The 72,089-nt window shown below is 37.9% G+C and overlaps 4 protein-coding genes and 2 long non-coding RNA genes across 6 annotated transcripts; 3 read left to right on the forward strand and 3 right to left on the reverse strand.

The window, feature by feature from the left end:
- The first annotated feature begins 12,743 nt into the window (after nt 1-12,743).
- Nucleotides 12,744-13,454, forward strand: LOC139432518 (uncharacterized). Its single transcript, XM_071201206.1, has one exon. It carries the CDS (start codon nt 12,744-12,746, stop codon nt 13,452-13,454), a length of 711 nt encoding a protein of 236 aa, XP_071057307.1.
- Nucleotides 13,455-17,359: 3,905 nt separating this feature from the next.
- On the forward strand, nt 17,360-18,118 carry LOC139432519 (uncharacterized). The gene has a single exon (XM_071201207.1). The coding sequence runs from the start codon at nt 17,360-17,362 to the stop codon at nt 18,116-18,118; it is 759 nt and encodes a 252-aa protein (XP_071057308.1).
- Nucleotides 18,119-25,968: 7,850 nt separating this feature from the next.
- On the reverse strand, nt 25,969-26,415 carry LOC139432516 (uncharacterized). The gene is made up of 3 exons (XR_011642288.1): nt 26,377-26,415; nt 26,135-26,305; nt 25,969-26,073 (listed from the first exon to the last, which is right to left on the reverse strand). It is a non-coding gene; the product is annotated as an uncharacterized lncRNA (long non-coding RNA).
- A 2,228-nt stretch (nt 26,416-28,643) lies between these two features.
- On the forward strand, nt 28,644-29,000 carry LOC111426023 (uncharacterized). Its single transcript, XR_011642287.1, has 2 exons — nt 28,644-28,854; nt 28,906-29,000. It is a non-coding gene; the product is annotated as an uncharacterized lncRNA (long non-coding RNA).
- Nucleotides 29,001-49,106: 20,106 nt separating this feature from the next.
- Nucleotides 49,107-50,141, reverse strand: LOC139432520 (histone-lysine N-methyltransferase SETMAR-like). The gene has a single exon (XM_071201208.1). The coding sequence runs from the start codon at nt 50,139-50,141 to the stop codon at nt 49,107-49,109; it is 1,035 nt and encodes a 344-aa protein (XP_071057309.1).
- A 15,718-nt stretch (nt 50,142-65,859) lies between these two features.
- Nucleotides 65,860-67,163, reverse strand: LOC139432521 (uncharacterized). The gene is made up of 2 exons (XM_071201209.1): nt 66,542-67,163; nt 65,860-66,431 (listed from the first exon to the last, which is right to left on the reverse strand). Exons 1-2 carry the CDS (start codon nt 67,161-67,163, stop codon nt 65,860-65,862), a joined length of 1,194 nt encoding a protein of 397 aa, XP_071057310.1.
- Nucleotides 67,164-72,089: the final 4,926 nt, after the last annotated feature.

Below are 72,089 nucleotides of genomic sequence, written 5' to 3' on the forward strand. Positions count from 1 at the left end.
CCGGTGTGAAGGCAGCAGTAAAAGATAGCAGTAAAAATTTCCGATGCTACCCGAACGCCCATAGACGTCCGTAATACCGGACACACGGGGTCTCAATTTTTACGAACAAAAAAACATTACATTATCAACTTAAGAAGTTAATTACAGTATATTAAAAGTAATTAGATAAAATTAAAATATATTTATCACTAATATCAAGATACAATCAGCAATTTTAATTAAAATAACTGGCTCCAGTTCCCTTATTGGTTCGAAGATCCGAACCAAACTTTATATACGCCTTCTAGGCATGATAAGAAATATATTCATCGAAAGAAATTCCACTTGCACAAAGGTCCGCGGGGGTGAACTACCCCGCAGTAGATTATAATTTGCTCTACCGCCCTTATTGGTTCCAAAATCCGAACCAAACTTTATATACGTCTTCTAGACAGGATAAGAAATATATTTATCGAAAGAAATTCCACTTGCATAGGGACCGCGAGGGTGAACTACCTAAAAGTAGATTTTAATTACCTACCCCTACCGCCCTTATTCGCTGGAAGATCCGAACCAAACTTTACACAAGTGATCTAGACTACATTAGAATCAAATATCCGTTAACTCATAAATAACAATCTATAAAATTCAGTTTACAGGTAGTTTCAACAGAAATTTTATATTACCTTATGTCAATAAGGTAATAAATTTTTTAACATTACTAAAGTGTACAAAAAATAAAAAGTTTATTGTTTACCCATTTACGATGAAGGTGAGAAATTATTGTAAAATTTTAAAACTTATTACAAAAAAAATATATCAACTCAAGAAAAAAAATTCGCAAAAGCCTTATGTCAAAAATACGCAAAAAAATGTGAAGAAACGGTGCGTAAACGCATTAATGGTCGTAAATGGCTTGAAATTATTGAGACTTTCTATAATATTAAACGGTTCAAATGCCATTTTAAATGAGATTAGAAAAAAAATATTACTAATGGAAATTAAGAGACGATTTTTACATCGAATTTTAACTAAATTCTTTAACTTTACGAAGATATACAGTACAGAAACGTATTTAAAATTAAGAAACAATTTTTTTCACTTATTAAAGTTCAATTATTTTATTTTAATGAATATATTTGACTATTTTATGAATTTTTAAAATCGACTACGTCATAACATTGGTACAGTTATTTGAATTGTAAAAACGAAATTGTGTATTTTTGTTCGAATCCAAGGCGCGCTCGACTTTAAGCTGGCATCGGGCGCCCGGCACTTCAGGGTTGAAGAGACGACAAGGCTAGAGCAAAGGTTCGAGAGAAAATGAGTACGCCCCTCCAGTCTTCGATTCTTCGGCCGTACTCGGCAAAGCGACCGTGCGGGGGATTTGTTTTCTGTCCCTTACGCCATGTAGTAAATACGGTTTGGGCGATAGTACGTTGTATTTTGCGTTGATTAGATCGCTTTTGATTAGATCGATTTTGCGGTTAGAGTATGCGGTAATTGTTTGGTATCCGTTCTATCACTTTTACGCGAATGCGCTTGAATCTATACAAAAGACATTTTTAAAGTACCTATGCTTTCGACTGGATCGTGTTTATCCGCCTAGGGGTGCAGATTACGCGTTTCTCCTTTCGCGGTTTGGTTTTCTTTCACTACAACAGCGCAGAGTTGTTTACATAGTTAAATTTATTCATAAACTGTTGCATAATGATATTGATTGCGGCTGGTTGTTGGAAAGGTTATCCTTTCTTGTACCACGTTTCAACGCACGCTGTCCCCTCACGTTCTATAATTGCCGTAGTAATAGTAACACTTTACGAAAATCTCCTGTCTCGTTGATGTCCGATTACGGCAATCAGGTTTCGCCGCATTGCGATATGTTTTTTGATTCCTTGAACACGGTGGTTGCGGTAACTTTGGATCATTTCGGCATGCAGTAGATTGTTAGTAGTTATGATTACGATTAGTTTATTATGTTATATTAGTTTGTATTTTTGCTTATAGCTATATCTTTTTCATTTAGTTAATTTAAATATTGTGATGTTATAATTCTTTTTTCCTGTAACTGGGTGGTACCTGTGGGAAATAAAGTCCTATTATTATTATTATTATTATTAATGTTCCCAACATATTCCAAGTATGTCAGAATGTCCCGCGCTGATTCGAAATGTTTCAAAGTGTTCCCAAGTGATTCCAAATGTGTCTAAATGTATGGCCAAATGTCCTCAACTGATTCCAAGTATATCTAAATGTCTCCAACTGCTTCAATGTGTGTCCAAATGTCCCGAAATGTTTCCAAATGTGTCTAAATGTTCCCAACAGCTTTTAAGTGTGTAACCATGATCCCACCTGATTCAAAATGTATAAAAGTGTTCCCAACTGACTAAATATGTCCAAATGTCTTCAACTGCTTCAAAGTATATCTAAATGTCTCCAACTGCTTCAGCGTATGTCCAAATGTCCTGAACTATTTCTAAACGTGTTTAATTGTCCTCAACAAATTTCGCGTGTGTCCAAATGTTTCCAACTGACTTCAAGTCTGTCCAAATGTCCTCAATCGAGCCATAGGCATGCGGTTTCACAAAAAATTTCTGCGCATGCGCGGACCGTTCCCATTGAGTAGTAGGAAGTGTGTCCAAATGTCCTCAACTGGTTCCAAGTATGACTAAATATTCCCAACTGATTAAAAGTGTGTCAAAATCACCATAACTGATAACAAATGTGTCTAAATGTGTAATCCCACTGAATAGTAGTAACTTGAATAGTAACTGAATAGTAGTAATTTTCCGCATGCGCGGAAAATTTCTTTTACCGTTTTTTTTCATCGGGAAAAACCGACTTTCGAAATTTTCGTTGCGCGAAGTCATCGAGAGTAAATCCGGTCTCACGCCACTCTATACGCTTGGCTCGAGAACACCGTGACAGTCGCCGCCGAAAGCGGACGACGCACGCGTTCCGCCTCAACGAGTAAGTAAAGAAACGATGAAAGTAGTGGTATTTCAACGTCGACAAAGTCTCCCACTTATGCTACACCTCTCATGTCTCCTTACATTGCCAGACTAGAGTCAACCTCAACAGGGTCTTCTTTCCCCGCTAATTTTTCCAAGCCCGTTCCCTTGGCAGTGGTTTCGCTAGATAGTAGGTAGGGACACACACACAACATACTCAACACAACATGCGGTACCTGGGCTTAGCCCATTGCCGCTCCAATCACTCTCTATCATTTGTACTTGCCCACTTAGCCTTCCCCCAGAAGGGAGAAGTTACCGTCCCTGCCACGTGGAGGCGGGGCCCCATGCACCAGGAAACCACTGCCCTAACAACTCGAACTATAGTACAACTAAGACCAACGCAGGACAACATTTAACAGCTACTCACCTTCCCGCCCAGACACACCATGAACATCGCACCGTCACACCAGCCGCAGCTCCCGGAGCATCCGGCCCAGCCTCAGCGCCTCGCCCCAAACACGCCTCCCCCCGCCGCTCCCCGCGGGCGCACACCCACCAGCCACGCAGCACCCAGGGTGCTCGAAGGCCCACCCTCTTGCCGCCCCGATCCCTCCAGCGTTTATAGCTCGTAGGAAACCCCGGCGACAGAGGGGAAAGCGCAGCGTAGCCAGCGAGCAGCAACCCTAGATCGCAGGGCAGGAAAGGACGTTGTCAGGACAGCACCGCGTCCAGACCTTCCGCCCCGATGACCAACCGCCAGTCACCAGGTCCAATGTCCATCACTCACTCCATCACCAATCTAGTCACACTTATACTACGAAATTTATACCTACTTGTTTATACACATACTTAATATTTTATGTTACAGGACCCCGAGGCAGCGAGCCAGGATACCCAGCCCCCGAAGGACCAAGGACCGTACAACAGCGCCCTCCCGGGACTCTCAATGTTTTATACAAACTCTTATTTCTGTTTCAGATCCCCGGAGCAGCGATCCCAGAAGGACCGAGCCCCTGCAGGACCACCTCACCGGAGGAGCCAGCCCAGACTTCCAAACAGACAAGTAGTAATCATTACCAACTCATCATGTTTTAACAGGAGAGCCTCAACCTGGACACCACAGTTCACGAAGTTTCGTAAGCATAAACTCTGAACACAATAAGAATAAGTATCAATAACAACTCTGTAACAACAAAATAAAGCTCAGGACTTGACAGAAGACACCCGCAGACCGCTGTCCCTGGTCCATCCGTCCACGTGTAGCAGCGCCGCATTTCCTTTTCGCTCTAGTTCGGCCCGACTGTCGGTGGCGACCAGCACCAGCACGTCGTCGGCGTAGGCGACCATCTCCACTCCCTCAGCCTCATAGCCCAGCAGCTCATCCAAGACGATGTTCCAGAACCGTGGTCCCAAGACCGATCCCTGGGGACATCCTCTGGTAACCAATTTCTCCACAGATCCTGCTTCCGACGACATAACCATTCGCCTCCCCCGGAAGTAGTCCCGAACTACCTCATACACGTTCCCCGGCACCCGCGCTTGCCGCAAGCGTTTTAACACCGCCGGCCAGGGCAAGTTGTCAAATGCCGCCGCTATGTCCATACGAACACCGAGGACATATTTCTTCGTCGAACCGTTTACAACACGTCTCACCGCGCACAGCGCGTCTACCGTCCCCATTCCCTTTTTGAAGCCAAATTGCCGCGGGCTATGGCCTACGTTCGCCTTATAATGACAATCGATTTTAGACCATAATATTTTTTCGAGCAGTTTCCCCAAAACCGGTAACAGTGATATGATGCGGTAAGACTTCGGCTCCGTAGCCGGTTTCGATTTGTCTTTTAGGAGCATAACCGCCACCGCACGCTTCCATTGCGTTGGAAAACGTTTGTGCTCGAAACACATTGTTACGGATATTATCTCTTTTGTGTTAAAAAAAAAAGAGAGAAACGTAAGGTAATTGATATCATTTTTTTGATCTATGATGTATCTTTTCAGCAAAACCGTTCCTTAACTTTCCCCATTCAACCATAGGTGGAAATTTTACAAAATTTTAATTACTTTTATTATAATTTTAAACTTTCAATATTGCTCAAAATTTTATTCAAGATTTTAGTAACAATTATAAATTTCCATTTTATATAAATATTAAGTATAACTTTTTTTTGATCTATGATGTATCTTTTCAGCAGTATCCTCAAAAATGGCGATTCCTATTTTATAAAAATAAAACCGTTCCTTAACTTTCCCCATTCAACCATAGGTGGAAATTTTACAAAATTTTAATTACTTTTATAATAATTTTAAACTTTCAATATTGCTCAAAATTTTATTCAAGATTTTAGTAACAATTATAAATTTCCATTTTATATAAATATTAAGTATAACTTTTGTTAAAATTTGTTTTGAAACACGCAGTCCAAGAAATGACGTTAAGACCAAGTTTTTGTTAGCAAGGGTATATAAGAAAACCCGGATATGCTTTCATAACATTCTGAATTTTTCGTCAACGTGATAGTATCGATTGTGACAGAATAATTTGTTGGTTTCGACATCATTAAAAAATTTTATAATAAATTTTGAGTCGTGAAGACAAAACGCAAGTTAGCGGATTAATTCACAATACGATATTTTCTTTTGATAATAGTAATTATCATTTACGGAGTTTTCCGGAATTTTTTTTTATCACGAAATAAAAATTTATTCGACGTGAAGCCTCGTGGAAATTGAGGCTTTTTTTTTGTTCCACCATTTTCTCTGAGAGCAAATTATCATCCTCAAATTTAATCCACCGCCATCCAGAGGAATTAAAAGCTGACGATTCTGAGATCCTTCGATTTGAAGACGATACCATTAAGGTCAGATCGATTCTACGTATTTTTTTATTATTTCGGTTGGTTCACAACATTTGTAAAGAAGTTCTGTTTTATTGAAAGACATCTATTATTTTTTTTACTTTTCAATCTTACTCGTACAACTCAAGCTTGCGTTAGAGAAGGTTATTAGTAATTTTATTTTTTTTATACAATACAAACAGACTTCGTCTAATCAGTAACATTATATCAATAGAGTCATAAAGAAAGAACTTTATGTAAAATTTTTTTTTATATTGTCACTTCTTAAATTTTTTTATAAATCTTTACCTTACGATATCTCAAACATTTTCTTTGTTTTCCTTATACCGCTCTGAGAGTGTAGCAACATGTTATACAGATACTTTAGCACGCCCGGTTTCACTGCCCAGAGCTGTCTTCCGTAATCAGGATAAATTTCATCCTTCACCGGGGATTTTCCGCACTTCATCGCGTTCACGGCGTCGTTTACGTCGCTCATCCGCACCCACTCATCCGGCTGATGTTCACCGCATGGTACGGTTCCTGAAGAAGCAAGATGTCCAGGCCCCGCTCGTACGCCACCCTCTCCACCTCACCCTTCACTGCCCGTGATCGTTGACAATTTTGTTGTAGAACTCTAATCTTGAATGTAGTCCGTTTTTTCACGCCGCAGTGCTATCTGTCTGGTGATTTCTGGACAGTCCCTGGAAGTTGTTGGGTGCTGTGCTGGTCTCCCCCTATTTGCGCACAACCCGCATTTAGGAGGTTTATCTTTGTTTTTACACTCCTTTTCCGCGTGCCCGCATTCGGCACAGTGCCTACACCGTTTGTCTCTGTCACACACGCGCGCGATATGAACGAAGTCTAGGCATTTAAAGCATCGCGTCACCAACACATAGTCCACAACGCGACATGCCTTACTGTCGATATACAGCCGCTGCATCCCCATCATAAGCTTCGATGCCTCCGGCTCCACCTCCATGATCACGTTACTGCATCCTTCACGTTTTGACAACCTCGTTATAACCTTCGCATTTGCCTCAAACCTCTTCCCCGCCACCGCATCGCCCGTTGGTAAGTTCTTTAGTAGATTAAGATATTTTACTTACTCCCGAAGTTTAATTACCTCAACAAGCTGTAAGGAGCGGCTCTTACTTTGTTGTGTGGGCGTGCTAAAGGCGTATGCGACAAGCAGAACCTTGTCACGCCGGCTTGGATTTAGGGAGCAAAGTTAAATGAAATTTAATAAAAGAAATCAAGTCAAATTTAAATAACAAATTTAATGAAGTGAAATCAAACGAAAACAATAGCAAAAGAAATAAAATACAACCTAAAATTAATAAACAGAATTAAAGTTAAAATAAATTGGAACAAACAAAATTTTGCTACAAAAATAACTCGAAAACTTTATATTGATTAACAAGAGAAATTTTAATCTAGTAATTTACCTGACTACTTGAAAACCTGTATAAGCAATTTAATCAAAAAATATCTAAGTTCAACAATTACAAAATGATCAATTTAATAAAATGAATAATTCAAAAATAACATCGAATATTACGTAGGTTTATACCAAATCAGAAGAAGCCAAAGCAATTAGTTACAATCTTTACAAGTTAATATATGAAATAAAACATTAACGACTTACCAAGGGTTAAAGCGATCATATTGAGAGGAGTGACTCGTCAAAAAGTATAACACTTTAATTTTAATCCGATCGAATAAAAGTTAATTAATAATTAAATAACTTACATCAAACTTAAAAATTACCGGAGTCTTACTCGGACTTTACACTAAGACTCTTAACCGAAACCGAACAGGGTACTTCGCCGAAGGAATTAATTTTAAATCGAACCAAAACTATCCTAAAAGGCGCTCCTCCTCAATATTTAAACCTTTATCCCCTGGACGCTCTTTCCTCTAGGAAAGTCCTTATTGACCAACACATGCCTCAACCAATTAGAAATTGCAACATCAGCAATTAAACAAAAGAGAGGGAAGGAAAACAAAAGGAAAAACTTTTCCCCCTGAACGCTCTTAACTCTAAGAATAATCTTATTGGTCAACGCGTGGTTTAACCAATCAAACAATTACAACTATAACAATTAGACAAAAGAAAAGGAAAGGAAGGATGAGTCGAGCAGCGATCCCCTCTATCCGAGAATGAATAAAAATATCAATAATTAATTACCAAAATCTGAACTGATCTGCGGTTCGCTACAAAGCGTTTCACGGAGAGAGTCCTCTAAAACATTCCAGCTTCGAAGGATAACCGCCGACGCATCCTTGCTGACTTTCGAAGCCGAAAGAAGAAGATACTGTTGAAGGACCGTTCTTTCGCGCTTTATGATCTCGATCTTATCTTCCGGATCTACAAGGCCCGCACCCTTTCTACGGACCGCACCCTCGAACACTCTCACTCTCCTACCTTTTTTGGATGTAGACTCCTGGTCATCATCGCTTTCGTCGTCTCACTGCCTCTTACCATATTCGTCAATTGTCATTGGTTCCCCAGCCTCCGAAGCCCTCGAGCTAGCGACCGATGCTGACTCCACGTTCCAATCGACCGGGTCAGCATACGGAGTTGACTCCTCCGGCAGGACCTTCCCAACCGTAAGTTTAGCCTCCTCCGCCGGCTTCTTCCCCTCGTCCACTTTCTTCCTTCGCACCTCCCCTTCCTTCTTACGCTGCTGTAATTCTTTCTTTTCCATTTCCTTCACTTTTTCGACAACGCTTTTCCCCTCTTTCTGCCGTCCGTCACCTCCGACTGCTCCGCCATCCTCGGCCCCTACCTTCCTGGTGCCATCCGGGGCCCGCGACCCGATGGGGGACCTCGCCAGCGCCTGCTTCGGCTTGAAGACCTTCTCGGCCATCTCGTTCCCACTCATCGCGCCCGAACAAGCCTTTTTAAGGGCTACCCGAACAAGACCGTACGCAACTTGAACTTACGTTTCACTACACGCACTCACGAATTTTTGCCCCTCTCAGGGCCGAGGTTTAAACCACGCACCTCGCTACCCGCACCACAACAACCAACAACGCTCACGCACACTTCGTTTCCGAGATGTGGACTTTTTCACACCTCCCTTTTTCACCTCCGGTTTGACCGGAACTACAAAAACACGTCACAAGACACCCCCACAACTCAACAAACACGATGGTTTTTGTTTCAACCCCGCAAGTTATCGGCCACTTCCGGTCCGACCGGAAGTTCACCCATCCCAAAATGAACTTTACCCCTGTCACTTTTACCGACTAAGGAAAGTTTACGGGGGACCGAAAAAACGGTCCTTTTTGCCCTCCGACCCTTAGTTTAGGAGATACGGTCGATTTTATATTTATTTGGGACGCCCTATATATAGGTTTGTTGTGCTCACCCTATATGATATTTGGCGAGCCTACGTCACCAGACACTACGTCACGTAACGGAAACAACACACACCGTCTTCGTCCAACACAGACCTTTTCCGTCACACAGTGACTCGAGGTCTGTGGGCGATTTTCGACCTTAAGTCAAAAACACGCGGTTTTATAACACTAAACACTTAATAACTTCCACAAAACTTAACTAATTAACACCTAACTAACTTTAAACTAATACTAATAAGGTCCTTAACGTTGGCCAAAACGAAACTCACTTAAAATCGCGAAAATTGCTCCGTAAATTAGGTTCCTCTACGAGCGCAGCCAAAAAGCGTGATGAAATCATAACCACGACTGAAGTAGGTAGGGACAGCGGGAATCTCGTTAATCCATTCATGCGCGTCACTAATTAAATGACTAGGCATTTGGCTATATACTGCTCAACCTGACACGAGTTGAGTACTTAGGGCATTGTGTGGGCCCGTAACCCAGATGGCTTTTTGTTAAGGGGCAAGCTGACTTCGCAATACCCCTTTTCTGGCTCACCCACTTCTAGCACTGACGAAACTTGCCCGTTGAATTGGGCGAAACCGTATGGAGACCAAGGGAACATAACTGCAGATAGGGCGGAAAATTAGCATCAACGGTACCCCGTAGGGAAGGGCGATTAGCCGACCAAGAGGGTCGTCCGGGAAATGCTTCGTGGAAGCTGCCCCCCGATGCCTCCGTGTGGACATCGGCCCGCCGCCGTGGTCGCCCGCAGGGGCGCCTTACGACTCGCACCACCTGAGCCTCCCGAAAACGGGTAATAAAATGATAAATCATTTCCCTAACAGTTCGCGATTCAATACACGTTTGTTCTCGTGCTCCGTCTTTTTTGGATGATTTATAGCGTTTGACGGCGTAGTTTTGATTTGCGAGTATACAAATACGTTAATGAGTTGGTATACATTTGCGGTGATTTAGTGATTATTGTGACACCTTAATTACAACAACAAAAAAAATACATATAATAACCAACACATTTACAACACCAAACACAACACGGGTCCTCGCCTAGCTCAATTGGAGATTGGGTCGGGTAAAATTTCTTTAAGGCGCCACACAGTTGCTCCCGTATTGTCCACGAACTGTGACGTGAAGTTGGTAGAGTGTGTGTTGTAAACAAATGACAAAAACAACAAATACAACAACAAACAAAAAAAATAAGTCGAAGATTTGAGTTGCAACAATATTTATTTGGGATAATACCCAAAGAACGAAATGCAAAAAAAAGGAACAACAAAAAGATTAAATTTAGAATTTCGCAAAAATTAAAACAAAATAAACTATACAAGGTTCCGAAAACAAAATTCAAAAAAAATAATGTCATTAGCGATTGAACAATAAAAAAAAAACTAAAAAGAAAATCCCTAAATTGAACCCGCACGACTCCGTATATTTGAGCTCAAAATAAAGCCGTAATAATAAAAAAAAAATAAAAACCGAAATCAAAAATAAATTCGCTAATGAAAATTATCTAACAACAAAACAAAAAAATTAATATTCAGAACCAAAAAGAAAAAAATGATCAAACAATTACTTTTCGTAAAACAAAAAAAAAATAATTAATTCAACAGATGAGGAAAACAAAACGGTAAGTACAAAAAAATAACTGAATTATATGTATAATACTTTTAACTTCTAATTCTTTATTTTATTTTAGGTTTTTATCTGACCTTGACTGTGATGGACTTAATCCAGTAAGTCTTCTTCTTCAGCAACGCCTTCCAGAACTTAGAAAAGGATGGATATTGATGAAAGAGATGGAGTATTGATTCCCAATATAAAATTTAATAATGTGTTTTCTTCCAACAGGAAATGTAAATAAACCAAAGAAAATGCTCTCCAATACAAAAGGCCTAAAGCGAGAATAAAGAGAATTAGGAAAAGAAATAGAAATGAAAAAGAAGTGGGAAGAAAAAAAAAGGAATTTTGTTAAATAACGCAAAGATTGTTAAAAGTTGTAAATTAAGGATTAAAAGAAAAGTCTTACCTCAGATCTTCGAGGCCTTAACCAGGATAAAAATTTTGTTTTTTTTTTTTTTTTTAAATGATACGATGAAAATCCGGATAAACCGTAAACAGGAATGAAATAATCACTTCCCAAACTATTTCGCACACAAGTGATAAATCCTCCAAATAAGGAAAATGGAAATTTCCAACCAAATAATTTTCAAATTACCAAAATGGCTATCACCAAAAATTTCCGAAACTCACAGGTGTGGCACGTATCAAAGCTGGTTTTAAAGAGAGCGAGAATCATCTCTGAAGACTTGTAAAAATACTCTCGTTGTACAAAAAAAATGAACGTGCGCATAAACAAAATTTGAATTAGAGAAATAAAAAGAAAATAGGAAACAGAATTGAAATTAGAAATGAGAGGAATATAAAAATGGAAAATTAAGGAAGTTCTAGAAGTACCCTGCTAAAAAAAAACAAACAAATAAATGTATTAAAAAACAATAAAAATAAATAAACATATTACGTTACGCGTATTATGCAACCCAAAATCTTCCTTTTTTGACAACACAAAACAAATTTACACTAACACAATACATCAAAGACCTACCAAAAAATCAGACCGTTACATTATTTATTTATTTATTTATTTATTTATTATTGGGACACAAACAGGGAGGATATCCCCAGTGAAGCATCCTCATAAAAACAAAGCACTTAACTACATACCAAGCAAAAAAACGAGAAAAGAAAAAAAAAATAACAATAATTATAACATTAACTATGAAAATAATAATAACAGCATTGATAGTTGCTAATTAAAAAAAAATTACAAAAAAAAAGCGAAAAATATTATATAATTGTACTACAATACAGAAGATAACAACTAAACGTTACGTAATAGTAATTCTCTAAATGAGCGCAACGAGAGTCCAAATAGAGTAACATGGTTGAAGTCCTGATTGTAAGTATTCAAAAGCCGAACGATAGGCGAGTTTAGATGAGCGTTCGTGTTCGATGTGCCTAAAAGGAATGTAGTATTCCGCCGCGTGAAACGCTGTGGTACATTAAAGTTCAACACAGACAGAAGATCAGGTGCGTCCAGCAAGCCATTGACCAGTTTGAAAAGAAAAATTAAGTCTGAGACTAGCCGACGCTGCCGCAGGGATAATAAGTTAAAAACCACACAGCGTCTATCGTAATCGCAATAGGGAAGATGATATTTGTTGATCTTCTCTAATTTGAGAGTTTTCGTTAAAACGGGCGTAAAGTTTTTAAGGTTTTCGCCTTCATTTTCGGTAAATCTTGTTTCTCGATAAAACCGGTCGTTATACCAGTGAAGAAGAAATTTTGTGGGAGGTGTAGTCAACTGGTGGGGAGAGACATCCCTGGAGTTCAATGTGACGCTTGCCGGGCGTGATTTCATGCCAAATGCGTGGATATCGCCAGAGAGTCTGCGGTCGCCTTATCGGTCGCTGGCGCATCATGGAGGTGTTCCACTTGCAGATCGCCGCCGCCGGTGGCGTCGCGACGCCTATCTCATTCCTTTGGTGTCCCTCCTGGTACTCCTGCCGATCATGTTTCTTCTGTCACACTTGAAACTGTTTGCGAGATGATTGGAGAAGTGCGAACAGAAATGCAGAGAATGACTTCACGATATGATGAATTGGTTGAGTCGGTACAATTTTGTAGTCAGCGGGTAACAGATTTTGAGGCAACTGTGAAACGCTTTCAGGATCAATTGAAGATTATAGATAAGCTGAATGCCGAAAATATGTCGCTGCGCAAACAAGTAGATGATTTGTCTGGTCGTGTTGGTGACCTGGAACAATACTCCCGAAGAAATAACTTAGAACTACAAGGCGTTCTGGAAAAAGATAATGAAGACCTTTTGATGGTGTTGAAAACCATGGGTGATTTTATTGGGGTTCCTGTGTCTTCAACGGATGTGGACGCAGCTCATCGTGTCCCGCACGGTCCTGGAAATCAAAATCAAAATCGTGGAACGAATCCTAAGGGTATTGTGGTCAGGTTTTGTAGTCGTCTCACCAGAGATAACTTTCTGGCTGCTGCAAAGCTAAAGAAGCGTTCTGGTTCTCCAGGTTCGCCACCTGGCCTGTCTATTGATGGTGTCTCTGAACGCTGTTTCATCAACGAACATCTGACGCCTGCGAATAAGTTTTTGTTAAGTAACGTAAGGAAGGCTGCCAGAGAGAAGGGCTACAAGTTTGTCTGGACGCGTGATTGTAGAGTTTACGTCCGTAAGAATGAAACTGCGCGCCCTATACTAATTAGGAAAGTCACCGATGTTGATAAACTTTAATTTTTCTGCTTTTTACTGTATATTTCTTTCTCGATGATATTATTTGTACAATGGCTTTATCTTTTTATTATCAGAACGTTCGGGGTCTTCGCACCAAACTTTGCATAATAACCTCTTGAATGCGGATTTTGATGTCGTGTGCCTCGCTGAAACGTGGCTGCATCCCGGTATTTATTCCTCTGAAGGGTTTCCTTCCTCCTTTAATGTTTTTAGATGCGATCGCCCGAACGTCGCTGACAACAGTTTGCGCGGTGGGGGTGTTCTTATTGGAGTTGCAGCGTATCTTCCTGCAATTCTTCAATCCGCCTGGTTCACTGGTGTTGACGCTGTCGGTGTAACGTTGCGCTCGGGATGCACGACGATTCATATATGTTGCGTTTATATTCCCCCTCACAATAGTAACGTAATAATTATTACTTCTCTAAATAATTTTTTAAATCAATTAACCTTAATTATCGAAAGTAAACCTAATGATCGTTTTATAATTTGTGGAGACTTTAATTTGCCTGAATTAAACTGGTCACTTGACCTGGATTCCGGTTTCGCCACTGCTTCCGGATCCGTCAGCGCCCGCTCCAGTGAATTTCTGGATGTTCTTTCCCTTTGCGGACTTAACCAACTAAATTATCATAAAAATTCTTAAGTAACGAATTCTGCCGATGTACATCAATTATCTCTTTGTAGTGATCCATTGCTTCCTGAGGACAGTGCGCACTACACTCTAAAGTTTTCCTGCTCAATTTCATTTACTCGTTCATTATCTATACATCATGGTGATGCTTTTTGTTTTAGAAAAGCCCGGTTTCCTGAATTGAATGAGTATTTTAATGGAATTGACTGGGAATCAGAGTTCGCTGGTCGTGATATCAATGACGCTGTTCAAATTTTTTATAACTATGTTACTACTGCTATTCGCGAATTTGTCCCTTTAAAACGCAAAGCTATCAAGGGTTTTCCCAGTTGGTTTTCATACAGTACCATTAAAGTAATTGGAGAGAAAAGGAGAGCGCACTGTAGATGGAAGCGTTTTAGAAACCAACCTGACTACCTCCCTTTTTCAATTATAAGGAGTCGTGCAAAGTATCTAATCCATCACAATTACATGGAGTATGTTAGAAGAGCTGAAAGTAATATGCAATCTGATCCAAAGGTGTTTTGGGCTTTTACTAAGTCTAAGAAGCGTGCGGATGTCATTCCTTCTACGATGTCATGGAATGGAACTGTTGTCGGCGATGGTGTCGGAGTATGCTCATTGTTTGCTGATTTCTTTTCTTCGGTTTTTGTGAATCCTGCTCCAATCCAGCAGAATGTAGATTGTATAGAAATGGATACCCTTCTTTTGAGTCAGATGCAGTTTGACAGAATTGAGGTTGAGGAGGCCCTGATGGGCATCAGGGTTACAGACAGTATAGGTACTGATGGTATTCCATCAATTTTAATCAAGGAATATTCACACTCTCTGTCCCTTCCTTTAACTATTTTATTTAATGCTTCATTGATAATGGGTGTCTTTCCTTTATTGTGGAAGCGGGCTTTTGTTCTTCCCATTTTTAAATCTGGGGACCGTGGTGCTATATCCGATTACAGCCCCATATCTATTTTCCCAGCATTTGGGAAAGTGTTTGAGAAAGTAGTTCATGCACGTCTATTCTTTGCCCTTAAGTCTAAAATCATTGCCGGGTCTCCTTCTGCATAACCCCCCTCGTTCCTACCACGATCGGTAGGACTTCCCCAGCGGTCGCCCCGAACCTGTCCTGGAGGAGAGGTAGCAATGGGGTATATTTTTCGATCTTGCTTGATCGTCCCAAAGCCAGATAATCTCCGTCCTCGTGGCGGACTGTAACGTCGACCACGAAAACCCTTTCCCGGTTCTGTATCACCCGGTCAGGTTTGAGATTCCCGTCCCGAAAGTCGTGCAGACTGCACTCCCTCATGATCGCTACCTCTGGCATCTGCTTTGTTATGCGGTCCACAACGAAATCGCAAATTTCGTCGTGGCGGCGGATCCTCTTGGCCTTAGTGTGTACGCATTGGCCAAGGATGTGCCCCAGTGTCTCCGTCTGAGAGCTACACCTCCTACAGGAAAGATCGCCCTGGGGTATGGCTCTGTTCATCGCCGCCCTATCAGCGCATGAATTAGTCCGCATTTTAAGAGGCGATAGTATTTTGCTCTTCTTTTCTGGCCCGCCGTTTGAATCCGACGAGCTCAGCCGCGAGCAGAGACTCCATAATTGCATTAAAGATTGTGGGGGATAAGGGGTCACCTTGCTTGACGCCCCGCTGGAGTATTATGTCGCCTTCTTGATAGCCGACTTTCATTTTAGTGTTCACATCCCGGTAAGCGTTCTCCACCAAACGTACCACCGTCTGAGGAAGACCTAATGCGCGTAGTGAGGTCCCTATGGCTGCGTGAGGGACAGTATCGAAGGCTTTACTGACATCAAGCTGCACTACGACCAGGTTTTTGGCGTTACGTGGACGTTTGGATGTGCACGTTATTGAAGCACCCCTCGTTAACGAAACCTTTTTGACGGGGTGTGAATTGGACGGCTGCCCGGAAGCGCTCATCTATTATCCCCTAGTAGAGTCTGCTCAACAGGGAGGAGATAATAAGGGGACGGTAGTTCTCGACCCGGCTACCGACCTTACCCTCCTTGGGAATCAGCAACGTCCGATTCATCCTCCATGGACGTGGCTGTCTGCCGCTCAACATGATGATGTTGAACGGAAGACGGAGGACTTCGCGGTCCTGGCTCAAGCGGAGATCATTCCCCTTGATTCCGTCAAGGCCGGCCGCTGAGGACTTTTTGGTGAGTGCGAAGCGACGTTTTATATCTGCATGTGTTATGGCCGGTAGAACTTGAGCGACTGCCTTTGGTTCTACCTGGCCGCACGCTTCGGGTAATCGTACTTTCGGCAGTGTACAATTCCCGAACATCCGTCACATTGAGCTCGTCAGCCGCCCGCTGATCGAGCCAGTCCTTTTTGCTCCGGATATGTTTCGCCAAAAGACCTGGATTCTTTTTATAAAGCTCCTAGGTGCGGGCGTAAACGAACTGCCGTTTACCGCTTCGCCCGACCCTCTTTCGTCCGGGGCGCTGTGTCACTCCCCCACTAGGGACTAAGTGGGCGGTAACTTGCTCGTATAAGCCATCTAATGTATCTTGGGGCATGTCGCCACACTGAGCAAGCCCATGGAGTGCGTCCCGGATTACTTTTATGGCTGCATCCGACTCAGGGGTAGTGTAGCATGCTGTGCACACGACATGTACAAAACAAAGGAGAACGTTACTATATAAAATTATTAATATTATTATCATTCAAAAAATAATCAATCGATTCTATCAGTCCTGTGAATGTAGTTCGTATTATTACTTATTAAAATATTAATTTATATTGTGGACACATATATATATATCCACAATTTGGTGACCCCGAAGATTGAACCTGCCCCCGACGATTTTTTTTTGAACCTACCCTAACGATTACTTTATACCTGCCCCCGACGAATTTTCTGAATCTACCCCAGCGATTACTTTATACCTGCACCCGAAGATTAGCTTGAACCTGCCCCCGACGAAATATTTGAATCTGCGCTCTACCCATACCCAACAAAGACAAACCCAAGCCATATTACGTCAATTGACAACAAGACGTCAAGTCATTCCATCAAGTTACAACAAGCGCCAGCCCAGTCTCGCAACCATCAAGATTCCAAACGTTTTGTTTACAGTCGTGTGCCGGTGAGTAAAGTCACTTTTCATTCCTGTAGGACTAATATTAAGAGGAATCAAAAAATTAATCATATTTTCAACAATTTTTATTTAACAAAAACAAATATTAAAAAAATTACTTTACTTTAATAGAAAACCTAAACGTATTTTCTAGACAATTTTTTATTAAAAATGATTGACCCTGCTGATAGTGACAATACCGCACACGAATTGCAAAATATTTCAAAACTGAAATTACCACCATTTTGGCCTTCTAATCCCGATATTTGGTTTCGACAAGTTGAAGCACAGTTTACTCTAACTAGAATTAGCAGTGAAAAAACAAAATTTAACATTCTTTTGGCAAATTTACCCACTGAGATCATCTCTACCGTGGTAGATCTCATACAGAACCCTCCAGACATAAATCCATATTCTTCACTCAAAAAATTGTTAATCGACAGGTTATCATTGAGCGAAGAAAAACGGCTGGACGATGTTCTGTTAGGTTCGCAAATGGGAGATCAAAAACCGTCAAATTTTTATCGAGCGATGTTGACCACGGTTGGTGGTTCTCAAGTGGTTAGTCCAAATTTATTATTAAAATTGTGGCAAAGGAGACTACCTCGTGTTGTTTCGGTTGCACTCCTCGCTTCTGGCAAAGAGGACGTGGTGGACATTCTTTCCATTGCCGACAAGGTGTGGGAATCAATGAATTTGACGTCGACCTCAACACACCTCTCGGAAGTTCAAAAACATCGCACCACAAAAACACCACCACACGACGAATTACTAACAACAATCCAAAATCTGACGTTAACGTGTCAAGCACTAGTGACTACCATTACACAACAACAACAACAACAACAGGACAAAAAATTTGGAAAATCAAATAAATTCCTTGGCTACCCAATTTCAAAACATACCAACAAATACGTCGAAGAATTGTAATTGTAATTGTTTTCACAATTCTCGAGATAGACATCGTTCTTCGTCACGTCACTCGCGGAATAGATCTAATTCTAAGAGTTATTCGACTATTTGTTGGTATCACCGTAAATTTGGAGACAACGCGGTTAAATGTGGAGGAACATATTGCAAATTTTATAATTCCTTCACCGACAAAAACAAAAATTTTCCATCGACATCAAAAAACTAATAAAGGTTTCAAAAGAAAAACAAAATTTTTCCAAATTCAAAATTTTAACAAAAAGTCAACCTCAATTTACGGTAAATTCTGTCAGTTCGCGACTTTTCATTTTTGACAATCAAAATAACCTAAATTTTTTAATTGACACTGGAGCTGACATTTCGGTTCTACCTCACAAATTATATCCGAAACGTAACCAAGATACCAACTCAAACCTTTCTGCCGCTAATGGTACTACAATTACTACATACGGTAAAAAAATGCTTACAATTTCATTCAATCTAAGAAGGAATTTCCCATTCGTATTTACTATAGCTAATGTTAGTAAACCAATCATTGGTGCGGATTTCCTTCATGCATTTGGTATCTTGGTGGATATAAAAAAGAAGCGATTGGTAGATTCGAAAACCAGTTTGTTTTCAATTGTCAAAAACACTATTCCAACTCCCAAAATTTTTTCTTTTGAAACCAAATATACAACACTTAAAAAAATTTCCAAAATTAACGTCTACACCGGACTTTACAAAACTAGTTGGACATAACACTCGACACAGAATTGTTACCAACTCACACTTACCGTTTTGCCGTCCCCGACGTTTAGACGTGCACAAACACAACATCGCAAAGAAAGAATTCGAACAAATGGTGGCATTAGGAATCTGCCGACCCTCTTCTTCTTCTACAGCGTCACCTCTTCACATGGTTCCTAAGAAAGATTCCAACGATTGGTGACCATGTGGAGACTACCGACAACTCAACAACATCACAGTTCCAGATCGTTATCCTCTTCCGCACATTCAAGATTTTAACTTACATTTACACAATTGCAAAATTTTTTCAAAATTAGATCTGGTACGAGCTTATCACCAAATTCCTGTAGAAGAAGACGATATTCCTAAAACGGCTATCACTACGCCGTTTGGTCTGTTCGAATTCACGAGAATGCCTTTCGGTTTACGTAATGCGGCACAAACCTTTCAAAGGTTTATAAACGAAGTTCTATCTGGCTTAGATTTCCTATTCGTATATCTAGATGATATTCTAGTAGCCAGTCGCAATGAAGAAGAACATTATCTTCATTTACAACAATTGTTTGAGAGGTTAAGCTCTTGTAATATTAATATACAACCAACAAAATGTGTTTTTGGAGTTACAGATTTAAATTTCCTAAGTCATCAAATTTCTGCTGAAGGCGTTCGCCCTTCGCAATCTAAGGTTAATGCCATAATTGAATTTCCAAAACCAACCACACTAAAACAATTACAGCGATTCTTAGGAATGATAAATTTTTATCACAGATTTTTACCAAACATCTCAAACATTTTAGCTCCTTTACATCATTTATCAAAAACACTTTATTCACAAAAACTTAAATCAATCACTTCTTGGACACACCATCACGACATTTCTTTCACTACAGCCAAAGAACTTTTATCAAAATCCGTCACTCTTGCACACCCATCACCACAAGCAACTCTTTCACTGACGACAGACGCCTCAAGTAAAGGTATAGGAGCAGTTTTATCACAGACTATAGACAATAACACACAACCTTTAGCATTTTTTTCTCAAAAATTATCTTCAAGCCAAATAAATTATTCAACTTTTGATAGAGAATTGTTAGCAATTTACACTAGTATCAAATTCTTTAAACATTTTTTACATGGACATCAATTTGTAGTTTACACTGATCACAAACCTCTAATCAACACAATTTTTTCTAACACAGAAAAAACTCCACGTCAGACACGATATCTTACTTACATAACACAATTCACATCAGATATCAGGTACATTACAGGAGAATCAAACATTGTAGCGGATACGTTGTCCAGAACAAATATTGATTCTCTAAATTCACAGTACCCTGACACACAAACCTTAAAAAACGCGCAATTTAACGATACAGAATTAACACATTTACTAAACAAACAATACTCAAAGACACAAACTACTAAATATAACCTATCGCAACAAACAACATCACATTCAGATGTAAAGCTTTGGTGCGACATTTCAACAAACAATCCTCGAACATACATACCACAAAAATTTCGTAAAACAATTTTCAACAAATTTCACAACTTAACACATCCTGGTATTCGCGCTACTACACACATCATCAAAACACGATTCTTTTGGCCTCACATGACAAAATACATTCAGTTATGGACAAAAACCTGTTTGCGATGTCAACAAACAAAAGTTCAAAAGTACACAAAATCACCTATTAGTAAAATTCCGATACCAAAATTAAGATTCGATCATATCCACATTGATTTGGTCGGTCCTCTCACTCCGTCCCTTGGCTGCACATATGTGCTCACCGTAATAGATCGTTTCACGCGTTGGCCAGAAGCTTTTCCTCTCAAAGATATTGGTTCTTCTTCTATTGCGGATACTTTGTTTCGGCATTATTTCAGCCGATTTGGCATTCCTAGCACTATAACCCATGATCAGGGACGACAATTCGAATCAAAACTCTTTTCAAAATTTCACACCCTTCTAGGAACACGTCAAATTCATACATCCACCTTCCATCCCCAAAGCAACGGAATTTTAGAAAGGTTTCACCGTTCTTTAAAAACAGCCATAACTGCCAGAGGTAACACTACGAGGTGGAACAATGATCTGCCCTTGGTTCTCCTAGGCCTCAGATCATCTCTTAAGGAAGACCTAGGTTGTTCATCTGCCGAACTTGTATACGGTCAACCACTTAGGCTTCCAGGAGAATTTTTTGTTAATATTCAACACCCTTTGGAATCTGATCCATTGCTATCTAGTTTACGAGAAACATTCTCTTGTTTGAAACCAGTAAACACAGTTTTTCATTCCAACCAAAAATCATTTATTCATAAAGATTTATTTATTTCAAAATTTGTTTTTGTCAAAATTAATGGGATTCAACCCTCTTTAACACCAAGGTATGAAGGCCCATTTAAAGTGATAAAAACATTTCCGAAATATTTTGTAATTTTCAAAAATAACAAGGAAGTAGCTGTTAACATCAACAACCTTAAACCAGCATTTCTTTTAAAAGAAAATTCAACATGTCACCACAGCGCGGCAATCAATTCTCATAATATAAAAATTCAAAAAAAATATATTCCTTATTTTATTAATCTGTATAGGAGGGGAAGTGGCTGTAGCATGCTGTGCACACGACATGTACAAAACAAAGGAGAACGTTACTATATAAAATTATTCCTATTATTATCATTTAAAATAATAATCAATCGATTCTATCAGTCCTGTGAATGTAGTTCGTATTATTATTTATTAAAATATTAATTTATATTGTGGACACATATATATATATTATTTGGTGATTTACTTTCCATTTTATGTGTGTAAAATTAAACTTCGGTTTTTGCACTTTAATGGATTTTTATTTTTAAATTTTCACTCAACCGGTTTCACTGTGTTTATACAGCATCTTCAGGAGTTATCCTACATAAATACAAATTTTCTTAAATAAATCTCGGATTAACGTGCTAAATTAAATTAATTTAAAAATTAATACAATAATAAAACTTACGTCAATTCCTTACAAAATATACATTAGATTCAATCATTTGGCAATTCCTCACTTGTTCCTATCGTTAGATTATGCAAATGATTTCTTTTAAGTTGTGATTATGAAAGATTAAAATATTTTATATAATTGAAGCGTCATGGAGTTGTGAAAGTTAGTTTGAGGTTATGTGTCAATTTGTTTGGGGATATTTTATTTTTCCGTTTGGCAATATATTTGAAATCAAAAATTTTTAATTTGAGGATAGTAACGAATTATTGTAACGTACATAGCAATAATTATTAAAACCACTTTTCATTTTTAAAAAATAGGGAGGAAGAGGGGGGTTTTTTTAAAGGTTATGGGTAGGATAATAAGGGATAGGTATGATGTCCATGGGATCCAGAGTTATTGCAATAACAAAATGACATCTTGTTTTGTTATCCTCGTTTAACCTGGGGGGGTATGTTGGGTTGGTTGTAATATAACCAACCAATATATTGACTCTATATTACAACCAACCCAACATACCCCCCCAGGTTAAACGAGGATAACAAAACAAGATGTCATTTTGTTATTGCAATAACTCTGGATCCCATGGACATCATACCTATCCCTTATTATCCTACCCATAACCTTTAAAAAAACCCCCCTCTTCCTCCCTATTTTTTAAAAATGAAAAGTGGTTTTAATAATTATTGCTATGTACGTTACAATAATTCGTTACTATCCTCAAATTAAAAATTTTTGATTTCAAATATATTGCCAAACGGAAAAATAAAATATCCCAAAACAAATTGACACATAACCTCAAACTAACTTTCACAACTCCATGACGCTTCAATTATATAAAATATTTTAATCTTTCATAATCACAACTTAAAAGAAATCATTTGCATAATCTAACGATAGGAACAAGTGAGGAATTGCCAAATGATTGAATCTAATGTATATTTTGTAAGGAATTGACGTAAGTTTTATTATTGTATTAATTTTTAAATTAATTTAATTTAGCACGTTAATCCGAGATTTATTTAAGAAAATTTGTATTTATGTAGGATAACTCCTGAAGATGCTGTATAAACACAGTGAAACCGGTTGAGTGAAAATTTAAAAATAAAAATCCATTAAAGTGCAAAAACCGAAGTTTAATTTTACACATATATATATATCCACAGGTAGTCTTCCCACCAGTCATCTTTTCGGCTAGAGCTGCCTCGATTATTCCCCTACGCAAACGCAAAATCCACCATGTGGTTCAGTCAGGAAACAAACGAGAAAGGTGAAAAACTGGAAACCTTGATCTATGAACTGGAACTAGAAGTGGAAAACAGACCGGGAAATGCGCCGACTTATAGAGGTAGAGCGAGGGCATCATCGAATATAGATGTAACCCTTAGTAACGTTAAAGCACATGGGAGAGTGTCAGAGTGGAGGGTGGTGGAAGACGCAACGGTGAGTGATCACAACCTCATCGAATTCAGTCTTAACAAAACGGAATAGAGTTCGGATTTTACAAAACAAAAAACAAAGTACAACATAAACAGAGCAGACTGGAATCTGCTAAGATCTAGTTTTAATCCTCCACAAGTTAATACCGCAGACTACTTAAACGTGGACGTAAACAACTTGGCAAAACAGATCAAATCCGCAATAAAGGTGGCGATGGATTGCTCGGTCCCCAGATACAAAAATGGCAATCCCAAAACCTGTGGTTTTTGGTACAATACGTTGCAGCAGAAACGTTCAACTGTAAGAAGGCTGAGAAGGCGTTATCAACATGCCCTCAGTCCTTGGGAACGTGAGGCCTACCTGCAGCAATACAGAGAGCAGAAAGAAGAGTATAAAACCATGTTGAAAGAGGAAAAAGAAAAGTGCGAGAAAAACTTTATTGAAACATTCTTACAACTGGATCCCTGGGGTATACCATATAAAATAGTAACAGAGAAAACAAGGTCTCCTACGGTTTTTTCTTCGTTGAAAAAACCGGATGGAACCTACATGAGCGGCTGGTGTGAATCAGCGACCACGTTGCTAAACTCATTACTCCCGGAAGACAAGGAGCGTGATGAAACACCCGAACAGAAGCATCTACGTGAACAGATTGCAGAGAGGTGTCTGTCGACGGAAGAAGTAGAGTTGATAGCGGCCGAAGAAGTCTACTTTGAAATAAACAAATTGAAAAATAAAAAAGCACCAGGACCAGACAACATTCCAGGAGAAAAAATTAAAGGACTCAGCACTCAACTTATTCCAATTTTAACAACTCTCTACAATGCTTGTTTGCTGCAAGGTAGGTTTCCGACAATTTACAAACAAGCGGAAGTGGTTATAATCTCGAAGGGTAGGGATAAGGATCCCACTGAACCACGCTCGTACCGTCCGATAAGCTTGATGGACATCCTAGGGAAAATGTTAGAAAAGTTACTGTGCAAAAGGTTTCAACTCCATAGAGAAACAAAAGACTTGGTTCACAACGACCAGTTCGCGTACCGGAAAGGAAGGTCTACCGAAGACGCTATTAACAAAGTAATTAACGAAGTAAAAACAACAGATTTAAAATATATGTTATCAATTTTTATCGATATATCAGGAGCCTTCGACAACCTTTGGTGGCCTTCACTCTTCCATAAATTCAAGCAGCTCAATTGCCCTCAGCAATTGTATAAGATCTTCAGGAGTTATTGTCAGGGTAGGTACGCAACGTTGCAAGTCGGAGAACAAACAAAAATCACAAAAAAACTCACAAAAGGATGCCCACAAGGGTCGGTGTGCGGGCCGATGTTCTGCGAAATAATGGTGGAGGATCTTTTGAGAATCCTAGACGTGACGCCAGAAGTGACATCCACAACAGTGTATGCCGATGACATTTTAATGCTCATCGGCGGAGATAGCAGGAAAGAAATTGAATGGAAAGCTGAAGTTGCCCTGAGAGTGGTCGGCACATGGTGTCAGCTGAATAAATTAGAAATATCGAAGCAAAAAACAACTTTCTCAATAATGAAAGGTAGCTTAAAAAGAGACCCGATCCTAAAGTTGAACAATGTGCCGATTCACAGAAAATCAGTAAACCGATATCTTGGAGTTCATCTGGGGGAACGTCTAATGTTTGATGAACACATAAATGGGACATGTGAAAAAGCTACATCTGCCATGCACGCAATCGCCAGTCTCGCGCAAAGATCCTATAATACCTTTAACAACATCAAGTCTTACATGTCATCCGTCAGGTATAATAGCGTATGCTGCCAGCACATGGGCTGAAAAGGCAAAACAGGTTAAAGCACGAGAGAGGCTAAACCGGGCCCAAAGAAACGTACTCATACGGATGACCAGAGAATACAAAATAACGGCTACGGAAGCCCTGACAGTGGTTGCTGGTACGTTGCCAATGGACTTGGAGGTCCTCAAGCGGGCTGCATACTATTTTCTAAAGAATAAGAAACATGACAAAATACTTGAAATACTTGGGATAGAAGCGAGCAGTAAAAAAGAGATTAACGAGGCGATCTTGGACATGTGGCAAGTCAGGTGGAATGCGGCAAATACCGGAAGGCGAACTTTCCGGTTTTTCCCGAACGTAAGGCAGAGACTAGAACAAGATTTACAACTTAACAATAGAATAATACACTTTCTAACAGGACACGGTCCGTATCCCACTGTAAGGTATGACTAATAGTAATGTTGCTATTAATATTAAGTAGGTTAGGAGTAATAAGGTTATTTAATAAGGTTAGTACGACAAATATAATAAGGTTTGTTGTGCTACGTTAGCAGTAAGTCTAGTATAAGTATAGTGTAATTAATTGTAAAAGAGATAGTTACAAAGAAGTCAAATAGAAGTTAAGACAACGATACAGTCTTTAATTATTAATTGATCACCTTTATCAAACTTCCCAATACTTAATAGAGAAGAACACTTATTAAGTTATTACACCACCTATTTATATGATAGAAAGATCACAAACAGTAATAATTGCGAATGTGGAGAGGTTGGGACTCCAGAACACCTGGTTTTGGACTGTGTACTCTTGAACGACCAACTAGAGGAGAAGAGAAAATTGCTAAGAGATATCACGGTACAAGATATAATTAGAAACGAAGAACTAAGGGAAGTATTTGACTTCATAGCAAAATTAAATTACCCTGGGGTTGAATGTACGACGAAAAATAGTTTATTTAAACTGGCAAATCGGTGCTACAGCTGTTTCGGTTTTACAATTAAACCTTCCTCAGGCACGACTGAAAGAGTTTACAATATAGAAAAAATAATAACATGTTTACAAAAGTTAAATCTAATTACCGTCAATATAGAAGAGCAATCGTAAGGGGAAACAAATCGGAGGGACACCAAGCGATTTCAGGAGCTAAATCCATTATTTTGTTTTATTTTTACATAAAAAAAGTTAAAAAGCCAAATGGCTGTGTTACAATTTAGGGAAACTGCTTGAAGAGCGTGTTTGTTCCCTAAAACCTGTTTTATTTGAAGGTTAGCTGCAAAAATGCGTAGTTAGTTTAAATTATTAGAGAATTAGTGAAATTTACCTATTTTTCGTTGTAAAAGAATACGATTCAACAAAATATCGCAAGAAAAACACAAAAATTAATGTTATTAACAAAAATAACAACAATTAACAAAAAAAGAAATTAAAAGAGTACGATCTGGCGTGAAGCGCTTAGACGACTAACGAAATGGCACTAATTTTATAGCTAAAAGAATAGATCATAAAAACCCTACTCTAACTTTATCAATAAATAATCTAGATAACTTTAATTTCGCTCCCAGATTTACTAATCTCAGTACTCTAACACTCACAGAAAAAGATCAAAAAATTCTTAATTTAAACCACAAATTTTCGCTTCCAGGAGCCATTAAACCAGTAGACGTCGCTATAAAAATAGAATCTCAACTACTTTACAACCAAAACTTAAAACAAATTTTTCAAACTAATCACGATCTTATTAAAAATGTTAATACTAAAAACAACAACAACTCCTTTTATCGTTCCATCCGCCGAGACATTAAATCCTTTAAACAAAAAATTTCCGAAAACGATCTTATTCTGACAATGGGTGACAAGAATGCAGGTTATGTAATTCTAAACAGAGACACTTACATAGAGAAAACAGAGAGATTTTTCAATGAAAACAACATATTCCAAATTCAAAAAAAACCAACCTTAACTTTCAACAACAAAATCAAAAAGTTAGTTAAAGAAAATCTTTTAGCCTTGCAACCTTTTAACATAACCACTTATAACTTTGCTACCATGAACCCCCCCCTTACTCCCACACTTAAATGTTTAATAAAGCTCCATAAGAAAGAACACAGTATCCGACCTATAATTACAAACAAAAACACACCCACAAGCAAATTAGCTAAAAGCCTACAATTTTTCCTTTTCAAAACCTTTAATGAACGTTTTTCCTACAGTATCAAGAATTCCTCTCATCTCATTGACAGAATGAAAAATCTGAAAATTTCTAATAAACACCGATTAATTTCTCTAGACATAAAGAACCTCTATAGTAACATCCCCATAAAAACTTCACTTAAAATTATTAATGATTTTCTCATCGAAAACCTTAACAGGCTCGGCCTTTCCCATGTTGAGGTGAACGCTTTCATTCGCGTTCTTGCCCTGGTATGCGATCAAAACTTTTTCGAATTTAACAACAAGTTTTACAAAATGCAGGATGGGCTCCCCATGGGTTCACCCATTTCGGGTATTATTTCAGAGATTTTTGTTAATTCCATTGAACATGAACTATTTTCTAGTAAATATCACATCTTTACCTCAGACATAGTATTTTACGGTCGCTACGTTGATGATATCTTGATCGTATACCAGGGCAACAATGCTAAATTACATGCCCTACTGAACATTTTTAACAACTTGTCCAACCTTGAATTCACCATAGAACTAGAAAACCAAAATAGCATAAATTTCCTCGACCTAATAATCTCCAAAGATTTAACAGAAAATAAACTAAATTTTAAGATATACAGAAAACCTACTACCACAGATGCCATTATCCCAAAAAACTCATTTAATTGTAACAGTCACAAAGAAGCTTCATTTCGTTTTATGTTCGATAGATTATTCAAAATACCCCTACAATTCTCCGATTTCACCATCGAAGTTAAAAAATTTTTAAACATAGGTTTCAATAATGGCTATAGTTTCTCTGACATTCAGCAGATATACAATAAAGTTCATAAATCCCATATTAACAAACTAATATACCCCCATTTTTCAGCCCCTTCCACTTTCCTCGCAGTACCCTATATACCTTCACTTCAGCATGGTATCGGTCAAGGTCTGAAAGAGTTTAATATCAACCCCGTTTTTTATCTCTGATCAAAAAATTGGTCAACTCTTGAATAATACTAAACCCAAGATTGCCCTCGGTGCGATGAGCGGAGTCTATAGCGTTGCCTGCTCCGACTGTGACAAGCTCTATGTAGGTCAAACTGGCCGTAATTTGATGGTCAGGTTCAGGGAGCACATGAATAAGGAAAACTCAGCCATATATTCAACAACGTGAAAATTCTTAAACAAGCTAATAAATCTAAAGAACTGGATTTGTATGAAGAATATTACATTCATATTAATAACGTAAATAACAATTTACTTAACGATATTACCGATTTCAACAATCATAGGCTCTTGCTCAAATATTTTTAGTTACTTGCACCTGATCCATCGCTTTACCCTTTACATAGATAGTTTTAGAATAAATTTCAGATATTGCTAATGTTCATTTTTATAATATTTCTCTGCTTTTATAATGTAGCTTTCATAGAATAATACCACCTTACCACGCATGCGCCGACGTCTTTTGCGACCTTCCAACATAAACCCTATCTTAAAATTCGTTAGTCGTCTAAGCGCTTCACGCCAGATCGTACTCTTTTAATTTCTTTTTTTGTTAATTTTTGTTATTTTTGTTAATAACATTAATTTTTGTGTTTTTCTTGCGATATTTTGTTGAATCATATTCTTTTACAACGAAAAATAGGTAAATTTCACTAATTCTCTAATAATTTAAACTAACTACGCATTTTTGCAGTTAACCTTCAAATAAAACAGGTTTTAGGGAACAAACACGCTCTTCAAGCAGTTTCCCTAAATTGTAACACAGCCATTTGGCTTTTTAACTTTTTTTATATAAAAATAAAACAAAATAATGGATTTAGCTCCTGAAATCGCTTGGTGTCCCTCCGATTTGTTTCCCCTTACGATTGCTCTTCTATATTGACGGCAATTAGATTTAACTTTTGTAAACATGTTATTATTTTTTCTATATTGTAAACTCTTTCAGTCGTGCCTGAGGAAGGTTTAATTGTAAAACCGAAACAGCTGTAGCACCGATTTGCCAGTTTAAATAAACTATTTTTCGTCGTACATTCAACCCCAGGGTAATTTAATTTAAAACCTTACGATGAATATCGAATCTCAACTCTCTAAATTCATAGCAAAGGCGGTTGAAGCCAAACACAGAGAATTTTATTTAGAGAAGAAATTACAACAAAATATATTACGATACCGTCAAAACAAATTAAACACAAGACCGGAACAACTGGTCGATTCCAAATGTCTGCAATGTTCTGGATACCGGTTTTTACCGAAGAAGCGTCATTGCAGCAACGCATATGGAAGGCTAAGAAATCCCGATTAGACAACAAGCGTAAGCTTTAGTTTTAAGTAGTTGATTAGGAGCATGCTTAGTATGTAGAATGGGAAAAGGTAATGGCAAAATGCGCTAGATGGTAGGTAACAGTGCGCCTCCACGATGGCAGGACATGGGAACCAAGTTTTGGTAACTGTGCAAACAGAAATAAAAATCGAAAACACGGCGAAGCACTGTTGCTGTAGTTTTAGTTGCCAAATTTTTCTTTATTTTTCTGTATAAATGATTTTTCAATTTTATTTTGATTTTTTTGAAAACTAGAATTAAGTTGCATGTTAGTAATAAAAAGTAGATAGAATTAATAGAAGTAAATTCCATGTAAAAATAAAAGTAGATAGGAATTAATACGATTAAATTGCATGTTTAATAATAAAAAGTAGATAAGCAGTACAATGATCAATAATGCAGGTATTAATTTGCATAAATAAAGCATGTTGTTAGTTGCTTGGTATTTGGGAAGTTATAAAGAATGTATTGTTTAAATTTAAACTAAGTTTTGAAATGTGTTTCATTTTGTTATTTCCTGATTATTTCTCATAAAAATGAATTAGTATTGTACATCAATTCTCTTTTTGTATTCAAAAACGGTCTAGTTTTTGTATTTTATAGTTGCTAGACTAAAAGTTAATAAAAGTAAATGTAAGCCCCAATCCCTAGCACGAAGGAGGTTCAACGGGTTACCCGGGCCGCTCGGCCAGGGAAGACACGCTGATTCTTTCAGTGTAGCGCGCGTGCGGCCCAGAACATCTAAGGGCATCACAGACCTGTTATTGCTCTATCTCGTGCGGCTAGAAGCCGCCTGTCCCTCTAAGAAGAATTAATTGTACGCCGACAGTAAAAATCGCGCGAGACCACGACGCGACCGTCGGGCCGGTGGACCTTTGAGATGTCGAAAATACGCCTAGTTAGCAGGCTAGAGTCTCGTTCGTTATCGGAATTAACCAGACAAATCGCTCCACCAACTAAGAACGGCCATGCACCACCACCCACCGAATCAAGAAAGAGCTCTCAATCTGTCAATCCTTCCGGTGTCCGGGCCTGGTGAGGTTTCCCGTGTTGAGTCAAATTAAGCCACAGGCTCCACTCCTGGTGGTGTCCTTCCGTCAATTCCTTTAAGTTTCAGCTTTGCAACCATACTTCCCCCGGATCCCAAAAGCTTTGGTTTCCCGGAAGCTGCCCGCCGAGTCATCGGAGGAACGTCGGCGGATCGCTAGCTGGCATCGTTTATGGTTAGAACTAGGGCGGTATCTGATCGCCTTCGAATCTCTAACTTTCGTTCTTGATCAATGAAAGCGTTTTTGGCAAATGCTTTCGCTTCTGTCCGTCTTGCGACGATCCAAGAATTTCGAGCTTTTTAACCGCAACATCTTTAATATACGCTTTTGCAGCTGGTGTTACCGCGGCTGCTGGCACCAGACTTGCCCTCCAATTGATCGTAAGCCGCAATAAAGCATTAACTATAGGCAACGGCCACACCACATTGAACGTACCGGTCGGCCAGTTCGACTCGAGCCCTCGTACCGAGCGGATCGTTTTTTACCTCTCCTGAGTGCCGAGTGTATTTTAAGCGTTTTTTAATAAGTGCGCACGTGTCCTAACGTTGTGCCCGTCGTAACAATTGAAAGTTCTTCTTAGAACTCTGCAACGAGCGCGAACAAAGAAACCCGGCTTAAGGGTCGAGTCCGTCCGGGACGCAGGTACCGTAGTGCGAGCGAAAACGGTCGATTTGTGACTCTTAAGTTTAATAACTTTCGTGTTTAAAAATTAACAAGTGTCGAATCCCAACAAAACGCGGCCCAAAGTGGGCAAACACAAAGTGGTTGGAATCGTCGGGTGAGGAATCCGACGCTACGGTGACCACCGAAAATAGTGTAGAAATGGATTAAGTATCCAGTGACGAACAAACATCTCCCAAAAAACCCAAATTCGACGTCAAAAACATAGCAAAAACAACCCAAAACCCCCAAAAATCAAATCCACTCCCATCAACATCGCAATCAAACACCGTAGCAACTATTCCCACCTCGAACAAGTACTCCCTTCTCCGCGAAGTCTTCGATACCCCAAGCTCCAACATCAATCCCCCCATCCAAAAACCCATTGCAACCAAAAAAAACCACATGCCCGCCGATTGCCATGCACATCGACGGCCCATCAAATCATAAAAAAATAACAGATGATCTCAACAAATGGATCGGAAAAGATCACTACACCCTCCGTTACACCCAAATCGGGTGCACTATATACTCAAAAGATTCCAACAAACGTAAAACAGTTATAGAAAATCTAAAATCATCCAATACTCCATTTCACACCCACACCCCTAAAGAAAACCGAGAACAGGCATTTGTAATCGACGGCCTGCCCCACCAAATTGATCCCCAAGAAATCTGCGAAGACCTTCAAAACGAACACCAAATCACCGCCACCAAATGCTTCCGGATGAGGGGAACCAAATTCCCAAAATTCCTCGTCACTCTTCCCAATATCAAATCCCTAAAAACATTACAAAGTAACGTCAGATACATACTAAGAACCCGCGTGTTTTGGGACCACGTAAAAAATTTCAAAATTCTAATTCAATGCAAGAATTGCCAACAATGGGGGCACGCCACAACTAACTGCTACACGAGGCCGCGTTGCGTAAAATGCACGGGGGAGCATAAAACCGCCGAGTGCAAAATCACCATAGAAAATGGTCTCCCGGTATCTACGTAGAGTTGGCCCCCACACGGCCAACTCTACGGCGTGCGCCAAATACGCCGAAGCCCTAGCCCGGAGAAGTATCCGGCTAGGTGAACAAAAACAAGATCCTCCCCGTAGAATAATACCACCAGCGCCAACATCCATGACGACCCCATGGAGCGTCATAGCGGCTAGAACGTCAACCACCAACCATGGACCCACCACTCCACCGCCCAAACAGCCCCCGCGCCATCAGCACGCCTCCCCAACGGTCAGGTAAGTCAGTCAGACTTTTTCGAACTCGGCAACTTAATGGCTGAAATAAACGGTCTTATCAACCTCCCAGCCCTCATCAACGCATTAAAAACCTTCCGAAATCAAGTAATTAACGACAAATCTCCAGGAAACCTCCTCCACGCTACTCAACTCCTTTGTAATAATCTCTCCAATGTCTAGCATAACTATCGTCCATTTCAACACAAACAGCCTCATCCCCAAAATCCTCGAAATAACAGATTTCCTTTCCCGGTTTGACATAGATATCCTGCTCCTCAACGAGACAAAACTCATCCCATCCGATAAAATCACCTTCCCTGGCTACACCATCTACAGAAAAGATTTCTCCCACCGCTCCAGAGGCGTAGTAATCCTTATCAAAAACACCATCCCGCACGTAAAAGTCCCCCAACCCGACCTCAACCACCTAGACCTCATCACAATAAAACTCTCCAACAACCTCCACATCTCAACCCTCTATAGCAGTCCCAGCTCCACTCTGACTGACCAAGACCTCTCCCAATTAATAATTCTCCACAACAAGATCCTTATCCTCGGTGACCTCAACGCCCGCCACTTTTCCTGGGGTTGCCACATCACAAACACAAAAGGCCGCACCCTCTTCAACTTCACGCAATGCCGAAACGCATTCGTCCTAGCCCTGCAAAAACCAACCCATTACCCAGACAATGGATCCACTCCCACAACAATAGACATCGCCAAAAACGTCCCCGAACTCCCGGACCCAATCGCCCTCAGTGACCTATCATCTGACCACTGTCCCGTCCTAATCAAGCTCCAACAACAACCACACTCCCCAACAGAACAACCAAAAGTCCTAAACTTCCGCTCCGCCAACTGGTCCCTTTACAAACACATCATCAACAACTCCATACAAACAACACCTACCATCGACACCACACAACACCTAGACAACGAAATACACACCCTCACATCCGCCATCCAAACAGCCAAAAACGCCGCCATACCCCTCATCACAAAAACATCCCTTCATCGCACACCAACCCCTCCACACATACAAGCCCTAATAAAGGACCGAAACCGCCTCCGCCGCCTCCACCAACGCACACACAACCCTGACACCAAAACCCAATTCCTCCACCTAAACAAAATCATTCGAAACCAACTAAAAACACACAGAAACGAATCCTGGACCCGTAAACTCCAATCCCTAAATCCCAACGATAATTCCATCTGGCAAGAAATCCGCAAACTAAAATCCAAATTCAAACCCATACCCGCCCTCAACTCCAACAACAATTCCATCAAACTCACGGATCCCGAGAAAGCAAACCTCTTGGCCTCCCACTTCTCGAACATCCACAAAGCCAAACCCAACACATCCCCACAACAAAACGACATCACTCAACACACACAAAACTTCCTCTTACAAGAACACGACCCTCCAGATGACCTCCACCTCATCACCCCATCAACCCTGAAATCCATAATCAAACGCCTAAAACCCTTTAAAGCTCCTGGCAACGATGGCATCCCCAACATCCTTCTCCAGTACCTCCCCAAAAAAGCAATAGTCCAACTAACTTACATCACCCGCCACACACTCAAATTCCAACACTACCCCTCAGCCTGGAAATCCGCAATAATAATTCCCATCCCCAAACCTAACAAGGACCCCTCAATCCCCGCCAGCTACCGTCCCATATCTCTACTACCCTCCATCTCTAAGGTAGTAGAGAAAATCATCCTTGAAAGCCTCACATCCCACGCCTTCGACCACAACACAATCCCCAACCACCAATTCGGCTTCCAACAATACCACTCGACCACACACCAAATCTCCCGCATCGTCAACGACGCAATCCACAAACTGAACTCCCGCACCCACACCGCAGTAGTTTCCCTCGACCTCGAGAAAGCCTTCGACACCGTCTGGATCGAAGGCCTCATCCACAAACTAATCCAATCCAAATATCCACCTTACCTCATTAAACTTATCCACAGCTACCTCACCAACCGAAAAATCCAAGTAAAATTAAACTCGACCCTTTCCCATCCCAAAGAAATACAATCCGGCGTCCCCCAAGGCGCAGTTATTTCCCCCCACCTGTTCAACGTCTTCACCTCAGACCTTCCCCACATCCCTCAAACCAAAATCGCCACTTATGCTGACGATACAGCAATCTATTCCCACTCCAGAGACCCCAAAATAGCCATGCTTTCTCTCCAAACCCACCTCAGATTCCTGGAAAAATATTACAACCTGTGGAAAATCACCGTCAATCCCCAAAAATCCGAATCCATAGTATTCACCAAGAACAATCATCCAACCAGAATCACCCTTCCCTTAAAAATCTCCAACGCCAACATCCCCCTAAAAACCGAAATCAAATACCTAGGCATCACACTCGACCAAAGACTCACCTTCTCCAACCACATCCAAAAATCCATTGCCAAAGCATCCTCCACCATAAAAACTATATACCTTCTCATATTCAGAAGAAGTTCCCTGTCTCTAAAAAACAAAACCCTACTCTACACCACTATCATCCGCCGCTCACTAACGTCCGCCGCCTCCATTTTTCGATTTATCGACTCCGTCATGCGCTTGCGCGCCTTTCGGTAATATAGCGTACGTCTTTTTAGCGTGTGTGTGCGTTCCGTTAGCCCTTGGATTTTTGGTTTTCTCCTGCTTGGTGGTTTGGTTTTCACCTGCTTTGTGCCTTTTGTTGGTTCTTTGACGCCCCCGTCGCCTGTTTTTCCAGTCCGTTTGCTGGTTGTTCAGCGGTCTTCAACCGTTGACATGCTCTTAACCTCACTTTTTTTGGCGCTCTGTCCGTAAATTTTATTGCGTCTAATTTTGTTATCATTGTTCATTTTTTGATTTATTGTAGATGTAATGTTCTGATGAAGGCCTAAATAAAGACCGAAAGCTTAACGTTATAAAAGGATAGTTTTCTTTTAATTCAGCGCTTTGGCTGCTATACCCGATATTAATTTCACTACAATTAGTTAACAAGTACAGCCGGTACTTCTACTCTACCAAATAAATAAGGTCTAAAATGTTTGACAGACCAAACAATTGCTAACAATTCTTTTTCAATGGTTGCATAATTTAATTCAGCTTTATTTAAAGCTCTACTTGCGAAAGCTATAGGTCTATTATCTGAATTGGATAGAACTGATCCAATTGCATATCCAGAGGCATCCGTTTGCAGGATAAATTCGTTCGAAGGTGAAAAATCTGGATATTGTAAGATTGGGGGGTTAATTAAAACTAACTTAAGCTTTTCAAAAGCTTCCTGACAATCGTTATTCCAATCCAAACTAACTGATTTGCGCGTTAATTTATTTAATGGATATATTATTCCAGCAAAATTTGGTATAAATTTTCTGTAATAATTTGCAAAAGCTACGAATCGTTTACACTCATCTGTACTAACAGGTGTTGGATAATTTTGAATGACGTTAATTTTATTTGGATCTGGGGAAATACCTTCTGATGATATTACATGTCCCAGATATAGAACTTCTTTCTTTAAAAATTGACATTTACTTGGATTTAATTTTAAATTTACATCACGAAGTCTGTTGAAAATTTGTATTAACTTTTGTGTATGATTTTGCAAACTATTTCCAAACACTATAAGGTCATCAAGATAAACAAAACAAGATTCATAGTTTAACCCGGACATAGCGATTGTCATCACCCTTGAAAATGCACTGGGGCTAGTTTTTAAACCCATCGGCAATCTTGTCATTTGAAACTGTCCCTTGCTAGTAGTAAATGATGTACATTTTCTGCTAGAGGGTAATAGCTAACTCAACTTGATAATAGCCTTGTGTCAAATCTAAATGTGTAAAATAAATTGCTCCTGATAATGAATCTAAAATTTCAGTAATGTTCGGCAGTGGAAAACGGTCATCTTCTACGTTTTTATTCAAAAGTCTGTAATCAATAATTACTCTCCATTCTTTATCTTCACATGAATACGACTTTTTCGGTACAATAAGCAATGGGGAAGACCACCCTGACCTTGTTGGTTCTATTTCTAATTTATGAGAATACGGTACCCGATACGATTTAACATAAACTGGTTCTGCATCTTTCTTTAACCTAATAATTTCCTGTCCTACGTTTGTGACAGTTATAGGATCATTATCTAAATGAAAAATGTCTGCATACTTTGCGCAAATTTTCTGAATGGACTCTTTTTCCTCTTTGTTTAAATGTTTAGTATCTAACAAATCAAGTAATTTATCTACCCTTTCTACTGAAATCTTATTATCCTTAAAGTTATATAAATGATAATTTGTTAATTTAGATGTGCTAGGCAAAAAATTTTTAATTTTGACTTCATTTTCATTTATGTTCATAATACGTATTGGTATCATGTGATTGTTTGGACGAACAATGACTCCCGCGATAAATACTCCTTCACAAATTTCAGATGGCAAAACTACACAGTCATCGGAATCGTTTACCCAAAATTGTTTTATTATCTCACATCTTGGTGGAATGACCGTATAGTTATTAAATTTAGCTTCTAAATTGAGTACAATTTTATGAGAATGGGCATTACTTTGGCATTTTCGGACAATCTAGTTTTTAAAATATATTTAATTAATGATTTTTTATCATCCACGCGTAGCAAGCTAGCATATAACTCAATTGAATCTATGAGTTTTTTGGTAGTATCTTCAGTACCGTCCATTGCCGGTAATAAGCTACTAGCCGTTTTCAAATCGAAAGCTTCACCCATGTTACCAACTTTATCTAACCTATCTTCTAGAATATTTCTAATTTCTTTTAAAAGTACAGTAATTTCAGAAGTTAAGGACTTAATTTCAGTTATTACAGCTATATTATTAATATCAGTAGTAGTCTAGAAACGCCGATTCTAGACCGGAAATTGCTCCTCCGTGACGTCATCAGCCCAATATAAAAGGATAGGGAAGGGTACCAACCTAAGGCGGAGGAGAAAAAAAAATAGGTTGGTATTGGAAAAGTAACTAGATCTGGTGACTTTTAAAAAAAAGTAACGCGCCACCTAGTGGTTGGTAGTGGAACTAAACCATTACCGACAAGGTAGACTGCTACTTTTTTTTTAAAAGTCACCATATCTAGCTACCAACCTATTTTTTTCCCCAAGCCTTTGGTTGACACCCCTCCCCCCTATCCTTTTACATCGGGCGGATGACGTCACGGAGGAGCAACAACTTCCTGTCTAGAACCGGCGTTTCTGAAAGATGGCGCGTTGAAGGCATAAAGGCGCGCCTCACAACTCTTGAATGCGCGTGCGCAGGAACTTGGGAATATTCCGGAAAATAATAATAACACAATTTAATTTCCCCCCAATCAACCCAATAAAAGTATTAATAAACATTTTTATAATAATAATAAATAGTAAAAAAAAAATAATAAAAACCTTAATGTTATGGTACTTTTTTTACATATTCAATTAATATGAGCGGGCTTCGGTTTACCAACATCCTTTATTATTATTATTATTATACACGATACATTGATCTTGTAACCATCTTGATCGGTAATACCCTTAGCGAGCCGGGTAGGTAAAAAAAACGTTGAGAAGCAAGCCCGCTTCTAACTCCACCACAACGGAAGGCCATGCGCAGCTCGTAAGACATTTTCCATGAACAAATAATACGGTAAATCCAACTCAACTTCGAATAAATTTTTTCTTTAGTTTAAACTCACAGAGACCGAAAAAAAAACACAGACATTGCGCGCGGTTTAGGTTTGACACGTTCGATTTCTAAAGTAAAACTGATTATGAGTTACGCGATACAATGCTTTCCTCGCCGGGGGGGAAGTGTCAACTTACGACAATCGGCGCGGCGCATCGCCAAGTAAAGTGCGATACACCTCGCCGGCGGAAGTGTCAAGTGACATAGCGGTTGCAATAATGCTGACCAATGGAATAATTGACCTAAATGAAATGCTATTGTATAATTAATATTAAGGAAGTAAAAAAATAATACAAATTATAAAATTGTTTTAATGCATTTTCATTCACAAAAATGATGTACGTGAAAAAAAAAATACATTTAAATAAAAAAAGGAAAAGGTTTAAATAATACAATTTAATTTTCCCAATTAACCCAATTTAAATATATTGAAACATGTTAAAATAAAATCTTGAAAGTTTACACACAATTAAATATATACAAAATTTAATAATCGGTAAAATTAACAAATACTAACAGTTTAAATTTAAAATAATAGGATTTATTAACATTTAAGTTGACTATAATGTAAATAATACAAATTAAAAATTAGATTAAATTTAAGCGGATTGATGAATTGAAGGTGAAATACAAACAACAGAATGATGTGTTTAAGAAATACATTTGTTATTATTATTTAATTTTTAAGTATACATAACTTTTATTATACAATTACATTTTAAAAAATATATATCCATACAGATGAACATCAAGGTCATCGGTCGGAAATTTTTTACGTTTCATAAGTAAAACATAAATTTTATAAAACAATTAATATACATAAGTATGAACAATAGGGTATAAGATTACATATCAGATTGCTCTCAGGTGTTATTGCTACATAAAATACGAAGTAAGCAGTTTTTATTATTAAATCACCGAGATTAAGTAAAGTTCATTGCACCTCATCAACACTTGTTTCAACTTGTTTAAACGTGTTTAAACTTGTTTAAATCATAAATAAAAACAAAAAGTTGCATCCGGGAGGCGTCGTTTAAAGGAAAAAGCGTGATCGACTAGACCAACAGCAGCCAACCGGATGATAAGAGTGTAAACAAGAATTGACACGTTTTAACTGGCATAAATATGAAATCGGTTAGATTTAAGGAAGAGATTGAGATTTATGAAGTAGAGTGTCATGATGTACATAAAAGAGCAAGAAGCGGACGGGGATGGTTAGAGGCGGTAATTGATAGACAACGATTTCAAAGACGTATTAAAGAAATTGAACGAATTCTTTATAAAATATTACATGAAAAATTGTTAAAAATGAATGAATAAATAAAACACAATAAAATATATTACATTCATTACTTTAGTTTTAATATATAGTTGTACAAAACCTATATTACAAAAGTTGTTTTATTTAAAGAAATCTAATTACTACACTATATCTGATTTCTTAATCCAACTTCTTTCATCTATTCCAAACCATTTGATGTACATTCTATTTCCTTTCCGTTTTAGAATCTGTTCAATCAACTGTATGTCAGGATAATGAGTCCGTTGTAATTCTTCAGTATAGAAAGCTCCTTTAATGTCATCACCTTTCAAATCTTGTAATAAATACGTCACTGGGTTACTGTATTGAATCTTAACAATTTTAAAAACTTCATTGCTCCAGTTAGGAGTATACCCTTTGGTGAACACTCCACGATGTTTAGATATTCTTACAAAGTCATTCAAATGAAATTTTATGGGTAATGTTTGATTTTGATAATGTATTTTCCTATTATAAACAGTACGCAATAGCTTTTCCTCATCCGCCTCTATTGGTTTCATGCCTGTAGTGGAATGTTTGCGGGTATTATATATTAATAAAATTTGCGGTAATAAATTTAACCACTTAAAAGATCCCTGAACACTAAATTCTTTCCACATTAAACCTTTTAAAGTTCTATTTAAACGTTCAACGATAGATGCTTTCAATGAGCTAAACGTAGAGTAATGATTAATTTTTAATTTACTCATAAGTGAGATAACATCTTTGTTATAAAACTCCTTTCCTTGATCGGTTTGAAGGTTTTTTGGCACGTTTGCACCCTTTAAAATACTTTTCATCGCTTTAGTAACATCTTTACCCGATTTAGTTACCGGAACAGCCCATGCATATTTGCTAAACACATCAATTACAACGAGTATATAACGATAACCATTATTTTGTCCTGCATAAGGTATCATCTCTACTAAATCAGCCTGGTATAAATCATTTATCCCTTTAGTAAGCACATGTCTCCTTTTAAAATGTATTCGAGCAGGTTTATGAAGTTCTTCAGCTAATTTTCTTTTAATATCAGAGGACATGTTAATACGATTTCAACAAACAGAGTATTAATCGTCGCAGTAGGAGATGGAATGAATTTTAATTTGTCACCTTTCTTCAATTTGATTCCCTTCCCGTTTGAGCTATCATAAATCCTATTCTTTACTATAAGAGCTGTGTCCGATGGATGGAATAGGAAAAATATAATATTTTTTTAAATTATTCAGCGCATAACTATGTCCAGCTTTCGCACCAGTCAAAGTAATGTTAAAATAAGAACAATAGTTTTGTTCTATTGAGAAGGAAGAAGAAGAAGATATATGATGTCCGAACTTGTGAATAGTCATAACTAAAATGGTATAATCTATTGTAGGTTTATACAATTATATGAGCTTCACGTAACTCTTCTATAATACTATTAATTTCATTACCATGTGACGTATTACCGGCAAGCTGAGAGGCTATTAAAAGTTTTAATCTAGCTACTAATTCATTAGGATCATCCCAATAAATAAAATTTGACCGTTGATTATTGTACTGCTGCTGCATGAGACCTTCTCCAGTTCTCATACGAACAGGAACGCTTTTTACTCTACTCCGTCGTACAACTCCTTCCGTTGCATTTAAAACAGGTGCAATTATTTGATGGTACTTGTCCGACTTGTCACCCATAATTTGTTTGCTTTTATCCTGATTTTTGTTTAATGCTGCTGTTGTTTTAAGTATTTCAACGTAATTCTTTTGATCATCACTAGTAAATTGTTCTGGCTCCCTTTTGAAAATTAGCTCATACAGACCTTTCGTACCATTATAAGTTTTATATGCAATGGTTATATCATTAGTTTTACTACTAAAGGATATTTCACTATCCCCAATGTAATATTTATCAGTAAAAATATTAACACGAACTCCCTTGTTGCTAGAATCGAATTCATTGTTATCATCTCTTACATAGCCCTCAATGTAAGATCTTGTTAGAGGAGCAAATTGTTCCAAGTATAATAAAAATGATTCTTCAGGAATATTCATAGTTTCTGGTAATGGAGATACATCTGCTGCTACAGTTGGTGATGGTTGCGCTGGTTGTGGCGGTGGTGATGAAGATGTTGCAAAAACATCATTATCGCTTAATATTGATATTGTTGGTGATTGAGGCGCTTGTTGTTGTTGATGATGATGAAGTTCTGGTAGACGTGATGCTTGTACTGCTTTTGATACTCTTCTTTTCTTTGTAGGTATTACTGTTTTAAGTTGTTCTTTAACTTCTTCAGATTTAAGCTCTTCCTCCGCCTCCTCCTTCATAACTTTAATAGGATGTTTCATTGTGGAAATAATTTTTTGTAAAGGGGTTGTTACTGCTTTATATTGCTCTTGAAGCAAATGTTCAGATTTATGTTTCCTCTCTTTTAATTTTTCCAATTTCTTTTTCACATTTGCTCTTGTTTTAATAAGCTTTCGTGTTAATTGTTTTGAGTCCATGTTTTCGGTGCAATGAATGAATGCTTACTGACTAATGCATGTGCTTACTGTAGAGTTTTATTGGAACTCTTTTAACAGGTCGGTTCATAAGCGATCTGTTTTATCCGACCGGTTTTAACCAATCTGTTTTATCCGACCGGTTTTAACCGATCTGTTTTTATCCGACCTGTTTTATCCGACCGGTTTTAACCGATCTGTTTTATCCGATCAATCGCATTTATCGGTTGGAACACCGATACTTTTCCGGATCAGGATCTCCACGTGCTAAGCGTTTCATGAGATTTGTCCCAGGTCTACAGAACTGATAGCCTGATTGTGTATGTATAAAAACATACACAATTACAGTTTTATATAGTAATGAAACCCATTACGATATCTACCATTGCTCATATCGTCCTCCTTACTGATTACAAAAAATCCGAATCTGTCTTTCCAACACATTGCACACATTTTCTTAAAGTCATTGAATTTCATATCGGTTGTTACGTGATCATTATAAATATGTTTTAAATTTAGATCATCTTGTTTGAAAAGTATTAAAAAGTTTGCATTATCACGTATTAAATGCTTTGGAATATGCGTGTAACTCTGACATAAATAAAAACTATCTATTGCCTTATGTCGTCCCATACAAAAATAATCACGAATAACTGACTGTTTATCGCATGCTACATCATCAAATATAAAAACTGAATCTTCATCCGCTTTAGAGGGATGCATTATGCCATCACTACTGCTATACTCATAATATCCTAAACCTTTTATAGGCTGCAGCAATTTTCTCAAATATTCATATTTGTTTTGATACAATGACTTTGAATACACATACACATTTTTAAATGATAGTCCATTAGGATCCTGTAGTAGACTAATTATCAGATTTGTTTTGCCAGAGTTAGAAGGTCCGCATATTATGCAACGTAGATTATTTGGAAATAAATAACTATGCTTTCTGTTTTGAGTTGATTGATTGTTATTAAATTGTATTGTTACATCATCAACATTTAATGTGTAAGGCTGTTTTATCACTTCCATGTTTACAGTATAACTAACTCTTATATAAGTCTGAATTCGAATATATAGTATTCATTTGTCTGTGAACCATTGAAGTAATTGAATGATCATCAACATTTAATGCGTAAGGTTGTTTTATCACTTTCAACACTTCAACATTTAATATTCATTTGTCTGCTGACCATTCAAGTGATTGGATGATCATGAAGAAAGGAGCAAGTGAAAAAGCGATTTCTTTTAATAGAGCCGTTAAAAATGCAAAAATAAAATTAAAAGAGTCAAGTACTAATGATTTGAAATCTGCTGCGAAGTTAGCTTTACGTGCCGTAAAAGGCATTGCAAAAAAGAAACCTCGTTCTAGAATTATTACAATTCCGAAAAGCGGTGGTATACTTCCGCTCATTCCAATTTTCGCTGGTTTAAGTGCATTATGAGCTCTAGCAGGTGGCACTGCTTCCGTTATAAGTGCTGTCAATAAAGCGAAACAAGCACAAGCGGCGCTCAAGGAAAGTCAAAGACATAATCAAACGATGGAATCGATAACTTTAGGTAAAGGTCTGTATTTAAAACCATATAAAAAAGGATTAGGTGTTTTTTTAAAGGCATGCCAAGAAAAACCATACGACAGCAGAAAGCGCTAACAAACGTTGACTTGCTGCGTTATGTAAAAATATTGGGGATACCTGAGTTTAGAGGGATATTCATGCAAGATAAATTACCTGTGCGTATTAATAATAACGAAAGAGGTATTATTAATTTGGATAGTATAAAAGGACCTGGCACTCATTGGACAGCTTATATTAAAAAGGGAAATGTAATTACTTATTTCGATAGTTTTGGTAATTTAAAACCAAGTAAAGAAATTGTACATTATTTCAAGAGTGCTGGGAATAATGTAATAATTAAATATAATCACCATCAATATCAAACCTATAACACGAGTAATTGTGGTCATTTATGTTTAAATTTTTTATCATCAGACGCAGTATAGCTTCAACAATCGAAGGATGTGGACGTTTGATTTAGTAGGAAAAACATCTGTTCTAACAGCAAATTACCACCCTACAATAGAATTGAATTCTAATTATCAATATGAACTGGCACTTGTAAGCTTTGATGGTTACAACTCAATTCCAAATATTGATGAAACAAACAATTGCTTAAAAATTGGTAATGTATTGATAGCACTACCAACAGGATCTTATGAATTAATACACATTTCGAATGCTATTAATAAACAACTTCAAGAAAAGAATTGTAATTCTTCAGTATAGAAAGCTCCTTTAATGTCATCACCTTTCAAATCTTGTAATAAATACGTCACTGGGTTACTGTATTGAATCTTAACAATTTTAAATACTTCATTGCTCCAGTTAGGAGTATACCCTTTGGTGAACACTCCACGATGTTTAGATATTCTTACAAAGTCATTCAAATGAAATTTTATGGGTAATGTTTGATTTTGATAATGTATTTTCCTATTATAAACAGTACGCAATAGCTTTTCCTCATCCGCCTCTATTGGTTTCATGCCTGTAGTGGAATGCTTGCGGGTATTATATATTAATAAAATTTGCGGTAATAAATTTAACCACTTAAAAGATCCCTGAACACTAAATTCTTTCCACATTAAACCTTTTAAAGTTCTATTTAAACGTTCAACGATAGATGCTTTCAATGAGCTAAACGTAGAGTAATGATTAATTTTTAATTTACTCATAAGTGAGATAAAATCTTTGTTATAAAACTCTTTTCCTTGATCGGTTTGAAGGTTTTTTGGTACGTTTGCACCCTTTAAAATACTTTTCATCGCTTTAGTAACATCTTTACCCGATTTAGTTTTTACCGGAACAGCCCATGCATATTTGCTAAACGCATCAATTACAACGAGTATATAACGATAACCATTATTTTGTCCTGCATAAGGTATCATCTCTACTAAATCAGCCTGGTATAAATCATTTATCCCTTTAGTAAGCACATGTCTCCTTTTAAAATGTATTCGAGCAGGTTTTTTAATAAGTTCTTCAGCTAATTTTCTTTTAATATCAGAGGACATGTTAATACGATTTCAACAAACAGAATATTAATCGTCGCAGTAGGAGATGGAATGAATTTTAATTTGTCACCTTTCTTCAATTTGATTCCCTTCCCGTTTGAGCTATCATAAATCCTATTGTTTACTATAAGAGCTGTGTCCGATGGAGCAATAGTGATAGAGTAAATTACTCCTGATTCAATAGGAAAAATATAATATTTTTTTAAATTATTCAGCGCATAACTATGTCCAGCTTTCGCACCAGTCAAAGTAATGTTAAAATAAGAACAATAGTTTTGTTCTATTGAGGAGGAAGAAGAAGAAGATATATGATGTCCGAACTTGTGAATAGTCATAACTAAAATGGTATAATCTATTGTAGGTTTATACAATTATATGAGCTTCACGTAACTCTTCTTGACCTTGATGTTCATCTGTATGGATATATATTTTTTAAAATGTAATTGTATAATAAAAGTTATGTATACTTAAAAATTAAATAATAATAATAAATGTATTTCTTAAACACATCATTCTGTTGTTTGTATTTCATCTTCAATTCATCAATCCTCTTAAATTCAATCTAATTTTTAATTTGTATTATTTACATTATAGTCAACTCAAATGTTAATAAATCCTATTATTTTAAATTTAAACTGTTAGTATTTGTTAATTTTACCGATTGTTAAATTTTGTATATATTTAATTGTGTGTAAACTTTCAAGATTTTATTTTAAAATGTTTCAATATATTTAAATTGGGTTAATTGGGAAAATTAAATTGTATTATTTAAACCTTTTCCTTTTTTTATTTAAATGTATTTTTTTTTTCACGTACATCATTTTTGTGAATGAAAATGCATTAAAACAATTTTATAATTTGTATTATTTTTTTACTTCCTTAATATTAATTATACAATAGCATTTCATTTAGGTCAATTATTCCATTGGTCAGCATTATTGCAACCGCTATGTCACTTGACACTTCCGCCGGCGAGGTGTATCGCACTTTACTTGGCGATGTGCCGCGCCGATTGTCGTAAGTTGACACTTCCCCCCCGGCGAGGAAAGCATTGTATCGCGTAACTCATAATTAGTTTTACTTTAGAAATCGAACGTGTCAAACGTAAACCGCGCGCAATGTCTGTGTTTTTTTTTCGGTCTCTGTGAGTTTAAACTAAAGAAAAAATTTATTCGAAGTTGAGTTGGATTTACCGTATTTATTGTTCATGGAAAATGTCTTACGAGCTGCGCATGGCCTTCCGTTGTGGTGGAGTTAGAAGCGGGCTTGCTTCTCAACGTTTTTTTTACCTACCCGGCTCGCTAAGGGTATTACCGATCAAGATGGTTACAAGAGCAATGTATAATAATAATAATAAAGGATATTGGTAAACCGAAGCCCGCTCATATTAATTGAATTTGTAAAAAAAGTACCATAACATTAAGGTTTTTATTATTTTTTTTTACTATTTATTATGTAATGTTTATTATTATTATAAAAATGTTTATTAATACTTTTATTGGGTTGATTGGGGGGAAATTAAATTGTGTTAAATTGTGTTATTATTATTTTCCGGAATATTCCCAAGTTCCTGCACACGCGCATTCAAGATTTGTGAGGCACGCCTTTATGCGTTCAACGCGCCATCTTTCAGAAACGCCGGTTCTAGACAGGAAGTTGTTGCTCCTCCGCTCCTCCGTGACGTCATCCGCCCGATGTAAAAGGATAGGGGGGGAGGGGTGTCAACCAAAGGCTTGGGGGAAAAAATAGGTTGGTAGCTAGATATGGTGACTTTTAAAAAAAAAAGTAGCAGTCTACCTTGTCGGTAATGGTTTAGTTCCACTACCAACCACTAGGTGGCGCGTTACTTTTTTTTTAAAAGTCACCAGATCTAGTTACTTTTCCAATACCAACCTATTTTTTTTCTCCTCCGCCTTAGGTTGGTACCCTTCCCTATCCTTTTACATTGGGCTGATGACGTCACGGAGGAGCGGAGTAGCAATTTCCGGTCTAGAATCGGCGTTTCTATACTACTATCAGTACTAACCTTCAAATTTAAATCTTTATTAAATCTACTTAAAAAACTGATCTCGCTGACCTAACTTTTTATTTGTAAATTCTACGTTTTTACGCGTGTCTTTATTGTCTTTCACTCTATTAATTTCAAATACCTTTAATTCTTCTAATAATTTTTCGAAATCTTGAACCGAACCCATGGAACTTTGTAGTTGCTTACGTTGACTGCCTTATTGATCTGCCCGAAGTGCCATCAACTCCTGGCTGCTCTGAATTTGACGTCTTATTCTTCTATCCACAGCTTTTTTGCATCGATTCCATACCATGTATCCAATGATTCCCAATATAACAATTACCATCAACAGGATGCCAACTTCTAATAATGTGAATGTTGTGGACATACCATTTGTAATTCCACCACTGTTTCCTGATTGTGCGTCTATAATTTCTTTTTCTTGTTTGGATTGATTGTACCCCATTTTGTCTTCGGTTAATTTTTAGTTAATAATAATTTTCTTCTTTTACCATTTTATATTTTGTTGTTAATTGATGTCATTTTTCTTATTTCTTTAGTGTTTTGCCGCTGGCAGGATCGCCATGTAAAAGGTTCTTAGTTGTTGTATTTATTTAATGAAAAATACATAATATGGTGTCGACAGTTTTATTCCTTTTTTTATTTAGGTGTTAACATTACAATATTCAATACATAACTGCTACTTATTAATTCTATTCTAACTTATTACCTATAATGCTTAATCGTCGCATTTTTGCACATGTCCCAATTTCACTCGCGTTCACTAACCTTTTGTCTGTAATCAATTTACACATTGTCCATTACAAAAACTCTAGACTGTCCACCCGCGACCGCTGGCTTCCTGCTGCCGAAACAACACAAAAACCACCGACGACGACGAATTTTGTCGTTGCTTCGTCCCGTAAAACGTGAATCTCCGCGAACAGACGAACAAGCGTTGAAAAACTGCGACTAACCGTCCACGCAAAACATACACACAATTCCAACCTACGCACGCAGTACAGGACGATGGGGGTGGCGTGTTCACGTGTGTATATAGAGAGTTTTCGCTCGTCGCCCGTTTATCGGACGCTAAACACAGCCGACCGCGACGAACGCGGGCCGACCAAACGTGTTATATTTTATTGTATTTGAAACATAAAGAGCTTCGACGGAGGATTTGAGCGCCGCGACACAAGGATCCTAAATAGAAATTTAGTTACTCGGCGCTACGATAAAACCTCTCCTCGTTTTACCCGCCTCGGCTTCTCCTCTTAACAAATAAATTCAATTTCATCGGACTTTACTTTCGTCCGCAAACAGCTTTCACATTCTGGAACACATCCGTCGCTAGATTGAAAGCGTTTTGGAAAATTTGAGACGTATAAATCTTTCGCTCGGATAAATATTCGGAGTCGTTACATGATTTTACGACAAAGTTGACCAGCGATTGAACGCTTTTTATTCGTACCCGCACAAGCGACATCTGACGCATATTGCGATCGGACTGCCCCGCGGACAAGTTGTCATTTTTTAGCGCGGCGTATGCATTGGCGGTCTTGTAACATCTTCTAATAACAGCGAGCTGTCGTCATCGAAGAAAAGAGTTCCGGTATATAAATGCACTAGTATATCAAAGGTAAATCTTCCGAAAACCAGAGATAAATAACGACCGCCCGTTTTCTCCCCAGTTGTTTTGCAGACAGCGCTCACCACAGCACTTCTATAGACCTCGACGCCGCCGTTCCGTATACCGATTGGTAACTTTAATTTTAGGAGATACAAACAACACGGACGTACGTATAAGTATACTTGTGTGTGTGCATATGCGCGCAGAGTATGTTTGTGGGAGGGGAATCGCAAGAGTAGTGGATCGGAGAGCAGTCAGTCGTTTGACATCGTTCAATGATAAGAAATATTATAAAAATAATAACTAATATAATAAATGAAATTCAAATAAGACAAAGCAAATTCTTAATTCTAAAAATAAAAACAATTCGTAAGTAACTGAAATAAACTTTGTAAAACAACAAATAAAACAAAAAACTATAAAAATAAAATATTTTTTATATTAGGTGTTCAAATAAACCACCATTCTGTGCTAAACAATAGCCCAATCTATCGTAAAAAGTTCGCCTTACATTCGCTAGTATATCAGGACTAATATCCTGTATACAATTGCGAATTTTTGTTTGTAAGTCATCCAGATTGGTTGTCCTTTCTTCATCAAAACCATAAATTGTCGATTTTAAATATCCCCATAGAACAAAATCATTGGGGGCTAAATCTGGTGATCTAGGCGGCCAAGTTAACGTTCCGCAAATAGATATTACACGATTTGGAAATTGTGCGTTAAGATACTCTTTAACTTGCCGGCTGTTGTGAGCCGGGCAACCATCTTGTTGGAACCAGATACTTCCAATTACGTCATTTTGCAAAATGTTTAAATACTTATGACCATTTAAATTTCCTTCTATGAAAAAAGGACCGATAATATGGTCACCTACTAAGCCAGCCCAAACATTTAATTTTTGGGGATATTGTGTACGAGCCGCATAAACTTTGTGTTCATTGTCACGACTCCAATATCGAGCAACGCTGGGATTATGCCGACCATGCAAAGGAAATGTAGATTCATCGGTAAATAAAATGTTTTTTATAAAATCAACATTTCCGTTGGCCATTTCCATCATAGTAAAGCAAAATTCCGTCCTTGTAATATTATCGTTCTCACAGAGGTCCTCACTTTTTTCTACCTTGTACGACCTGTACCCGTGTTTCTTTAATGTTTTTAGGACGGCAACATGGTTGATAGCAAACGTCTCCGCAACTTGTCTGCTTGACTGATTTTTATTGCGTTCAACATCAGCACATATCATCGTATCACGTAACTCATCTCTTTTACCCCTTCGTAATTTGTGTTTCTGTGGAGACACACATCCATGTCGCTCAAAGTTTTTAATAATATTTGAAATTGTTCCGCGACTAGGAATTGATCTGTTTTCATAGGCCACAGGAAACAAATTAATTATTTGGGCTACAGAATTGCCACCATAAAACCATTTTATAATCTGTACCTTTTCCGCTACAGTAAACAACATCTTAGTTTTTTTTTGCTAGGGTTAACTGCAAAGCGATGCGACCAACTTCGCCTCTCAACAATCTATGAACGATTCAATTTGTGCATTACCCCTACGCTTGTTTATCCCCCACTTAACGACACCGAATATACACACACACGTATACTTATACGTACGTCCGTGTTGGGTGTATCTCCTAAAATTAAAGTTACCAATCGGTATATCAGCACTCACTTTAGCACTCGAAACGACGACGGGAGACTAAGACGCAAATCAGAGAAACGTTTGCGAAGATTAGAGAGGCCTAGCACACAAACGTTTGTACTTCTATTCACGGCCGTTTCTCGGAACCGGTATCCCCAATCACTCTAAACTCACGACTCAGTTCCACCAATTAATCGGCTCAAACAGTTATACACTCGGATACACCCAATCTGGGTGTACAATTTACACCAAAAATCCCGACCACAAAAGAATCATCATACAAACCCTAAAACAATTAAACTCGTCATTCCACACCCACACCCCCAAAGAGGAGCGTGAAAAGGGATTTGTAATTGATGGATTGCCCCCACAAATCGAACCAGATGATATTCATGAAGATCTATATACAGAATTCGGAATTGAATCGTCCAAATTATTATTACGGCGAGATTTTACTTAACGTTTGTATTTTTTTAATTAAAACAAAATCAGGCTAATAAAGTTTAACACCAGCGTTGAATTTTTGAAATGAATTTATTTACAATTTAGATGACGTCAAAAACTTGTTTACAATACCTTCGGGGTTGAGTTAACAGTCGAGTTTGGTGAGTGCATTGAATCGGATGATATTGGAGTTTATTTTTGAAATTTGTAATTTTGGTTAAAATTTTGGAAGAAACACATTTAGTGGATTTTAATCAGCCGATTTATTAATTTTTTGGAATACCTTCGGGGAGTATAAACGCCACCAATCTTCGTTTTACAAATTTAAAGCCGCCCAACAACTTAGGCGTAAGAAACAAGTTTTTTTTTAATAAAATTTCGACGCTAATCAGATAATTATATTTTTATTTAGTTTCTATTCCTTTTGTTGCCGACTTTTCCTGAGTAAATTTCAAATCTGGAAATTAGTTTCAAATGGGTGAATTGATTCATTGAAGGAGGAGATAATTAACGAAGGTTTAGCCACGTTGACCACGCTTTCGTTCGCCATCTATATTCATCCTGCGTCATCTCAACTACATTGACGCGAAAAACAAAAAAAAAACTAGTACAGGAAAAGAGGTCGGTTAAACAATTTCTTAATTTATTATTTCGTTCGCCTGATAAAATAACTTTGGTGATAGTTGATTCAATATTCATCGTGGGTTGTAAGTGATAAATAAACGCTCCTTGGGAACGATGAAAAATTATTTATTCTTCGAGATTATCTGTTTCGAGATTCAAAATCTCTTCATCAGGCACGACTAAAAAACATAAAGTTGAAGTAAGAAATTTGTTATACATATTTTTTTAATTTTGTTTAGTTACCGTCAATTACTTATGGAGCACGATAACTTTTATAAATTTTTTCTTGTAAGTTATGCAACTCTTAATTTAATTAATTTTTTTCAAATTTACTAAATAAACTTTCCCCTTTCAGATTTAAACAGTTCAATTAATTTCAATTTCTTGAAAACCAGTTTTTTTTAACGATGAAGAGTAAGTGGCCATTTTTCTCGATTCCTTTAACATAACACGTGTCTCTATCTTGTTTTAGAATATTTTTAACCAACTAACTTGCCCTTAAGGTTTTTAAAAATTTGTTAATGCCTTTTGTTTCTTCCAATCACCTACAAAATTTCACCACGTTTGTCAGATGTTCAATTTCGTGCTCCATAAGTTTATGGAGCACGAAATGGATATTATGATGGAGTATGTTTTGGTGCCGAGTATGGCTGTCTAGAACGTTTGGTCACTTTACTACTGCACGATAACTTTTCGAAATTTGGAAATACCATAACTTCATTTTTTTAAATGGCACCCCCCATAGTTTATTACTTAGTCGTCTTGGGTGTCATTTTACATCTTTTATATCCTATATGTCCTATACCTAACATTTATAGTTTGGGAAATAATTAGGGTTTTTTGAAAAATGCACACATATATCGATATTTAACCTAGTGTGCCATGAATACCTAGTGTGACCTAGTGTATAACCATATGAAGTGACCTTTTGAAAATTTGCAGACTTCTGATGTTTGATGCCAGCTTTTTAGTAAAATATTTTCAGGTTCCTGGTACTTGCGATTACACCGGAAGAGGTGACAATTTTCATATTTCAAATGGAACAAAAATTTCAAAAATTTAATGAAATACAGGGTTTTCATTAAATTTTTGAAATTTTTGTTCAATTTTAGGCCATTTGTATATTGCAGCCGACACGTATACGCAATTATTTAGTTGCACTCTCCATAAATTATTATCAAATTCAAATAATCCTCATTACTAAATTCCAAATGTGGCATTTCTTGAGAACAGATCACTACAAAAAGTAACCTAGTCATCACACCAACAGAAATAAACCATAGCTTTAGCAAATGTCAAACTGTTTACTTTTTCCTTACTGATCCGCTGTCCCTCTGATAATACATAACCACAACAACATTCCACAACACCAATTTTTTTTCCGGCGGTCAAACAAGATGATTTATAAATTATAAAAAGTAACGTTGTAGTTGACATTTTTGATTGAAAAATGTAATAAAACTCAGTATGTTCCATTTGAAATATGAAAACTGTCACCTCTTACGGTGTAACCACAAGTACCCAGAACCTGAAAATACTTTGCTGGCATCAAACATCACAAGTCTACAAATTTTCAAACTTCCACTTCATCCGGTTATTCACTAGGTCGCACTAGGTATTCATGACACACTAGGTTAAATATCGATATGTGTGTGCATTTCTCAAAAAACCCTAATTATCTCCCAAACTATAAATGTTAGGTATAGGATATATTGGATATAAAAGATGTAAAAGAGACACCGAAGACGACTAAGTAATAAAATATGGGGGGTGCCATTTAAAAAAATGAAGTTATGGTACTTTCAAGTTTCGAAATAGTAACGTGCCATAGTAAAGTGACCAAACGTTCTAGACAGCCATACTCGGCACCAAAACATACTCCATCATGTTGCTTAAGCATGTTCTGAATCCTAAAGTGATATCCCAAAAATCGAGTGTTCTCTGATTTTTTGAACAAATGTCTGCTGGAGCAGATTTTTCTAGAAAAATTCGAATAACTCGAGAACGGCCGAATCAAATTGCAAAAAGTAAAGTCATTCATAAACCTTGAAAACAGACAAATCCAAATATGTAAAAATATACAGGGTGTTCCATTTAAAAAAATAAAGTAGGTCGCGACTTCCGGTATAACCGGAAGTGTTAGATATCTGAAAATATTTTAGTCGAAGAGAACGCAATTGATAATACTTAAATCTGAATTTTCAAATTTTAATTGTGGCCAGAACGCTTATACGTTTTTTCACAATTATTGCAAGGAATCTTATAAATGAGACTAGATTGTAGACTTTTAGGAACTAGATCTTTAGTCCTTGAAAAACAAGTGGATAAAGGTAAAGAGTAACATTTAGCAAACTTAATCGAGTCAAACCTCAGAACTGAAACAAGTTTATCAGTCAACTTGAGACTCTTAAAGAGAATCTTAACATAGTGGGTCCGGGGGTCAGGAAGGCTAGATATGTCGTGCTGGTCGCCACCCTCAGAAGGTTGACTGATATTACGATGGTAAGTACCATTATGATAAAGAATTCTATTCACTAGACAGGATAGAGGATATGTGATGACTTCTCTACAGAAAGAAATGACAACACAATCGAATCCTTAAAAATAAGTGCACAGATCTGCAATACCTCGGCTTCCCAGTGAAGATGGGGTGGGTCTGAATTTATAAGGCGCCACGCAGTTTCAGTTGCAGATCGCTCTAACTGCAAAGAGGGTTGGAAAGAAAAAGGTTCGACAACACCAACATATAACACAACACAAGAAATCGGCAAAATCATATACCAAAGAAATAAATTTATTAAAAAAATAAATGGTAAACAAAAAAATTAATGTAAATATAAAAATAAACTAAAAAAAGAATATCGAAAATAATTCGACAAAAAAAGAAATAGTCCCGAATGATTAGGGGTAGTAAAAAGCAAAATTAAGCAAAAAAAAAGGTAATCAAAGAAATAAAAAAATTAAACTAAGTATTGACCGCGACACATTCCCGAATGACACGAGCGCTCGATCAGGTGAACGGAGAAGAAAATCAAAATCAAACGTATTCAAAACTAAAATGAAAACTCCCCGAATAGACTGATCTATCTTTACAAAAACAAAATTAATTAAATGACAAAAATCAAAATTAACAACAAAAAAAAATTGAACAATAACAAAATGATTTAGTTTCAAATTGAGTTCCGGAGAAATTGTTTACGGAGTAAGTGAAGTTAATTAAATTGAAATGGTAAGTATATAAAAAAAATTCTAATTTATATAATACAAAAAAGATATCTTAACAGAATTGAATTCTTTCTTACAGCAATTAAAAGGAAAGTAAAATGACCTTTACTCCGGACTCTTCATACACGAAGAAACGACGAATACCAAAAACAAATGTTCAGCAAACCTCCTTCGGAAACACTGGTATGGTCCAAGGTAATATAGGAAATTTGGTTCTGACGAAATAACTTAACGTCTTTATTCCAGGGTTGTTTCCAGGATAGGAGTATAAAGTACAAAAAAGAAACCTATGTTTCAAAGCAAGAGAAATATTGTATATAAATTGTAAATAGTTGTGTGTTTGGATGAATGGAAGAATGAGTGATTTTATTTAGCGTGGATGGAGGATCTTTTTTTTCTTTTTTTTTCTAGAAATTATGTTTATTAGTAGTAGTAGTTTTAGGATAAGTTAGAATTAGGATTGTAAAATATAAATGTTTAAACCTACCTCAAGATGGTATGAGGTTTTAACCAGTAAACGATTATAATTTCGTAAACGTGCGTATAAATCCGGTAAAACCGTAATCGTAGGAACCAATTCCGTACGAAAATTAACTGATTGAATAACCCAAATCCTGATAAAATCAGATATAGCTCGACCCAAAAATTGAACCTCGTAGATAATTTTTCAAAATGTCGACGACTATACAATTGTTACCAATCTTAGCACTACGAATGCTGGCTACAAAAGAGGAAGAATGAAATCGCGCCCGGGTATTCATTCCCCAAAATTTTATCCAAAAAACTCGCTTTAAAATCGCGCGGTGCCAAAATTTCAAAATCACTCCCTCCCTCTATTATTGACAGTACGAACTTAAAAATGTAAACAAAATTTGTAATAGAAATGAAGAAGAGAAAAAAAGTTTAAGGTTAAGATTTTATTGCGTAGTAATCATTATAATGTGTACGGAAAAAGGGAGAAGATTAATGTGCGTGAAAAGAAAAGGATTTTTAAGAAGTGGTGGAAAGAAAAGGATATTTAAGTGTTTCCAAATTTGGCTTGCTGTAAAAAAAACAAAAATTAACAAGGTAAACAACAAAATTGGTATATAAATTCCCCGATTTCTAACAGTTACAGACAAATCACAATAACACAAAAATGGACGTTACAGATATTCAGGATAGAGGAGCTTTTTTAGGTTAGAGTCAAGAAAGCGGACATCAGAGATGGATCTGACACGATTAACCATGGCAACCACAGTGTTCAGTTTCTGATTTAGAGGATGGTTCGAATGAAAGTTAATAGGCTTAGTATACCAATTTAAACTAATAGTTTGATCTAAATTTCTTATAACATTAGTATCCAGAAAAGGAACACTAGAGTTAGATTCAGTTTCCACAGTGAACTGTAAATGACTATCAAAGTTATTGAACACATCCATAACATCGTCGATGCGGTCGACAGGTACAGCGCAAATTATATCGTCCACGTACTTGTAGATAAAAAGAAGAGAAAAATCCAAAAGAGGGATACATTGATCGAGAAGATGATCCATCACCATTGTGGCCAAGATGGGGCTTAAAGGACTTCCCATTGGAGTGCCAAATTTCTGAATGTAAATCACATCATTGAAAGTAAATACCGAAGACTCAAAAAGGAACACTATCAATTGTAAAAACATTTCCATATCAATGGAAGTGACCGAACTTACTAGGTCCCAATTTTGTAACAATATATCTCTCACCAAATTGAGGGGTATGTTTTGGTGGTCTCATCAAGTGTGGGCGGCATGACAGGGGCGGGAGACAATGTGGGCTCATTGGCCTGTTTCGAAGGTGGTTCATACCTCTTTCGTACCTCGGGCTTGGCAGAAGAAAAACCAAATTATTTTGCGGCCTTATCTTTGACATTCTGTCGTGCCCTTTATGTTTACAAGCTTCAAGCTCCTAGCCTCTATTGAAGCTATTTTCTCTAATAATTCACTTTCCGGAGTTTGGAGTCTCGAGTGCTGGCGCACGGCGGGAAACGATTCGTACGTTTCTGAACAAAACATACATTTATTACGGTCTCGAGTTCCGCATTCCTTGACGTGACGCACCCACGCCGATTTGACTGTATAGACGCGCCCACAAAGTTCACACCCATAAGTACCCTCCGTGGTGACGCTTCGGGGTCGTGCGCCGAGAGAGTGGGAAGGTGGGACCCCCTGGGTGCCAGTATTAGACTTGGCCCCTTGATTTGTTTGGGTTACTGGGGGATCCCTACTTGGGCTAGCTGCGGATTGCGCTGGGTCGGTGGCTGCGGTTTCTACCACCTTACTACTGGTCGTCGCCTTTTGGCGGCCAGGGTTCTTATTGTCAGACATTACTTGTCTGTAGCCTTAGGATGGAATGGCTCGACGGACGTTGCCACCAATTTTCACTGGGCCGGCAGTCCAGATCCGAATGGTAGTCCCCTGATGGCCGGGGTGGCTCGCTAGACGGTACTGTTAGCCGTTCGAGGAGACTTATAGCTCAAGCGTCTCCCCAGCCGGGTGGTTTGACTCGCTAGCCTCTCTTCGTTACCGAAGATACCTCGGGGAGGTCAGTTGTCCCGTCTAGCAGTGCGATTTGATGGTCTGTCAGGTTTATCTGAGATAATGCCAGTTGCCAAGCCCCGCTGGCTTAAAAATATAATACTTGCAATAACTGCAGAACACTTTGTAATAGAACGCACTTTGAAAACGCAATAGCATGTAACCTCATTGGTTACGATACTGCCACTGCGCAAAGTTAACTTAATTATTACATAAAGAATATGAAGGAGTCAATGTGGTTCCTTATGCGGATGACATTTTCGTATTGGTTGAATTAAACAGCCGAACTGAATTAGAGGTGAGAGGGAATCATTCGATGAACGAAATAAATAATTGGCTAACCGATAATAAACTTTCGATTGCAAAACATAAAACTGAAATGATTCTATTAAAGGGTAAATTACAGCGTAACCCAATCATTAAGGTTGGTGATGGTATAAAATACAGTAAAAATATAAAATACTTGGGAGTGATCGTGGATGAGGGCTGGTCATTTTTGCCGCACCTTGAGCATGTAAAAGGTAAAATTATAACGGTTGTAAATCGACTAAGAGGTATAATGAGGAGTGAGTGGGGGCTGAGTAGATCACCCTTAGCGACCCTATATAAAGGCTTGTTTCTGGGAATGATTGGTTATGGCGCGCCAGTTTGGGGGGAAAGAATCACTAATGTGCATTTCAGCCGAAAACTAATTTCGATGCAAAGGGCGATTTTAATGGCAATGCTTCCAGTATGCAGGATAATCTCCAACGATGCGCTCCAAGTCCTGGCGGGCTGTGCCCCGTTGGATATAGAGCTGGCGGCGAGATACGTAATGTATGGGGGGCCCAAAAGGGAGGGGGTAAAGGGAGGACTAGGGGAAAAGTCAAGAAAATAATGAAAAAACAAATCCTAAAGGTTTGGCAAAGGAGGTGAGATGGTAGTATAAATGGAAGGGTTACATATCAGTTTATTCCAAAAGTAAGACTAAAGTGGCCCCAGTGGGCAAAGCTGGGCCTAAACATGGGTTTTGCGCTAAGTGGACATGGTCCAATAAAGTACAACCTCAGCAAATTGGGATTAGAGGATTCCCCACTATGCACGTGTGGAGAAATAGAAACAGTATTCCATATGATTGAATCGTGTCCAAAATATAATGATCTCAGAATTGAGTACGAATTGGAAAAGGAGACTACAGGATGGGATACAGTGGATTATAAAATTGTTATGACCAGAAGGGACAGGTTTCAGGTATTTAAAAGATATGTTGATGCCATCTTTGTAAAAAGAAGGCAGGAAGTGTCTTGATTTTGTTTTTGTTTTGTCACTGTAATGAAATATTTGCCTAAAAGAAATACCTGAAAAGAAAATAGAAAATAGACTTACCATGATTTTGTTTATTCGATGTAATTATTTATTTACACAGAGAGATATATGTATTATATGTACGTATCTTTATTGTTTGCTAGTTCTATTTATTTACACAGAGAATTTATTTACACAAAGAATTATTTACACAGAGAACTATATTTATACATAAAGAGATATTTCCACAAGAGTTATATTTATATCTATATAAATGTTTTGTTACTTGTCAATATGTGTTCTTTTGTTGTTCTGATAGAGTTGTTTCCGCAACTGGCTGCCAAGAGGGTAGCCTCTGGTAACTTCGAATCCTTGGGAGATTCCTTCTTCCTGGGATGCATGAGAGTCCGAGACTGCTACGGTACCTGAAACAGAAAACAAAGTTGGGTAGTAGTAATACTAAATAAGGTGTCAATTACGTTGAACCGAATGGAATAACTAAACTAAATAGATTAAACTACCTAAGTGAAGATCCGCTACTGGGCTGCTACGTACGATGTGGATGGTGCTGTCCTTGGGCGGCATTTGAAACAGAAAAGATTAATAAATTATAAAGTGGCGGAAATACAAATGTAAATATATAATTTGATTTCATGTTTAGTGTGGTTAAGGATATACGGTGGGGTGAATGTATGGCGAGAGGCGTGAGGGCGCACGGCCGTTGCGATTCCGCTAAAGTCCCGCCAACAAGTGGAAAGACTTGAAAGCGGGATGGGCCGTGAGAGACCGTAAAGGTACGACGGCCACTTGCGGAAGGAGTATAAGCGCCCCCCTGAAGTGTCGGGCCGTTGTGAAACCGGCAATGGTCCGGCATGGTCCACGAGAGGTCGTAAAGACACGGTGGACACTAGGGGGGTTGCGGGTTGTATGATGATGAATGAGGGGGGAAAAGTGTCTGTGTACGGGATAGTAGGATGACCCCACCTCCACACGGTTAGGGATGGTAACCCCGTGAAAGATCAATGATCTGGATCGGGGGCAAAGTGGGTCGAGAGAAAGGAAGGAGAAAATGACGGCAAAGGGCGAAGCCTATATGCCGTAGGAAAGGGAAGTGTATGTGTCCCTACCTACTATCTAGCGAAACCACTGCCAAGGGAACGGGCTTGGAAAAATTAGCAGGGAAAGAAGACACTGTTGAGCTTGACTCTAGTCTGGCAATGTAAGGAGACATGAGAGGTGTAGCATAAGTGGGAGACTTTGTCGACGTTGAAATACCACTACTTTCATCGTTTCTTTACTTACTCGGTGAGGCGCAACGCGTGCGTCTCGGTGTGAGTTCTTGGTGAGTTCGCGTCGATCGCCGATTAATGCTCCCGCGTGATCCGATCCGAGGACAGTGCCAGGCGGGGAGTTTGACTGGGGCGGTACATCTGTCAAAGAATAACGCAGGTGTCCTAAGGCCAGCTCAGCGAGGACAAAAACCTCGCGTAAAGCAAAAGGGCAAAAGCTGGCTTGATCCCGATGTACAGTACGCATAGGGACTGCGAAAACACGGCCTATCGATCCTTTTTTTGCTTGAAGAGTTTTCAGCAAGAGGTATCAGCAAAGGCGGCCAAGCGTTCATAGCGACGTCGCTTTTTGATCCTTCGATGTCGGCTCTTCCTATCATTGCGAAGCAGAATTCGCCAAGTGTTGGATTGTCTACACCCACTAACGGCCGACGTGAGCTGGACAACAAAACGGCGGTGCTTCCAAACGTCACCGTCGTAAGCGCCGCGTCGGCCCGCGTCTTTCGAGACCGTCCGCGGGCCTCTACGGCGAACGGTCGCGAGCCTCTGTCGTTTTTTCCGCTCGAAATTTTTCGAAAGTCAAATTTTGGAAACCTCCGAGCTCGGAAGTGGAAAATACCACGGAAATAAAAATATGCCTATGGACATCATGGGTCCTTTGGCTATCCGTCGGTGTACCCCGTTTCCCGATCGGCCCGGTAGATTCCGATATCATTCAAACCACGGAAAAATTTCGAGAGCGCATAACATTCGATCGACAACTTCAAATTTTTTTCTGACCGTTACGTAGCGATCCGAAGGGCCGTCCTCGTGCGTTAGAATTTAAAAAAAATTTTCAATTTTTTTTTTTTCCTACAACTCAGTTCCTACTACTCAGTGGGATCACACATTTGGTATCAGTTAGGGTCATTTTGACACACTTGGAATCAGTTGAAAATATTTAGACATACTTGAAATCAGTTGAGGACATTTGGACACACATCCTACTACCCAGTGGGAACAGTCCGCGCATGCGCAGAAATTTTTTGTGAAACCGCATGCCTATGGCTCGATTGAGGACATTTGGACAGACTTGAAGTCAGTTGAAAACATTTGGACACACGCGAAATTTGTTGAGGACAATTAAACACGTTTAGAAATATTTCGGGACATTTGGACATACGCTGAAGCAGTTGGAGACATTTAGACATACTTTGAAGCAGTTGAAGACATTTGTTCCAAACTGACTAATGTGTCCAATTTAGTCAGTTGGGAACACTTTTATACATTTCGAATCCGCTGGGATCATGGTTACACACTCGAAAGCTGTTGGGAACTTTTAGACGCATTTGGAAACATTTCGGGACATTTGGACACACATTGAAGCAGTTGGAGACATTTAGACATACTTGGAATCAGTTGATGACATTTGGCCACACATTTAGACACATTTGAAATCACTTGGGAACACTTTCAAACATTTCGAATCAGCTCGGCACATTTCGACATACTTGGAATCTGTTGGGAACATTTAGACCATTTGGTATTACTTCGGGACTTTTGGCCACACGTTGAAGTAGTTGGAGTCATTTAGACACACTTGGAATCAGTTGAGGAAACTTGGACACACTTGGGGGAAGTTGGACACATTTGGAAATCTGTTGGGTTAATTTTATGGTTATATAATATTTAGGCACACCTGGAATAAGTTGAGTATATTTGGACACACTTGGAATCAGTTGGGGACATTTAGACACATTTGGAAGTATTTCGAGACATTTGGACACACGTTGAAGCAGTTGGAAACATTTAGAGGAAACACTTAGAATCAATTGAGCACATTTGGATACACATTTAGACACATTTGAAATCACTTGGGAACACATTAAAACATTTAGAATCAGTTCGGGACATTTTGACAAACTTGGAATCTGTTGTTATGTAACTTTTACCATTCCTGGTAATTCTTTATATTATTTATCAAATTCGTGCGTTCCTTATATTTTTTTGTCAATTTAACTTAGGCTTTTTCTCTGGTTGGGTCTCTTAACGAGAAGTAAATCCATTTATTTTGAAATTGGTCGAAAATCCTTACTCGAATCTGATTGAAGTTAATAAAAAAAAAAATAATAATCTTTCCGGCTGGAATCCAGATGGTTATTGCAGTTTTCCTGTCCTTCTTCGTCAAGGCATAACATTCCGATTCCAATAAAAGGTTCCGGATTATGTCGCTGTCGCTGAAAACCAGATCCATCTTTAAGTCATCTAAAAAAAAAGAATAAACAAGAAGAAGGGTGAGATTGTAAAAAGAAAAAAAGAATTATTATTATTGTACTTACATTTATCATTTTTTTACTTACGGTTATTAGTTTTTTTTAACTGTATTTCTGCGCCTCATTTCTTTTTATTAATTTCTTTGTACAAACAATATTAGCACGTTTGTATTATTTATTTCGTTATTTTTTTTTGTTGGTATTCGATTTCAGTTTGAGCTGAACCGTACGGGATCGATCGGGTTTAATTAACGTAATCGCGTTTTTAATTTGTTTTTATTTAAATTCATTTTATTCTTTTTTTGCTAATATCTTTATTTTCAGTTTTTTTTTATTTTTATTTTATTGTTAATTTTGGCGCTTAATTATTTTTTTTTATTTAAACTTATACATATACATTACGTTTTTGATTATTATCAATATTTTTTTTCTTTGTTTAATAAATTTATGCAACTCTATTCTTTTGTATGTCTTTTATCTTTGTTCTTGTGTAATTGTTTATAATTTCCTATTATTAATATCCCACGTCACAGTTCGTGTACAGCGTAGGAGGAAACTGTGTGGCACCTGAAAAATACCCACCCCGTCTTCACTGGCTGAACGAGGACCTACGTTGTGAATCTGAGAATTATTTACCATTTTGTCTTGTGTATTTTTATTTTTATTATTTTTTTTTTATGTGAAAGGCGTGACAAGATCACCGATTGTGATGCAACCGTCAAGAGAATCGCAAGCCGATAGAAAACGTCACGCGGAAATTCCACACAAAGTGACGTACAGAAAGGCGCTTACGTTGAACGAGTCTGTCGAGACGGCTGTCGCGCTGTATAATATCGGCGTTTTGGATAATGTTTGTAGACACTGCAACGCGAAATATTTTACCAAAGAAATTACAACCAGATCCCAGAAGAGAGTGTTGTGCTGTAAAGATGGAGACGTACGGTTGCCTGAGTTACGTCGTTGCCCGGAGGAAATCAGAAGATTATTGGTCGAGAGAGACGCGATGGGTAGGAATTATAGGGAAAATATTAGAGCGATTAACGGCCTATTTGCGATGGCATCTTTTACCGCCTCGATATCGGACGGCGTGAACGTTGGGCAAGGAGCGTGGTCCTTTACAATATGCGGACAAATATACCATTTTGCAAATCCAATTCCCGACGCGGAAGATTTCGCAAATCCGAGGGGGAATCAATATTATTTTATCGATGCCGATGACGCGATCGAACGGCGTATGCAAAAAATTGGAGATAGAGTTGTGCGAGAGGTCGTCGACATTAACGAAAATACGTTACGTCGCGACAACGTGTGGGTATCGTCGTACAGGACCATCAAAGAAGTTTTAGAAGAAAGAAGAAGAGTGAAAGGCGTTGACGTAGAAAATGTAGTGGTGGGTTTTAAAAAATATATACCCGACGACTTGAGAACTCACAATTTACCGGAGAGTCGCAGTGACGTGAGTAGATAATTAATGAGAATTCTGGACAGGAAGTGCTCCCCCGCTCCCCCGATCCTTAAGGATGCTCCTTAAGGATCGGTCGACGGTGGCGCCACCTAGCGGTACATCCTTAAGGATCATCCTTAAGGATCGGTCGACGGTGGCGCCACCTAGGCATCCTTAAGGATCGGTCGACGGTGGCTCCACCTAGGCATCCTTAAGGATCGGTCGACGGTGGCGCCACCTGTAGCATCCTTAAGGATCGAAGGTTGCTCCCCCTGCTCCTTAAGGATCGAAGGATCGGTCGACGGTGGCGCCACCTGTAGCATCCTTAAGGATCGAATGTTGCTCCCCCTGCCCCTTAAGGATCGAAGGATCGGCCGACGGTGGCGCCACCTGTAGCATCCTTAAGGATCGGTCGACGCCCATTCAACCCCTTCAACCCCATCTTAGTGCCCTATTGACCCCCTTCAACCCCATCTTAGTGCCCTATTGACCCCCTTCAACCCCATTTTAGTGTCCTATTGACCCCCTTCAACCCCTTCAACCCCATCTTAGTACCCTATTGTCACCCGATACAACACCCTATTCTTCTCTAACGACGACGACGAAATTGGAACTTTAGGTTTGTTCGCGCTTATACTTAGGCATTTAATAAACCTTGTATCGCAACAATCAAATCGCGTTGGGACATATCGTAACGCTAGACGTCGACTGAAATGTAAAACGGTAGCGATATATAATATAATATATAAATTTCAAATAACTTCCAATGAGAGACGAAGGCGACGCTCGTATGCTTATCAGCGGAAGTTGCTCCCCCGCGGAGCGATGACTTAATTGAAATAATAATACTTACCTTAAAAAATATGTTATTTATTACTGGTTCTTTATTACTGATTGAGGGTAGCAGGAGGAAATCACACACAGAATTAATACGATAAATAAATGTTAACGATAAGTAGTGTAAGAATGCCGGTTCTAGACCGGAAGTTAATCCTGCCAATCCTGCGGTGACGTCACGCCTCAATGTATTAGGTATAGGGGGGGATACCAACCAAAGTTTGGGGGGAAAAAATTAGGTTGGTATTAAAAGTAACTAGAGATCTAGGGATTTTTAGAAAATTAAATAGAAAAATTTAAATACAATGGCGCCACCTATGATTGAGTGGTGTAAGTACTAGATTTAGGAATTTTTTATAAAATTAAACAGAAAAATTAAAATATAATGACGCTAGCTATGATTGAGAATTGAACTGTAAATTAGCGTAACTTGAGCTGAAAAATTAAATGGTGGTGGTGGTGGGAATATGGGATTAAAAATAAAAAAAAAATCATTACATTTCAAATTAACAATAAATTATATTAGCATAATATATAAAAAAACCAATATATAATATAATCTGTGATTAACTTGAAATGACTACATTTAAGAAATAGATGCCGATGAAATTTCATCATTTGAACCAATATTCTTCTTCTTCTTCTTTATAAATTCAATCTTTTGCACAGTACATGTCTTGTTAAGTTCAAGTTCTCCAAGATATACCAAACACATTTCACGTAGTTCAACAATTTCAGCATCGGAAATCACTTCAGCAATACGTGTAGGTAGAAACACAATAAATCCAGCTTCCAGTTCAACAATTACCGTAGGCCAAGCTCGGCTTGGAATACGTTTAGCTGCTACAATTGTATACGGTGTATGTAAATGTAAATCACTCACTTTTTTCTTAGGTAAAAATTCACACTGTCCTAAACGATTTAGATGTTCCATCTTTTCAATAAGCGGTGTATAAACTTCAAGTGAACAGTTTGGAGTGTAAGTTCGGAATGAATAAATTTCGCACCAGGCGGTAGAGATAATGTAACCGCAAAAAAAATAATGTGGTTAGACGCAATAACATCTCTCTAAATAAACAATTTTATAAAAAATTTCCAATAACAACTGTTGATAAAATTAAAAAAAATAAAATTATCAAAAGGAAAATTCGAGAAACAATAGATATTACTCACAGTATAAAAAATAAATCGATCCTAAGTGTTCCCAACACATCCCAATGGTTGGTAAACCATGTTCTCCACAATCTCAATATGATTTCGATGGGCAACATCCCGTAAAGCTCAAATACATGAATTCTTTTTTTAGTCTTAAATTCACAAAGAATTGATTGAAGATTTTAAAATTGCAAACGTATCGTCCTTTAAAGTCTCATTTTCATAACGTTTAGGTATATAGACTTTAAAATCCTGCAATTGAATTAAAACAATAAAAAAAATCTCGATGGTGTAAATTAACATACTTACCAATGAGATTTGAACCATAGCTAAAGTGTGATGTAAAGTAAAGCGAATAAACAATTAAGCCATCGAGAACTTTTCAATAAACTACAATAAATACGAATAAATTAACTTAAAATTAAACTATGTACTATCGTCATTAATACTATAATGACCCCAAGCGAATGTATTAATTCCATTATTACAAATATATCGTTTGGAGTCATTTGGTGATAGAACCATTTTATTTTGTAATGCTGTAAATATGTTATGATTGAAACTTCTAAATAACGTTTGTTTTTTAAATAAAACCGATTTTGAATTTAAACAATCTAAATAATTTTGAAAAGATATGTTATGTTTAACAATAGCTTTCTTAACACCTTTAGATTTCTTTGTAACCCGACCATCAGCGACCCTATTCGCATACACTTTAGACCTCAAACCGATAAATTCAACCATTATGTTTCCGCAATTCTCGTCTTTCATTTTACCCAAAACAGCTTTATTATGTAACGGTATGTCAAACTGATTATCAGGACTGTAGTTCGATGTGTCAAATTTATCTAAATTCAATTTCACGTCTCTATAAACATCATCGGAATCAATTAGTACGGTGAAGCTATCGGTATCCATGTAACATAAGCGAATAGATTCACCGTACTTTGGTTTTAAGAAATCATAATAAAAATTATACATTAACAATTTAGACAATTCTAAAACCGTAAAACCAACATATAGAGGTTTATCGTAAACGACATGGAGACGATCCATTTGAATTGCCGAAAATTTTTAAAATTTTTAAAATTTAATTTCGCAATTAAACTCCGAGCTCCTAAACGAGGACGACCGGAGATTTCGCTAGTATGAACATCATCCCAACTGGTCACTAATCTTACATCGACTCGCTTATCTACATTTTCCATGGTTTTACCAAAAACCGCATTATTCATTAACTTGAAAAAATCTTTTTCAAAAGAATTATTAGCGGATTGGCGTAATGCTGTATTCTTATCGATGTAAGATTTTAACCAGATAGACTGTCTGAACGATAAAACTCTATTAATTTTAGAAACTTTAAGACCGTTAGCAACGGCCTGCTTTAAATTTCTATAATGCACAACATAATTTGTTTTATTAAATAAATTTGGAATCAATCTTTTATCGCTTTCACATCTACCGTTAGGTGGTAAAATGTTTTCACATAAAAAAGGTAAATCATTATGCGTATCATGCAAATACTCGGGGTATTCGATATCTACATATAAAATGTAACCGTAATCTGAAGTATCTGATATATTATTAAAATTAAAATTTAGAATTTGGGTATCATCTAACCACTTGAAACTGGAAACCGGTAAATATTGGGACATCGCCCATCCATACAAATTATTCGCGTCCCAATACATTAAATGCGATGATGGTAAATTGGGGTTATAATTATCCATTGTGGCACTTCTTTTTAAACAAGCAAAAGGGCAAACGAAACACCAGACGATGTCAAGGTTACGTAAAGGTTTACTTACCTCGGCCAGCCTTTAGACAGTGGAGACGGCGTGGATTTAAAATAATATTCAAAGATGTTAATGGGCGCCACGGACTTATATAAAACCTTTACGAACGTACTTGACCACACCCTAATCAAGTCCGAACTTAGAGTTACAGAAAGGAATGAGAACAAATAACCAACAACCACATTTGAAACTGAAGAAAGAGTATCTATATTATATGTAATCGTAGAAAAACATTCATGTATACACATGTAAATATATGTGGGTATATAAAAAAATATGTAATGACAATTGGAACAAAGTTCTCAAATTATAAGAATAAAGTTTATACAATTTAATCAAAATGTTGCTGTAATCGCATACAAAAAAAAGAAAATATAGCACCCCCCTGTATCGTAAGTTACACAATTACGATCCTAACTTTATTTAGAATAAATGAACAAAAAAACATTATCGCGAAAACTTTTCAGATTGGCCAATTTGAACAGTAAGGGGATATCAAAAATAATCGATAAAAAAATTATAACCCCAAATGCAATTACCCTTACAAAAATGTAAATAATAAAAAAATACTTTGAATTATCAAGGCAACAAAAAAAGTTAACAATAAATATATCAGATTTTAGAAGTTGAGTAACTCTAACTTCTCTGATCAAAATTCAGATTTTATACAAAAAAATAATAAAGTTGATGTTCACATAAAACAAAAAAATACAACTTAGCCTTAATCTTCTACGGGCCCAAACAGCATCCCACGGTTCCAATTCCAATCCAATTCAGAATAATCTTCTCCAAACAGATAACAAAGGTACCAAAATATTGAGGTTATGGATGACCCAAATCTGTCATCAACAGATTTCAAATGACTTTCAAACGACTTTCGATGGCGCAGTTTCAAGATGACGTTCTAAAAATTCTTCCACTAAAATTCTTTACCAAGGGGAAGATGATCTCGTCGATTGGTGGGTTGATAATCGTTCAACACGATTAAGACATTCCACGGAGGACCAAAACTACCGTAAACGCCTCCAATAAAATAACCTTCGTTGAAACGATGATGGCGTCGCTGTTAACGTACGTGATCCAGTTTTATATCCGCAATTGCGACGTCGAAATTTATCGACTAATAATAGATACGGAAGTCCAGAAATCCCATCAAATGGTCGAAGAACAATCCCAGTAACAACCAAACTCAATGATTGATTCTTCAAAAGGACTAAACCATTCTAAAATTTAACTGAACCACTAACGACAGTGAGACAAGATCTTTTTGAGACCACGACCTTTTCTCGTCTCCTCCCAAATCGCGACCGGAAATTTAACGTTCCGCATTCATCCGACCAATCAAAAAGAAGCACGCAACAACTCCACTAAAAAAGGCGCGAACTATTAGAATATGAATACGAAAAATAACGATTTAAAGAACGAAATCTAAGAAATTCAATAACCTCAAACGGAACCGTTACACCATATATTTATTATTAGCTTTAGCGTACCGTAGGGAGCATTGAGAAATACCTCCACGGATACCTTTCTTAATAAAATGAACTTGATCTATATCCGTCAATAATTCTAATTTAATTTTGGTGAATTTTAACATGGCATCCCAAGATAGCCCCGGTGCCGTATAATAATGCGCGGGATCTAAATCGTAAGTTTTAAAACAAACTTGCCTGAATTTTTCAAATACATCAGTCAATAAAAGAACATCTGTCTTTAAATACAAGTCGGAATATTGTTTCAAATTTTGACAATTAAATTCTTTCCACACACATTGAGCGTGCGAATATTGCTCATCGCTTATGTCTTCTAAATTTAATTTGTTGTAAAACATGCTTTTAGATGGTAGTGATGTATCATTTAGTTTGTCGAAAGAGGCTATATAATTGTATGGAAATACACCCTTTTTCGTTAACAATTTAAAATGTTCCGGGTGTGGAAAGAATTTACGTATATTGATAAAGTCATTTATTTCGAGGTTACCGGCTAAAGAGTCTAATGAAGATGCCATAAATCTAAACGAATCAACAAATCTTAATTTTAAAAAAATATTTTCAACAGTTTTATCTTCATTGATTAATTTATCGACAAACACTCTTTTACTGAAACTGATATATTTTTCTTTATTGTTCGGCAATACATCAAGTCCATATTCATCAGCATCAGCCATTTCTTTAATAAATAAATGGCAATCATAACCGCTAAAATTATGAAAGAATATTGGAATAGAATAGGAAGTTTGAAATTTAGATTGCAATTTGCATGAGCGGGTCCCCGGTATTTACCACCAATATGACAATGATCGCATACCTTAACCTGGTCAGATGTGAAAGGATTTTGACAAATATAACAATTTTCAGCTGAATCGAAATTGCGTTGCTCATCGGTTGTTAAAGGTATCATTGGTTTTACGGTTTTCAAGTATTTATTATAAATAGATTTAACATCATCGATTAATTTTGTGATAAAAACGTGAGATGCATCAAGTCCTGTATACGTTTCAAATTTATTAAAACTACTATCAATCGTCATTTACTGATCATTTACTATCACTCATATTCATTGAGTGGTGCTGTCGCGGAGATCAGTCGTGTCTTTTGGTCTTCCTTCAATAATTTTTAATAGTGCGAAAAGTTTACGGTTTTCGCGATAGTTTTCATTCTTAGCTTAATCAAGAATTTATCCTGAATCTTTCAATTCAATTATTCTAATCAGGTTGGTGAATATTGTTTTATTATTTTTCGATTTGTTATCACGTCGTACGGCATGCCGTCCTGTTCCTTGTGCTCCAAGGCCATTTCCAAAAAAGCATCCGGTTTGTCGTGCGCTGGGTCGTGTGGGGGATCTTTCCACGCCCGCTGCGCCGAAGTTCCACCAGCGGCACTTGCCGCTTTGACGCTGCCCGGTTCATCGTGGCGCTGCCCCAGTTGCCGCGACTTGGGCAACTCGTCAATTATTGCGGCGGAGGATTTTGAGCCGGTCCCCGACGGAACCCAGGCTAATCAAGATACGCTTTTGGTTATATGCAATCAGTTGCAAGCACTGAATGAAAAATACGCTACGCTTTGCAATCGATTCACAGAATATGAAAAGGTAATCGGCGATCTACAATCCCGTTGCGCTGCGGTTGATTCCCTTCGTGAGGAGAATCGCGATCTGCGGCAGAGAGTTAATGATTTAGAACAGCACTCCCGTCTTTCTAATTTGGAAATTTTGGGTGTCCCTGAGGCGGCAAGCGAGAACGTAGCGACGATTGTTGAAACTATCGGCAGCGCTATTGGCCTACCGCTGTCGGCCGCGGATGTTGACGTTGCACACCGCGTGAAGAGCTCGATTGCCCCGGCGGCGGATGGCGTTCGTCGTCCTCGCAACATCGTTGTTCGTTTTTTATCCCGCCAAACACGCAATAAATTTTTGGCCGCCTCTAAAGCCGCAAAGAAACAATCGCCCACTACGCCTGGTTTCGTCGTTCCTGGAGTCTCTGAACGGATCTTCGTCAATGAACATCTCTCTCCTGAAAATAAGAGACTGCTGAAACTTACTAGGGACGCGGCCCGTTCTAAAGGCTTTAAATACAATTGGGTGTCACAGGGGTCAATCTTCGTTCGGCGCAACGATAAGTCTAAGGCTGTTCCAATTAAATCCCTATCTGATCTTGAAAGACTCGACGGAAACTAATGGAACTAAGTGTTTATTACCAGAATGTACGCGGCTTAAGATCCAAGACCAACACACTCTTCTTGAAGACTAGTGACTCTGAATTCGACCTTGTTTGTCTCACCGAAACTTATTTGAATAGCTCAGTTCATGATGGCGAATTATTTGGCGCTCAATACACCGTTTTCCGTCGGGACCGTGAGTCTACACTGTCAAGCAAAAAAGATGGTGGCGGTGTTTTGATCGCTATAAGATCAACAATCGACTGTTTTAGACTTGCTGAAAGTGCGTCCGCTGAAGATCTGTGGCTTTCTGTGCAGTGCGGTGGTACTCGGTTGCTGCTTTGTTGTGTTTATCTCCCACCCGCGGACTTTGACTCGCTTGACGCATTTCTGGTAACTTTGCATCGCGTTTGCGACCACTACCCTGACCATAAGATTTTGATTTTTGGTGATTTTAATCTACCTCATATTTCATGGTATTCGTCGCAATCGCTTGGTTTATTGCCATCGAGTGCCAATGATGCTCGTTCACGATTGTTTTTAACTTCGTTTTCTTATTGTAATTTTGAGCAGTTCAACGGCGTACGTAATGCTAACGACAGAACCTTGGACCTTATTCTTAGTAACTCCTATAACATCTCTGATTTTTCTCAAAGCCTTGATCCACTTTTGCACGCGGACACCCATCATCCTGCTTTAACTTTTTCAATTAAATTTAATTTATTGCATTCCCTCCGCGAAAACTGCTCGCGTAAATATCTTTTTCACAAGGCTAACTATACAGGTATCCGTACATCACTCGCGTCTGTAGACTGGGGTGCGGCTATTAGTCACTTACCAGTTGACGAGGCGCTCGAAGTGTTTTATTCAGTTGTTCGCGGAGCAGTTGATGAATTTATTCCTCACAAAATTACTTTTAAATGCAGATTTCCTAACTGGTATTCCCTGCCAACGATCAAGGCCATTAAGGAAAAATTAAAATTTCACAAAAAATGGAAGACTACAGGTAATCGCCTTCACTATGAAAGCTTTCGTCTGCTCCGTACTCGGTCTAAAACTTTAATTGCAGCTGATTATAAGCTATACTTAGAGGCTACACAGACTAGCTTGTCCGATAATCCTAACAGTCTGTGGTCTTTTATTAAATCGAGGAAAAAAGGCAGCATGAGTATTCCCAGTAAGATGTCGTATGGTGATCGAGTGG

This window comes from Onthophagus taurus, unplaced genomic scaffold (assembly GCF_036711975.1).
Source record: "Onthophagus taurus isolate NC unplaced genomic scaffold, IU_Otau_3.0 ScKx7SY_22, whole genome shotgun sequence".
Taxonomy (NCBI): domain Eukaryota; kingdom Metazoa; phylum Arthropoda; class Insecta; order Coleoptera; family Scarabaeidae; genus Onthophagus; species Onthophagus taurus.

Excerpts from the sequence above, each read along its gene's own strand:
- LOC139432518 (XM_071201206.1), top strand. The coding sequence starts at position 12,744 with ATGATTGGAGAAGTGCGAACAGAAATGCAGAGAATGACTTCACGATAT.
- LOC139432521 (XM_071201209.1), bottom strand. The coding sequence starts at position 67,163 with ATGGATAATTATAACCCCAATTTACCATCATCGCATTTAATGTATTGG. Across the intron at positions 66,432-66,541 it reads TCCTCGTTTAGGAGCTCGGA|AATTGTCTAAATTGTTAATG; the intron begins GTTTAATTGCGA and ends TTACGGTTTTAG.
- LOC139432519 (XM_071201207.1), top strand. The coding sequence starts at position 17,360 with ATGATTGACCCTGCTGATAGTGACAATACCGCACACGAATTGCAAAAT.
- LOC139432520 (XM_071201208.1), bottom strand. The coding sequence starts at position 50,141 with ATGTTGTTTACTGTAGCGGAAAAGGTACAGATTATAAAATGGTTTTAT.